The sequence below is a fragment of the Lindgomyces ingoldianus genome (genome assembly GCF_010093535.1).
Source record: "Lindgomyces ingoldianus strain ATCC 200398 unplaced genomic scaffold BDR25scaffold_6, whole genome shotgun sequence".
Lineage (NCBI taxonomy): Eukaryota > Fungi > Ascomycota > Dothideomycetes > Pleosporales > Lindgomycetaceae > Lindgomyces > Lindgomyces ingoldianus.
In genome coordinates this window covers 622,415-683,892 of record NW_022985167.1, presented here as the reverse complement: position 1 = coordinate 683,892, position 61,478 = coordinate 622,415, and the positions used below count along the sequence as shown (strand labels likewise).

General features: G+C 32.5%; 3 protein-coding genes across 3 annotated transcripts; 2 read left to right on the top strand and 1 right to left on the bottom strand.

Moving 5' to 3' along the window:
• Nucleotides 1-2,524: 2,524 nt before the first annotated feature.
• BDR25DRAFT_311082 (lipase precursor) lies at nt 2,525-3,755 on the bottom strand (the record flags this gene model as incomplete). Its single annotated transcript, XM_033691207.1, has 2 exons — nt 2,525-3,445; nt 3,495-3,755. 2 exons carry the CDS (start codon nt 3,753-3,755, stop codon nt 2,525-2,527), a joined length of 1,182 nt encoding a protein of 393 aa, XP_033551458.1.
• Nucleotides 3,756-4,167: 412 nt separating this feature from the next.
• On the top strand, nt 4,168-5,668 carry BDR25DRAFT_254918 (uncharacterized protein). Its single transcript, XM_033686327.1, has 3 exons — nt 4,168-4,788; nt 4,846-5,221; nt 5,272-5,668. Exons 1-3 carry the CDS (start codon nt 4,202-4,204, stop codon nt 5,389-5,391), a joined length of 1,083 nt encoding a protein of 360 aa, XP_033551457.1. The 5' UTR covers nt 4,168-4,201; the 3' UTR covers nt 5,392-5,668.
• A 50,436-nt stretch (nt 5,669-56,104) lies between these two features.
• On the top strand, nt 56,105-56,797 carry BDR25DRAFT_351146 (uncharacterized protein; the record flags this gene model as incomplete). Its single annotated transcript, XM_033694813.1, has 5 exons — nt 56,105-56,122; nt 56,172-56,400; nt 56,474-56,503; nt 56,561-56,664; nt 56,696-56,797. The coding sequence occupies 5 exons, from the start codon at nt 56,105-56,107 to the stop codon at nt 56,795-56,797; spliced, it is 483 nt and encodes a 160-aa protein (XP_033551456.1).
• Between the last annotated feature and the right edge of the window lie 4,681 nt (nt 56,798-61,478).

The window sequence follows — 61,478 nt, the reverse complement described above, 5'->3', positions numbered from 1 at the left end:
AGTTAACACACCTCCCCCCCACCCTAGGGACCAACCGCCCGCACAAAGGCGGTCCACCACCAATACCCCCTCTAGTTGCCCGCACAAAGGGCACCCCTAACACCTCACACCTCCCACCCCCCACCTTAGCTATGGAACCTCTGTAGTTATACAAAGAGTTATTAGAGGTTACTTATGTATTAAAGACAGTCCTACGCAGAGAAGTAGACTTTTACCTTATAAGAGATAATTATCTTAACATAGATATAAACCCTATATAACTATAATAATGCTTATACGCAGTATACATCTTAATTAACATGCGTTATAAGATAGCTAGAAAGGAGTACACACTATAGAATAATAACTTTTAGGGATAGACAACACACAATTTTAACCTCCTCCCCTGTGCAATTAGGCAAGAGCTATTGCTTGCCTACGCAGAGCACAGGCACTATCCTAGAGGGAAGGCAAATTGTACGCAGGCTAAGAAGCTAGGGGATATTATAAATAGAAAAAGTATTAAGGGTCTACTTTAGAAGAAAAAGAAGTAGGATTAACATATAAATAAGTAAGCAACTCTATAAAAATAAAAGTTGCTAGTGTCTAAACATTAATTACAGGTATATTAATCTAACTTTATGTAGATATTATGTAAGCTTATCTTACGTGATATCTATGCAGGCTTAGCAGGGGGCTAGTATAAAACCAGCCATCCTAACGTACTTAGGATGGCAGCTGTCACCAGAATCAATACATTGTGTTGCCTGCTCACCTCTTAGTACGCCCCTTGGGCGTACGTTCGTTCGATCGAACCTAGGTCAACCGACAGTACATGTATATAGTTTAGACCTTAAACAACCTTTAGAAGGTGTGTTTAACGTTTAGTTTATTCTCTACATAGACTAAGTAGCATTTAGCTTTCTAAAGAGCTGCAATACTATTTGTATATTCGCACTATATATACCTCCAACCCTGTCTAACAGGACTGTTTGACCCGGCCACCATACTGCCGTACACAGGGCAAACCACGATCTGGTCACTCTACTTCCCCTCTATTAGCCTAATAGCCTTTACGTAGGATTGTACACCCTGCCGTTGGCCCCTATTTGCACGACCTACTCCCATCTCCCAGAGTATCTCTGACCTGAGTGCTTCCAGGAAGCAAGGATTGTAACAACTATATAGGTAAAGTAAGTAAATACTTATTACTATAAATAATAAATTTACTATATTAATAATAACTACACTACTAGTTACTACTAAACAAAAACATTATAATAAAGGCATTATATTAGTTTTAGGTTTTTAGTCTAGTTTTTTTTTAGTAATAAAAAATTTTTTATTAAAAAGTTATACTTTATTATATCTTATCTAAATTAGTTTTAAATTAGTTCTAAATATTTTCTACACACTATAGATAAAAACTATTAGCTTATAAAGAAAAGAGTAGTGTAACAATTCTATAAATTGTTCTATCTTAGGTTACTTAGATCCTATCTAAAGAGTCCCTGTATTAGCTCTAACTATAACTTAGCCTAGTCCCCTGTAGTTACCTCTATTTACCTAAGTATTTAGTTGCACCTCTCCTCTTAGCTAGCTTAGTAGTTTTCTAATATCCTTTTGTACAAGGCCTATAGGTGTTAATGGAAATTCCTAGGTTCTGAGTCCCCACGCACTCCCATATGCCTCTGAGTGGATTCCCACCGCATTCAGACCCATTGTCTTGCCTGTGCCGTTACAAGTTAAACTCTATATATACTATCCTAACTGCTACTCTATTAGTGTAAGATATACTGCTATTTTACCTTTACCTTTACTTTATACTTTTACTTTACTTTTACTTAATAACTCTAGGTTATTTTTAAATAAACTTATATAAAATTAACTAAAATAAGCAGAAGTAAGCCTTTAAGGTATTATAACACTTTATTATACTACTTAGGCCTATTGTTATCTGTTCTATCCTCTAAGTTATAGGACTACTATAAGGGTGGATAATGTAAGGCCGGATGTCCTAGAACGGGCTAGTACGGCCTCCCCTAACCTGTTTGGAGGTCACATGACCTGTGCTTCGTATATAAGCATGAATCCTAACAAGTGAGGATTGGCAGCGATTCGTCTCTCTTACAATACACTCCTATCTTTCTCCGAAAGCTTGCTCTCAGTGCTATCCGTGCTACCTACTATCCCATCATTACATAAAGTGTGAAGGCTGGCGGAGTCAGTTGAAGTGCGGTCCGCAAGAGGAAGCTACAACGGTTGATGGCGCTAACCTCATCCATCCACATGCATATCCCGTCCAACAAACATCACCAGCGAGGGGCAGGATGCATGTCTCATAAAGCTCATAGACGATATTCGTTATCCACGCCTAAGAATATTTGTCGCGGACATATTCTATACAGATGCCCTGCTGACTTTCCCTATCCCATAAATGACAAGATATGTGTCTCGTTCCAGCCCCTTTCATGAGTCCTAGGAGTTCTTACAAAGAGAAAAGAAAAGAAAATCTTCTTGATTCGTGTCCATATCCGTACACTTATCAGAGTTCGTTAACTTCTTCAATGACATTCCCCCCCTCTCCATCTCCGTTTCCAGGCTTTGGATATTTCCTATACCAATCTTTAGGATCACCACCGGGAACGCACAGACCTAGTCTCCAGAAATAGTCTCTGTGGGCAAAGAAGAGCTCCCAGAACTTGAATCGAGCAGGAATACCCCAGGACGGTCGGTCAGCGTCGGTACCGGCAATGCATCGCGGATCTTCATTTCCTTTACAATAGCGGATGTCAGCGATAGAGGGAGGCAGGTCTTGTGCGGCGATGAATATTTCCTCGCTATGCATACTATAGCCCCATTCAGCGAGCGGGAGGAGGGGGACAGGATCGCTAACATGGGTTACGCGGTGAAATTTGTTGGTTGTACTGTTGGGGGTGATGTTGAACCGGTCGTTGATGTAGGTCATTAGCTCCTTGTTCCCTACTCGTGGTTCTCCGAATGTAGTAACTCGAGGATCCCAGCCCCGATTGATGAAGTCAAGGCCAGCCAGCGCGGCAACAGCTCCGCCGAGCGAGTGTCCAACCAATGTCAGTGTATAGTTCGGGTACTTGCCGATAGCCTCTGTCAAGTCAGAAAGGATGGCTTTGCGAGTATGCAGCCACGAGGTGTAGAAGCCAGTGTGCACCGAACAATTTTCGCATTTTGGAGGGTGTGCAGGTGGGGGCATGTCTTCAAACGGTTTCTGGTCTACGATGCTCGGATTTATCAAGTCTGAAAAACTTGAATCGTCATCGTCGTCCCCTGGGTAAGGGACGTATTCCTGAGGAACGGTGGACAGGTCGATGATAGTATTCGCAATCGAGTAGGTGCCACGGAAAGCTAGAACGATACGTGGAGGCGACGGAGGGTGTGATACTGCTATGTAGCCACACGAGTCAGAGAGTAGAGGGCCTGTATTCCACGTCTGGGAGCAAAATAAGCCACTGCGCTGATAACAGAAGAGAAAAACATACAGTCACAAGCTCGAAGTTCTGGAACTCCCCACAGCGGCTGACACACTGAAAGGGTTTCTGGATGCCTAGGCCGGCTGTACCAACACAGTAGGATATATCGACTATGCGGGCGAGTTCCTCGAGCTTTGCGAAGAGCTCTACGGATATGGATGTGTCATTACGGTGGTAGAGTTGGACTAGAGGCTCCTGGTGAGGTGCTCCAAGGCTTCTAGGGTTAAGGAGGAGGAGGAGGTGTAAGATCAGGCCGAGGTAAATGGCCATGGGTACGTTATCACATATTCTGGGTGTTGTGAGGGGTTCTGTGGAGAGGGGTCAAGGTCAGAATGGTCTTGTACAAGTATGAGACATCGGCATGATGCGTCGATGGCGAAGCGAGGATCATGTGATCGGGAAATGACAACGCCGTCGGTGATCCTAACGAGCCTCGCTTGTCCGTTTCCGCCAAGTGGTAGGTCGTTTCTGAACTAGCCTTATGATGTAATCGTCACGCATTAACATTCACACCATCGGCCGATGATGATGGTTACGCTACCCATGCGGCCTGCTTACAACTATGCGAGACCTCTCCCGCTCCAGTCAATCCTGTTCGCGGCTACTTCCCTTCAAGAACCACCCCATCCGCTGCCATCCGGGACAAAACCCACAGGTCTCACTTTCGTTTCCAAGGTTTGCTCTGGGCCTTTCGCGCTCATTGTTCTCCCACCAGAATGGCCACGCCAATCCCTTCGATAGAGCCCTTGAGGGTCGCAACGCCTCTGATCCCCATGTCGTCACCTCAGCCTGCAGAGCCCGCGACAACGCTTCAAGTACCAGGACAACATCTTGATGGGTCAAGCGAAGAGCGCAGGCCGCGAAGTGCTAGGATCCAGAATAACCCAAGCCAGAATGTCAGTCGAGCGCCATCCTCTCGACCCCCCTCGGCGCTCTTTCCTCATACGCAGATTCGGTTTGAAGACGCTGACTTCAACCGTCCACCCGATCTCAACTACTCACTTCGTCCTAGAAAGAAGGCGATCTCCATTTTCTGGACCCTGATTGTCTTGGACTGCGTAGCTTTGCCTATTGCCTTATACTTTGGTCTCTGGTATGGAACTGGGTTATCACCAAATGCAGTCTTTAGCATCAGCACTGGAGCTCTCGGAACTGTCTCGATTGTCGAGTATTTCATCCGGTTTCGTCGGCTGTGGAGGAAGAACTCGAACTGCCGAGTCATAGGAGCGAAGCGATTTTACCTAGACTGGTTTCACTGGAACCTTTCTGTCGGATGGTTCTTTGTCATGATTGAGCTGATCGTGTAAGTTTTATGCCTCAATCGGTCCCTCTCTGAAACCGTGGCTAACGTTGCTGAAAGTGGCACTATCCCACGAAACCCTCCAATTCGCCTTCTTGCCCTACCGGCCTCGACCATGTGCTTCGCCATTGGCTGCGAACTTCTTATTGTCGATATTCTTCGGTTTGTGGGTGTCCCAGCCCCTTGCCGAATCTCCTCGCTTCCCATGGGGGCTCCGCTTCGCCCAGGGATCTACGCATACATTGAGGACGTTTGTGCTGTTGATGGTTCGGGCGGTACCGAGTTCCGACAGAGGCTCAATCTCCGTTATCAAGCTAGCAAAGTTTTCCGTGAGATGTTACACCGTTTGACCCTTTTCTGGGCTGCCGGTGCCATCGGGATCGCAGCAGTCACCACCGCAATTATTTTCACCATTCAAAAGGATGCTGCCTATGTAGTAAGTGTGCACAGTTTCTCACTTCAAAGCTTTCAAGCTAATTTGATTAGGTCGGCTGGACTGTACCATTCATTTGGGCTGGCGTCTGGACTGTCGTTACAATCCCATGGGTTCAGAGGACCCTGAAAATTGAATATGCTGGGTGGCAACACGCAAAGTGGAAGCCTTGAATGCCTCCTTTTTTTGTGGCTGAAATATTCTTGTATTACAAAGAGCATAGCGGTGGCGTTGGGGATATTGTGGAACTGGATCATTCAGACTAAAGATTGTTGGTTAGAACATATTGATTTTCCTTCAGTGCAATGGATGGATATTGCACCTTGGAGAATGTTGAAATGTTTGATGCCGGGAGATTGTTGCATGTCACCATAAGACTAACCTGAATTGCACCCCTAAGATTACTGCGTTCCTTAAAACAGGCATTTTAGAGGTCATGGCTATATTTCGAGCTTCGTTTGTTGGTGTTTGGGTTGTTCACGCTATCCAATTCTGGTCAAGCCACCTGCTTGACTCCTTCCCTTTCCCAACCTTTAACAGAGGTTGATCAACTGAAGGGTTCTTGGACTGCATCAATATAATGCGCCCAGAACTGCGAGTCAGGCCATCGGAAAACCTGTTTTTGATTTTTCACTTAGCCCTAGTAACAGGGATACATGTGTTGTCCATCCCAGGCCTTCCTTGAATGTGTGAGCATCTCACTGTTGCCTGATCTACATGGACCTGAAAACAAGGACCTGGAAAGCCTGCGACGCTTGCGAATTACGAAAGTTCAAATGCAATGGTTAAGAGCGCTGCCAGCAATGCAGTCATCTTGGCCTATGCTGCCTATACTCTGTTTCAATGGTGCAAAGAGCTCAAGGGAAACGAGGCCACTTGATATCTCAATGTCGCAAAGGTTATGCAGGTCAAGCTTCGATATTACCTTGAATACTTCCTGGGCCTCCTAAAACAATTTTATCAATACTATTTCCTTAAGTTGAATCTTTATGATACAGAGGCGGTGTATCTAATACAGCCTGTAATCAAAGTAGAAGAATTCAGACATTATATTCAACTGATACATACCGACCAGGAGGCATGATCTCTTATATACGCTTTTGGGGGCTGTACGCCGAACCTAACCTGTTGTGGAGGTCAACGAGCTTCCGACGTAATAGCCACCATCGAGAAACTGGTTAATGCTTCAATCCGGATCCGAAAACCACCAGTGCCGACACTCCGTCCCTCGGTTCTCAGCGCTATGCAGTCCATGTTCTTGAATAATTGTCCTATGAGCATGCAGGGTAGCGATGCTGCGTTCTATGCGTGACTCAATATCCAATATCAGCGCTGTCAACAGTAAGTAGTACGCTACGATTAACTGTTTTTCTGCCTGTAACTTCTCAGGTTGTTATTACGTACGTACGTTAAGAGTGAATTGATTAGGACCTACAGAGCGCAACTGTAACAGCTTATAATCCTTCTACAGTTGTACTTCTTGCAAGAAGTTACAACATAACTGCTAAAGTTTTCCTTCTAATATAGTTAGCTAGCGTTGTTAATTTACTCTCTACTGTATAATAACATAGCTAGTTCTTTTAAAGCTAAAAAGCTTTAATTATATTAACCCTAAGTGTAACAATTCTTATGAATTGTCACATCTTAGGTCGCTCAGAACCTATCTAAAGGGTCCCTGTATTAGCCCTAACTCTAACTTAATTCTGTCCCCTGCAGTTACCTTTATGTCTCTAAGTATTTAGTTGCACCTCTTCTCTTAGCTAGCTTAGTAGTTTTCTAATATCCTTTTATACAAAGCCTATATATGTTAATAGAATTCCTAGGTTATTAAGTCCCTACGCACTTCTATATGCCTTTAAGTAGATTTCTACTGCATTTAGACCTATTAACTTGCCTGTGCTGTTATATTATATTAAAAAAAACCTACTTTTGCTAGTAAAAGCCTTATTAATAATATTATATTATTTATTTATTTAACTATGTTTAACTTTAAAATATATTTAATTTAGTTTAAGTTCTAATTTTTATAACGTACCTAACAGGTTAGCTGGCTAGACAGGTTAGCTAGCTACTTTTGCTAAGCCTCTACTACACTCTTCCTATCTACATAATGCCTTAACAACAACACTAGATTAAATCTTTTAAAGAACATTAAATACAGCTTACTTTTTAAGCTTTTAAATAAGACTTAAAACTTTTTTTATAATACGCTATAGCTATTTATAATGTTTTTTATATAACACTAAGCAATTAACACCCTAGACAGCCTTTATAAGTAAAATGCAAGCCTAAATTAAGAAATCTAACTAACCTTAAAAAAAAGTAGTTATTAAGTATATACTTAAGCTTATTACACGCAGATTTCTTTTTAGGCTTACAGCTATAGCTAATATAGCTAATTCCTTGCGCGCAGAGCGCAATCTAGGCTAGGTTAGCTTAAACTAGCCTAGTATGTAAGTTAAGCACTACTTTAAGTTTATAATAAAGTTTAATTATAAGTATAATTATAAAAAAGCACTTTATAAAGATCTAAAAGTTATCTAGGGCTAGTTTTACTTAGTAGCTAACATAAAAGCTAAGTATAGTATCTAAAATAAAGACACATATAACTTTAATAAGTTAAGCTTTATAATAAGCTAAATATTAACTAAAGTAGTTATTACAGCTTTAAAAAAACAAAGATAGCTAAAAGTAATATAATAAAGTAATAAAAAGTAAATAATAGTTATCTAAAGCATTAATATAATAAAGTAGGCTATTTTACTTTTTATTATCTTTAAGGGCTGCTATTACTCTTTTACCTAGTATAAAAAAAAGAATTTACTTTAGAACTAGGTTATTATAGTCTCTAAAAATAGCTAGATAATAAATAAGCTTAAGCTATAGTAGTTAAAGCACTTTAGTAAGTATATAAAAAAAGTTATAAGCGCTTATTAGCTTTTTATTATTAATAGCTATAAAAGCTATAACTTACTTAATTTTTAATAGTACTATAAGAAAAATAAGATTATTACTATTTATATACTTTTACACTTATTACACCTTTTATAGCCTCTTAATATAGGTTATTTTGCCTTTTTAAAAAAAGTATATAAGCGCTAAGCTAAAGATCTTATATGTAACTAAATTACTTATATTATAAAACTTAAGTTTCTACTATGCGTTATACACGCCTATAATGTAGTAATTACTTTTAGTAATATTTAAAAAGAGTTTTAAGGCGCTAGTTTAGTTCTATTTAACTTAAAATAAGTTAAAATAGCTCTTAACATCTAGTTATGTACTTTATTACTACTACTACTTATTAATAATAAGCTTTAGTAGTTATAAACTCTAAGTAATACTTTTAAATTTAGGTTATAATTAATGCTTATAAAAGTAAAAATTTAAAGGCATATAAATAGCTTACTAACATCTATAGTAAAGGCCTTTAAAAAGGTTTTAAAAAGGGTAGCAATTATTACACATAAGCTAGTGTTAGTGTAACAAGAGATTATAATGCTTTAAATAGCAAATAAAGCTACTACATAATATAGATTATATATAAAAAAAAGTAAATTTAGGTAAAAAAGACTTTAATAGTTAAAGATAAAGCTTGTCTAACTACTTTAAAGGAGTTTAAAGCGCATAGTAATAGAAAAAAGCTAAAGACATAAGTGTACACTAAAAGAGGTAAGCTAAGTTAAAAGTAATATAAGTAGTGTAATTAGACTAGGCATAACTTACATATATATAAGAAAGTAGTAAAAGTAGACTTTAAATAATATCTTATGTTGTATTGCTTTATATAGGGCTAAAGTAGGCTGTTTTGCGCCAGAATAGGGTGGTTTTAGTAGGGGCTTAGCAAAAGTAGCCGGCTAACCTATTAGGTACGTTATACTATTACATTAAATTATTTAGTTATTATAAATAAAAAATTAAAAACTTTTTAACGTACTTTACAGGCAAGTTGCTTACACACCTAAGTTACTTACTTTTACTAAGACTTTACTAAACTACTTTTTTTAAACTAATGCATTCCTAACAACACTACTTAAACATGCTAAAAGAATGTTAGATACAGCTTATGCTCTAAGCTTTTAAATAAAATATAAAACTTTTAAAGAAACATGCTATAGCTATGTATAAAGTTCTTTAAAAGATAATAAATAACTATAGCGCTAGATAACCTTTACAAGCTAATTGTAAGGCTAGGATAGCGCTTACGTGTAAGGCTGAGATGGTGCTTACGTGCAACAGGTATATATACTATTCTATACACAATAATTAACGTTAGTTAATTATTTACACCTTTTTAGTTGTATTAGCGTAGTGGTACAGAGCTCTGTCCTTACATAATAATTAACTAATAACAAGAACAGTTGCGCGTTTAACCTACGCCTTAGACAGCTTAGCTAGTTTTTAGACTAAAACGTGAGGCGGCCTCTTCTAGCGCCACGTTGTCGCTGCTGGGAGGTCTAGTGTATATGGCTTAGCTGGCGTGGCCACTAAGCGTTGCGTTTTATCTCAGCAAACTCAGACAGGATAGGGAGAGAGCCTCGACAGGGGCAAGCCCCTGCTAGTGGCCTTAGTGGCGCAAGCCCTATCTCTCTAGCTAATAAGGGTGTAAGAAAGGCTTTCTCTCCCTAGCTATCTAAGGGACTTTTATAATTATTTCTTAAATACTACAACTTTACTGCTTACTTTTTATATAAGAGGACCTTTTATTATTAATTTATCTATGTTTTTGTTCTCTAAACTTTATAAAACTTTATAGTAGCAACTATATTATGTACTGCTACTATATATTAATTTTTAGAATAATTTGCGTGTTGTCTGTTGCTAAAATAAGTAATAATTTCTTTAGCTACACCCTACATCTATGTTTACCCCCACGTCTATCTTAGTAGCTACTAAATATACCCCTCTTAATAATGTTGCTGTTGTTTATTATTTTAATAACTTTCTTTTTTTTTAAATGTTAAGACACTTTATGCTGTTACTACTAAGTAGTTAGTTAACACATTACTAGACTACACCTGCTGCATAACATTAACCTACTATACAAAGAGATAAAAGCTTAAGCTTATGTTAATGTGTATGCACAAGCTTAAATAGTTACCTAAATAAACTTCTTTTAAAAAGGACTTTAAAGCCTAGTAAAAGAAGGATAATTTTTAAAAAAGCGCTTAAAAAGCATAACTTACTTATAATAATAAAAGTTAATTAGAGTGTTTAAGATAATTTTAATTCTAATTTAATCTACTAAAAGTTTAATGTCTTACTTAAAAAGCCTTTATTTAGGCAGTATTAGCCTAATGCTAAGTTAAAGGATGTTAATTTTTCTAGTATAAGCACAACTCTAGCTAAAAAGGCTTTAGCTTAAAGTAAGTTTATTAGTAGCATGCTAAGTAATAAGTGTGCAGCCTAGTGTAGTTATCTAAAAGTAAAGACTTTATATAATAGTAAAGTGTACTTAATTACTGCTATTATTTTATACGCTTAGGCTTAAAAAAAGTTAAATTATTTTACTTACCTACTAGAGCTATACTTACATAGTAGTAGCATAAAGTAATAAGTTATTAAGATGTTATTAAGTCTTAGTTTATATAACTCTTATAAAGTTATTATAAGTTATATTTATTTAGTTAGTAGTTATGTTATTTAATAGTACTTAGGTTACTACATCTTATAATAGACCTATAGTTTATAATTATATATAATAATTATAATTTTTAGGACTGTATACGCAACTACGCACTAGGTACTAGTACATTTACATAGTAAAACCTAACTATAGTGCTAATTATTAAGTGCCTATAGCTTCTATTAGATAGGCTTAAATAAACTATGTTTAAATTAAGCATACTGCTATAGCTTAAGCACTTTATAAAGTCTAATAGTATAGTTTAGGATCTTATAAGTAAAAGAATTACTATATATTTTATGTTATAAGTAATAGTAGCTATTTACTCTAGCGCTGTCTTGTCTATATTTAAAAGGAGTAAGCTTTAGGAACTATTAATGCTAGCACTTAATATGCTACTATGTAAAACTTTTAGTTAAGTTAATTACTTAAGAGCTATTTTTTTAATAAAGGTGTTATTAATAAGACATATAAAGTACATAATAATATATAGTTAAAGTAGCTAGGGTTACCTCTAAACACTAACAAACTAAGCTTTAAAAAGTAACTATAGATTATATAAAGTAACTAAAAGATAGCTAAGTTTATACAAAGTATTAAAAAGAGGCAGTAGGACACCTCTAAGCTATATAATTAAAGGGACTAGATAATTAGGCTGCTAGTGTACTTTTATATTCTTTAGTTCTTTATGTATATAATTGTCTGCACGCATTTTTTAGCCCTAGAAGGCTCTAATTTTTTAAGTAACTTATTATATAATATCTTATAGTTAAATTAATTAGGCATTAATAAGAGTAATATAAAATATTATATAGTAGTTTTTTTTATTACTTTAAGCTAGAACACTAGGATTGCTAGCCTTTTTTACTAAAAGTTAAGTAATAGTAGCCTTTTTTAAAGTTTAATAAATAATATTAATAATGTTAAGCAGTACACTTTAGAGCTATACTTTAAAGCTATTAGTAAGCTTACTTCTAAAAACTATTTTAATGTTTTTAATTAAGTGTAAGTAAAAGTCTTTACTAGTTTTACATAGAACAGATAAGACAACCTAGTTAGTAAGTTTACCTTAACATGTTAGTTTTTTTTAAGAAATTAAAATATTTTTAAGCTTTTATTATACTATAAAGTATAGTAATATTAGGCTTATCTACTTTTTAATTAACCTACTTACTATTATGTTTTTTAAGTTTAGGTAGAGTTAATATAGCACTAAACTATTACATTTTTAGTAGATGTTAACTAATAACATCTCTACTCTAATACTCTAGCAGTCTATTCTTATATTTGTAACGATTCTACGAATCGTTTCCATCTCGGGTCGCTCGGATCCTATCCGAAGGGTCCCCGTATCGGCCCCGACCATGACTCGACCCAGTCCCCCGCAGTTACCCCTATTCCCTTATGTATTTAGTCGCACCTCGCCCCTGTAGCTAGCTTAGTAGTTTTCTAATATCCTACGTATAAGGCCTATAGGTGTTAATGGCATTCCCAGGTTTAGAGTCCCCACACACTCCTATATGCCTCTGAGTGGATTCCCTCTGCATTTAGACCTATTGTCTTGCCTGCGCTATTACATTATATTAGAAAACTTACTTTTACTAGTAACAGCCTTATTAATAATATTGCATTAATTATTTATTTAACTATGTCTAACTCTAAAACACGTCTAATTTAGTTTAGGTTGTAATTTCTTACACACTATTACATTAAATTATTTAGTTAGTATAGATAGGATTTTAAAGACCTTTTATTAACTAAAGCCTTTAGGTTTAGAACTTCCTATCCCCTGTAATTAAAATTGCCTTTAGAAAAGTTGTAAAGAGTGCGCTAAAGTAGAAACTTAAAGACTACTAATAACTTATTAAGATTAGGGACAACTACTAATGCCTAACTTTTAACTACTATTAGATTCTATTATAAAGACTACAACCTGTTCTAGCTACAGCTAAGGCAAGATGCTTACTTCTAGAACTAAATAACTACCTACTTTAATAGCTAAACCCCTTTTTGTAGAACCTAAAGCTAAAGACCTACTAGATTTAAAGTTAAACTAAAGCAACATAGCCCTTAAGAACTAAGTTGCTTAATTAAGAGCATAAATTAAACAGCTAACTAGATTAAAAACTATTAGTCCTAATTAACCCCTACTAACTACTAAATTACTTATAATAATGCCTTAAATTACTTTTACTACTTTAATAGTAAGAGACTTTTTAGGCACCTTTAAGCTCCCTTAAAGCTACTTTACTAAACACACGCCTAAGATTAAGAACCTTATAAATAGCAAAAAACCTATGTTTAAATAATAGCAAGCTTTTATTATAGACAGACTTAATATTAATTTAGATTACTATTAGAGTAAGCGCGCACGCATAGCGTTAGTATAGGGACACACTGCTAGTATTGCAAAGGAATACCTAGAGCCTAGATACCTAGCTAAATTAGACAATTTTTTGTTTAGAAATGCAAAAGAAATAATTAAGCTTTTATAAATGTACTTTATTACTAGTAATAAAGAGACAGAGGTGTAACAGGCGTTTTAGACTCTAAAGATAGGTAAAGAAAAAGCGTTTTCTGCTTTTAAAGCTTACTTTATTAGTGCTGCTGTTAAAAAGTTTATATTAAAGTTAAAATAGTTCTTCTACTTATAGAAGAAGATACTGCCTAGCCTAAAAGTACTAAACTTAGGTTTTAAACACACTTAGAAAGGCTTTTTTAAGTTAATAGTATCCTACCTAATAGCCTACAACATAGAAAGAAGGAACACCTTTGCTATTTTAAAGTAAACTGTTAACTACACCTAATAATCTAATGTTAGACTTATTACAGATTAATCTTAGAAGGTTCCTAGTAATACATCTAAGGCGGTATACTATTCTAGTGCACCCTGACCTGCACCTATGTTAGTACTCTAATCTACCCTAGCTACCCACTGTTAACCTAGCTAGACACCTGCCCCTAAAAGATAGACAACTTCTAGCAACTGTTACAATTATAGTAAACTAGGACATTTTGCTAGCAATTGTCTTATCCCTAAAGTACAGGAAATTAAGGTAGAGTAATAGGAATCTAAAAAAGAGTTTATAGATGTAAATAATTACAACTTAGATCCTTTTTAAATAGAAAATAAAGACACCTAGGGAAACTCTTTGTCTTAGGCTTAAGTAAGTATAATCTATTAAACATTAATCTATTACACTTGTTTAAAGGAAAACACTTTTAAGTTTCTACTGTTTTATATTTAAAAAGTATTAAAGTTTATTTAAATTTTTTAGTTAATACTAGCGCCTATAGTTTTTTATTTATTAACTTACTAACTGCTAAGTTATTGTCTTAATGCCTTTATATCCCTATCTAACGCTTACTATTTAAAGTTATAGTTAAGGGCTTTTAAGATTAGATCTAAGTCCCTGTCTACTAGTATATCTGCCTGCACATGCAAATTAATAGGAGAAGCATTTAAAACTGCCTTTTTGTTATTATAGACCTTAGCTCCTAGGATTACATTATTAGCATTAAATAGTTATGTTGTTTTAAACTTTATTTAGATATAAAGAAGAATTAGATTATATAGCCTAGCAAATATCTACCTACTTACAAACCTTTGCTGCCCTTGCTTATGCAATTAACCTAGCCTGCGCGTAATAAAGAAGTGGAGCTAGATATTAAACAACGCAACGCACTATAGGAAAAGGACTAATTTTAGCAGTTATGCAGCCTAATAATTTACTGCATTAAGGGTTTACTAAGGCTACTAAAATTATACTGCTCTCCTATTGCCTATAGTCTAAAGACACTTAAATTATTAATCTGCACATCTGTTAAGAAGCCTAAAACAGGTCTAAAAGAGATCTATTCTTCTACTGTTACCTTTATCTTAGCAAATGCTTTTTATTTTAACATAAAAAAGAAAAAGAACAAGTTTTTTTTAACTTTTATTTATAAAATTAAGTGTTTAATTAAAGACAAGCAAGCCCTACTGTTAGACAATAGATGTAAAACTAAAGTATTAGTAAACCTTTAATTACTATCTAAATACTATTAGTACTAAGACGTATTTAGCTACACTGCAGCCCACTAATTACTAGCACATCGCCTATTGTCAGATTGAAGCACTGTTTCTAGGCTTCCTGAGATGAATGATGGGTTTGGATATGATGTATGGGATAATTAATTGATTGTATTGATTGTGTTGATTTATTAATCCTTTTTCTGCTCTACTTGTGTTGCTCGGCTTTTGTTTTTCTGATCTGAGTCCCTCGCGCACTAGCCCTATGCGCGACCAGCTTGCAACATGCTGCAATTTGCTGCAACATGCTGTAAAATGCTGCAACATACTGTTTGAGCTTATTGCTTGTACTATGTAGCCGCTTTTCGTCAAACGTTCCTCCTGTCTTGACAGTAGGTGCGCATATCTGACACACCCACTTAGCTTGGACATGCTTCAAGCTAGTTCCTAATTGCGCATCCTTAGTATGCTTCTAGGGCTTCCATTCTTGCTTTAATCTCTTCTATATCCGCTTCCTAACTAACTATCCTCTCCCTAACGTTAACTAGCTAAATTTGCTAAAGAAAGCTTAGCCATTTGCTAGCTAGAAGCGCTTTAGTAAGTCTATCTACAAGCATCTTGCTAGAGGGGACATAGACAACTTTAATTGTTTGTTAAGAGACTTCCTGTTAGAGCTAGTAGTTATAGATGTTAACATGTTAGAGCTTAGTTTAAAGTTAAGATATCTCTTTATTTACTAGTTAGATTGTCTGCTTGTTGTTGCACTAGATTATAATAGTTAAATTAGGCATCTTAACCTACAGTTTGTTAAAGAGCATTTTTGTAAACATAGCTTTCTTAGCAACTTAGAACAGTGTAAGTAATTCTGCTTTTATTATTAATGTTATAACTATATTTTATTTATTTACTTACTATGTAATCTATCTGCTAAATAGTTAAATAATATAGCCCTAAGAGCTCTTCTTATCTAATGTATTATCTACAAACAATATATTACTTGCTACTATAAGATAGTCTTCTCCTCCTAATTAGAGTGCGTACGTCTGTGTCGCATGTAGGTACAGGATGACTTAATTAGCTGCATCCTAATAGTTAGATGCAGGATTTGTGAGAAACTGTGCAAGGCGTGATGTAGTAAAGGCAATGTCTAGTCTTATAGTAACTGCTGTAAAGAGCAGAGATCTAATCTTCTACTAATATTAATTTACCTCTAATAGGGTTGCAAAACTAGATTGTAGCATAAGTTTAATCCTACTTATAGGTGTAGCATGCTGCAGGTCCTTTTTATTAGCTAGCCTAGCTATCTTATTAATATATAAGGCCTATAATAGCTAAATTATTTATTACTGTTAATCTCTAATAATTTTAACTTCTAGAAACTATTATAGGTCCTTGCCTTCTATTAGGGTATACTTCTCTTGTAACTAGTCTACTACACGCTGTGCATCTGCTTTAGAGCTTTTTCTGTGCGCAATAATAAGGTTATCTACATAAAAAAAGACAAATATTCTAGCTTTAGTTATGTAGTAGAGTTTATGTAGGACAGCTAAGAACCTAAGGCCTTTAAGAGTTATTATAAAATAGTATTACTAGAGTAAAAAAGAAATTTATAGGCTATATAGTGCCTTTTAAAGCTTTAGTATTGTACCTAGTTTCTAATAGCTTCTTAGCATCTACATGTAGATATTACAGTTAATTACTGCATGTATAAACATGTTAGTTATGTTATATTATTTAAGCTTTAGGTTAAAGTGTGTAGATATTACTATTAGCATTTAAAATAAGCGTTCTGCTAGAGTGGCAGTGTAGGTATCTTATGTAGTAATGTTTCTTTATTAATTACTGTAGACTACTAGTCACACCTTACATCTTTATAATCTATAGTGCTTGTTAAGCTTGTAGGTGTACACCTATATATAATCTAGAATCTGCTGTCTAGCTGCCTTAATTAGCATTGTCTAGACCTCTGTCTAGGATTTTATTGTTTAATAACTATCTAGGTGCGTTCTTTTTACTGCCTTAAACATCTTATATAAAGGGTGCTCCTCTAGTTGCTTTTAGGTTAATAGTAAAGATAGCAGCTAGCTTTTATAAAGTGTCTTTTTTTAAATAGTATTTTTATTAATGCTGCTTTATCTAGTGTCTTGCTGCTATGCTTTTTTACACTTTTAGATTTTATGCTAGCTATAAAGGCTGTAGCTTATAGTATAGTCTTTAATAACTTTATTTAGCTTAGCTTTAGTGCTGCTCTAGCTATTAACTGCATAAGTAATGCTATAGGTAGCAGAGTGTTTAAAGAAGATAGATAGTTATCTCTAATTTTTCTTTCTTAATAGTAGCCTAGTAGGTCTACTTTGTTAAAATTTAATGTATTATCTATAGTGTTGTCTTTATAAAATAACTCTGTCTTTAGCTAATAACTAGGTGTTAGAAGCTTAATTATTTTAATATATATAGTAATTTTCTTTACTATGTTGTGCATAAAGTTATTTATTAGGTCTTTAGGCTTACTACTAAAGATTAAGTGTTTATTAAAAATAATGTTATATGTACAGATTACTTTTACTAGCAGTAGTATTTATATGTAGTAGATGTTTAATAATTAGTACTTAACTAGATATCTAATCTACGCCTTTAGGTCTAGCCTTTATAGCTTAGATTTATTCTAATGTGTGTTATTAGTTATTATAAATGCTTTATAGCTATAGGCTTTTAAATGTGTAAAGCTTAGCTTTTAAATTAACATAATAACTCTATTATTTAAAGCTGCTTATATAAAAAAGATCTTATATAGTGTCTTCTAGTTATTAGCATAGTTTAGCGTCTAATTATATAGGTATACGCTAGCTCTAGTAATGTATAGCTATATGTTCTATAGTAGGTTAGCATCTAGTTGTATAGCCTGTAACTTCTCCTTATTTACACCCCCTAAGTGTTTAGCTTCTTTGTTCTAGGCTTATATATCTAGTGCTAAAGGCTTAACAGTTATTCTATATAATGCTAGCTAGCGTTTTACCTCTAGTTTTACTATTATAATTTTGTTGTTAGCTTTAATAACTTTTACACTAATGTTATAATAGTTTTTTAGAAAGAGAATAAAAATTATAAAAGCTTTAATAATTAATTTAGTAGGCCTATTATTTTTAAAGTAGAGGTCTTACTAAAGGCTAGAATACTTATTAGTAATTAGTATTTAACTCTACTCTTTTATAATGCTCTGTGCTTTATATGCATAGAAATTAATTAACAGTCTTTTACTAGGTCTACTGTTGCTAATTTGCAGTGCGCAGCTAATTTATTATTATATCTTAGCTCTGCTATATAAGTTATATTAAACTATTGTAATTTCTTTAATTTGCACCCCCTTAGCTTACTATATAAGGTGTTAAAGTGTAGCTAGTCTAGGGTGTCTAAGATGCTTATGCTATAGCTTTATAAATGCCTTTTATAGACTATATTTAGTTCTTATGTTAATTATGTGTGTATAATATAAGCCTTTTTATAGTAGATAGTACTCTAACACTTATTAGCTATAGATCTCTGTAAGATCTTTAATTATTATCCTGTCTAAGGCCTTTAAAGCAGTTAGCTCTGCTTATGTGTTCTACTAGATTCCTTTCTGTTGCAGTAGGCAGAATAAGACTAGGTTGCACAGCAGGTCTAGGCATAGTGCAGTGTTATGTAGTACAAGACTGTATGCTTAACTGTGTGTTCTATGCTTACTTTTTAAGCTTAGTGTAATTAATCTGTAGCTTTAAATCTATATATAAGAGTTTCTAAACTAGATAAAGTTTTCTAGTGTTAGTAAATAATAGTTATAGATTTAATTAAAATTATTTATAATATAGTATGTTAAGCTTAAGTTAAGGATAAATAATTCTCTTAGTAGATATCTATTCTAGTTTAAATTAACTATAGCTAGCAATGTAGCTGCCTTAACTCTTAATACTTCTTAGCTTTTAAGTTAGTCTTTTTATATCTCTAGCGTAGGTGTATGTAAACTTTTTAAGATTAGTATTTTTAAATTATGTCTACGCTGCCCTCTTAGTAGGCCTTAAAATTCTAAGTTGTGCTTACGCTTTAATGCTATAAGCTTTTTAACTCTCTTATTTAGCATCTACTAGTCTAGTGCTCTGTCTAGATAGACATAGAAGCAGTCCTTTAATACATAGATGTGTCTACATGTAGGACATTTAGTGCCTCCTGTTTTAGCAGGTTTCTAGCTTAAAAATAACTTCCTGTTATCTTTTTAATAATGTTAATGTTAAGGTTTACTCTATTTTCTTAACATTATAACTTTTGCACTACAAGCGTCTCTGTTTATGCCCTAGGTAGTTTTTCTACTTTTAGTAAGGTATAATAAGTTATCTGTTGTAAAGGCAGCTTTATGCTTTTCTATATATATTAGATAATTTAACATTATATGTTTTTAAAAGCGCTTTATTATTTTTTTCTAATTTATGTCTAGTGTAAACTGTCTACTTTTCTAAAAAGTTGTAAACTAATAAGGGGCAACTTTATTTATAGTAGTTAGAAAGTCCTTTGTAACAGCATTAAACTGTGTTGTTTCTAGAACATTTTATGTCTCTGCTTCTGTGGCAGCGTAATTATACTCTGCTAGCTATAGGTCCTATATGCTTGCGTTTCTTAGCAGCTTTAGAGATGCATTATATTAGTTGCACACATATTCTTATTTAAATTAGTTATTAACACCTACTGTAGCTTTAAAGTTTATAATCTACTGTCTAAGTAGTTAATCTAGAGAACAGCATATACGCTGCAGATGTAGGCTAACTGTTAACTAGATAAAGACAATAATCTGTTAAAAGCTTAATTACTCTCTTTTATAATTATGTCTGTTACTTTTATACTTGTTAGCCTTAATCTTATAGTATTTAATAGCTTCTTTAAAGGCTCTAACACTGCTTGTTAATAGCTTGTTTATGTGCGTAGGCGTTTTAACGTTAGAGGCTGGTGAAAACTCAGCTATTAGCGGCATCTCTGGAGCTCTTGGTTTGGAGATCATTTGGATGGTCAACTTAGGATCCACTTGCGGCCAGATGCTGTGCGCTACACATCTCAATTGCAGCTGCATCATCCAGGCTCTGTAGTCAGTGTGGTCTCGAAGGACAACTGTCGCGTCTCGAGGAGGCTGGGTGGCCATTTTGTATCAATGGAGGCACTAAGACTCTTAATTGTCAGATTAAAGCACTGTTTCTAGGCTTCCTAAGATAAATAATAGGTTTAGATATAATGTATAGGATAATTGATTAATTGTATTAATTGTGTTAATTTATTAATCCTTTTTCTGCTCTACTTGTGTTGCTCGGCTTTTGTTTTTCCGATCCGAGTCCCTCGCGCACTAGCCCTATGCGCGACCAGCTTGCAACATGCTGCAATTTGCTGCAAAATGCTGCAATTTGCTGCAACATGCTGCAAAATGCTGCAACATACTGTTCGAGCTTATTGCTCGTACTATGTAGCCGCTTTTCGTCAAACGTTCCTCCTGTCTTGACAGTAGGTGCGCATATCTGACACCTATACAACCACAAGATTGTCCTTACAGAACCTCTCCCTAACAGTTACAGCCCTTTGTACAAACAGAACGTTAAGGAACTAGAGGCAACAAAGAAGTACATTATAGACAATATAAAATATAGCTTTATTAAGCAAAGTTAGAGCCCTTTTACATCTCTTATTTTTTGTGTACAGAAACTAAATAGCAACTTATGTATCTATATTAATTACTGCAAACTTAATGCTATTACCTGTAAGAATGTGTATCTAATACTATGTATAGACAAACTTCTATTAAGACCTATAAAGGTAGCTATCTTTACAAAGTTTAATATTCGCGCAGCCTTTAATAAGATTAGGATAGACCTAAGCTCTAAGGAGTGTACAACCTTTTAGACATAATACAGAACATAAAAGTGTAAAGTCCTGCCTTTTAGATTGTGCAATAGCCTAGTAACTTACTAGCGCTATATAAACAACATATTAATTAACTACTTAGACAACTTCTGCATTGCTTATCTAGATAACATCTTTATCTACTTTAAAAACAAGGCAACTTATATCCTCTATGTTAAGAAGGTCTTAGAAAGGCTCTAGCAAGCAGGATTATAAGTAGAGATTAGAAAAAGCAAATTCTATGTTACTTAAATAAAGTATCTTAGCTATATACTCTTAAATAAAGGACTAGAGGTTAACCCCTAGAAAGTAGAAGTGCTACGCAACTAGCAGGCGCCTACTACTGTAACAGGTGTGAAATCCTTTCTAGGCTTTACTAGATTTTATTAACAATTTGTTCTAGAATTTTCTTATATAGTAAAACTAATTATTACGCTTTAAAGTTCTACTACCCCTTTTATATAGACTTTAGAGTGTAATATAGCTTTTAAAAAGCTAAAGTCTAAGCTACTAAGAATACCTACGCTCTACTATTTTAACTTTATATTATAAACTAAAATTAAAACTAACGCTTTTAATAAAGTAGTAGCAGGAGTCCTATCTTAGAAACATGCTAATAGAAATTAGTGCCCTATTTTGTTTTATAGTAAGGTACTATCTAGTTTAGAGCTAAACTAGGAAATATATAACAAGAAGCTATTTGCAATTGTTATAGTGTTTAAATAATAAAAGGCTAAGCTTACATTAGCAATAATAAGCACCCTAGTATATACTAATTATTAGTTATTAGAGTACTTTATAATAACAAAGGTGCTAATTGCTTATTAGGTCTGTTAAGCTAAAAAGTTAGCTTAGTATTACTTTTAAATTAAGTACACCCCTAGTAAGAATAACACTAGGGCAGACATTCTTAGCTGTTGTAAACAAGATGTGGAAAATTTAAAAGTAGCTTAAACTAATAACTAGTTAAGAGTCCTACTTAGACTACACTAACTTTACCTCTAAATTAATAAGGAATTAGCTTAGTACTATATTACTTAAATAATAACTTAAGCAACCTTACTAAACATTATAAAAGGACTAGACTAGGTTATATTTTTAAATTCTCTAGAATTAATTAACACATTACTTTAAAAGAATTAAGCCTTTTTTGCGCAGGAGTAAAAACTCTTACCCTGCTATTATTAGATAGGAAACAGACTACTTCTTTATGCTAACTGTTTATGTGTTCTAGCAGACTTACTGCTGTGCACCTAACTTATCTAAGAAGTCTATAATTAAGTATCTTTAGCACACTCTAGTGCTACTAAGACTTATTAGTTACTGTTCTAAAAGTACTACTAGAAGGGTATAGAGGCTACTTGCAAACAATATGTACAGAATTGCCTCCCCTGTTGTAAAGCTTATCTAAAACAGACTTAAACTCTAGGGTTTATCTACTCTCTTTTAATCCCTAATTAACTAATGCAGCACCTGTGTATTAACTTTAAGAATTTCTCTAAAGACAAGTCTAGTTATAACTAGATTATAGTTATAATTAATTATATATCTAAATAAGCTATTTCTATTCTCTGCTATAAAATAATTAATGCTTAAAAAATAGCTGCCTTATTTGTTTAATAGGTGTACTGTTTTAGCTACACACCTAAAACTATTATCTTTAACTAGGGACCTTAGTTTATATCTAGTTTCTAGTCTAAATTCTGTTAAATTCTAAGCATAAAAGTTAAGCTCTCTACTGCCTATTATAAGAAGACAGATAGCTAAATAAAGATTATAAATAAGTATATTAATTAAAGACTAAGGCTTTTTATATTTTTTTACTAAGACAACTAGAGTTTCTTACTGCCCCTAATTAATTAGGCTTAGATAACCTTACTCTATGCAATAATTAAAATGTTTCTATATTAAGTTTTATATAGCTCTAAACTATGTTAAAGCTAGAACTAGAAACATTCTATAGAACCTATCACAGCTACAGACAAGCTAAATTGTAAGAATGCCCTAGCATTAGCAACCTGCATGCACGCAGCCTAGGCGTTAGCTAAGTCCTATATAGAAAAGGCCTAGGATTAGATGCAAACTGTAGTTAACTGCTACTACTAGCTAGTTAACTAGGAGGTTAGCAACATAGTCTACCTAGACACTAAAAACCTAGCTATCTAGAGACCTAGCTAAAAACTATCTAAATAATAAAAAGGCCTCTTTAAGGTACTTAAATAAGTTAGAAACTTGTACTGCCTAGAGCTACCTTTAGAGTTAAAAATACATAACGTCTTTGCACTAAATGTACTCTGCAAAGATCCTTAAGATCTGCTCCTAAAATAAGAACCTTTAAAACCCCCTAAAATTACTATTAATAGAGTAGAGAAGTAGAAAGTAGAGGAAATACTTGCTAGCAAGCTCTACTAGAAAACGCTTAAGTACTAGGTAAAATAAGTAAAACATAACCCTAATTTAGTCTAGTATAAGGCTTTAAATTTTATAGGTTCTTCTTATAAACTAAAGGCCTTTTATAATAAGTATCTAAATTAGCTAGGACTTTTAAGGGCCTTATGTAAGTAAATTAAAGCTTTTAAAGCTAGTGTAAAAGGCATAGATTACTTAGCAGATAATAAGGTATAAAAGTAAGAAGTAAATTTATAGTTATACATAATAGTATTACAACTCTATAGACATCGCGCTAAGAAGGTCTAACAGCAAGCTGTTAGACACCTCTAAACTCTCCTCTACCTCCTCCGCCCTTCTTTCTCTCCTCTTTCCCCTCCTCCCTCCCCTCTAGACTCCCTTTAAACCCTCTCTGCCTTGTCTTTAGCTGCCTAAGAGCACTGTAATGTCTGCTTAACAGTTAGACACTAGAGCCTTTAGGGCTAAAACACGTTAGAGCAGCTTAGTATTCTAGTAGAATAAGGCCACCTAAACACTAGCTATAGGAAGCCTAGCTTCCTAACTTTTTATAACCTACACTACTTGCGCTAGGTTCTAAGTAAACTCTAAAACAGCTTTAAAAGCCCCTTTTTTATTCTTCTTACTCTCTGCGTTTTAGGCTGCTGCCTATAGCTTAAGATAGCCCTACAAGACTAGAAACTCCTCCTTACAATATAAAGGGACCTATGCGCGCATTAGTAACTTGTAACCTAGCAGTATTAGACTATATTTATATAAAATTGCATTTTTTATTATGTAAGGCGCAATATTTACACTTCTTTAATTTAAAGGACTAATAGAAAAACTTAACCTAAAGGCTGTAGGTAAGAGTGTAGGCAGCCTAAAAGCAGATAACTTAAAACGCCTCTAAAGAGGCTCTAGAAGAGGGACAGAGCGGCATAATAATTTTTCTTTAATGCTATAATTAGTTAGCAGACTAAGCTATAAGATGTTAGGTGTACAATAATACCTATAAGGTAGAGAATTAGATAATAGCTAAAGAAGAAACTAACAAAATTAACTAGACTATATAGGTAAAGTAAGCAAACACTTATTACTATAAATAATAAATTTGCTATATTAACAACAACTACACTGCTAGTTACTACTAAACAAAAACATTATAATAGAGGCATTATATTAGTATTAGGTTTTTAGTCTATTTTTTAGTAATAAAAAATTTTAGTTAAGATAGTTATACTTATTATATCTTATCTAAATTAGTTTTAAAGCATTTCTAAATACTTTCTAAACACTGCAGATAGGGACTATTAGCTTATAAAGAAAAGAGTAGTGTAATAATTCTACAAATTATTTCTATCTTAGGTTGCTTAGATCCTATCTAAAGGGTCCCTGTATCAGCCCCAACCATGACTTAACCTAGTCCCCTGCAGTTACCCCTATTCCCTCATGTATTTAGTCGCACCTTGCCCCTGTAGCTAGCTTGGTAGTTTTCTGATATCCTACGTACAAGGCCTATAGGTGTTAATGGCATTCCCAGGTTCAGAGTCCCCACGCACTCCTATATGCCTCTGAGTGGATTCCCTCCGCATTCGGACCCATTGTCTTGCCTGCGCCGTTACAATATTTAGACTAGTTAATGTACATAGAAAGCCTAATACATTTTAAGCTACTAATTTAGTGCTTAAGCTTATAAACTATATATATAAACTTAATATGTAGCACTTTAAAAATAAAACTTATAATATAAACTTTACTTTTAGCTATCTTATACTTTTTTTCTAGTTTTACATATAATTACATGCGCTTATAAAGAACACCTTTAGTAAAAAAAAATAATAATAAGCATTTATAGCAGGATGTTAGGTCTAAGATATTTACTTTTACTTATTATTTACTAGAGAGCAGACAGTGTAGACCTTCTTCTAGGATATTCTAGCCTTGTGCGGCGCTACTACTTACTAGTTCTAATATTATTTTAGAGGGTGCTAAGTTGTTAGTGTTTAAGATTAAAGACTTTAATATAGCTAATATTATATCTATTAATTCTATGCTAGAATTAGATGTTATAGACTTTATAAGTATTAGCACTTATAAGTATTTTTTTTATTAATGCTGCTAGCTTTATAAGTGTAGTTAAAAACATAATATATAGTGTTACTAATAAGATATAAAATTTAATAAATAGTCTATTTAATAACTTAGCTAAGAAATAATAACATAGTGTATATATAAAAATATTTACTAGCTATAGTATAAAAGTGCCTTCTACTTTTTTTTATTTAAGTAGTTAATTATTTTTTATCTACTATAAAAATAATAGCTAGATATTAAAAAGCTATAGTAGGTCTATTAGTGCTTTATATTATCTAGTCTTAAATTAATTAATTTGCCTATAAAATTTAGGCCTATACTAGCATAATTAGACATTGCTCTATCTCTAAATAGGCTAAGTATTTTACTAATCTTAGCTTATTAGTTAACGCGTTTAAATAATATCTTATTTAGTTAATAGTTACATGCACTATATGTTTACGGCAGTTAATCTCTCTAATCTTTTTTTATACTATTGCTGCCTAGCTTACTTGTTGTTAAATTAGGCTACATAATAATAAAAATCTACTTATATATGTTATATCTATGTGTTTTTACTTTTTTAAAAGACTAAAAAAGTTAAAAGCACTTTAATTTTAACACTAGTTAGACACTAAAAGCTTAACTTACTTTTTAATAAGTTTTATAACACTTATTTTTACTACTATAAAGCACTTTTTAAGTAGTTTAAGTACTCTTACTGCTAAAGTAAAAGTAAAAGGCTAAAAGTATATAAAGAGCTTGCCTCTCTACTAAATCCTCTTAACTTATTATCCTTAGCCTTTAAATCCTACTCTGCTAAGTTACTTTAACCCCTCTCTTTAAACTACGTTAAATATAATATAAGAACACTAATTACTTTTTTATTTTTTTTACTTAATTCTTACTTAATTCTAGCCTTTTTTACTTAATTTTTACTTTTCTTACTTAATTCTTACTTAATTTTTACTTTTTTTGCTTAATTCTTACTCTTCTTACTTAATTCTTACTTTTTGCTTAATTCTTACTTAATTTTTACTTTTTCTTAATTCTTACTTTTTGCTTAATTCTTACTTAATTTTTACTTTTACTTAATTCTTGCCTTTTTTACTTAATTCTTACTTAATTCTTACTTTCTTTACTTAATTTTTGCTTTTTTTACTTAATCTTTACTTTTCTTACTTAATTTTTACTTTTCTTGCTTAATTCTTGCCTTTACTTTATTTACTTTTTAGCGCTTTATAATTTACTAAGCATTCTTAATTTCTTTAGTTTAAATTATACTAAATAGTGTTTATAAATTAGCTAATTACTAGTCTTAAATATAGTTTAATACATGCTAAACTACTAACAGTAAAATAGATTTACTTATATTTATATAAAGTTAAAACTAGTGTGCCTTTTAGTTACTTTTTATATTTTGTTTACGTGTTATGTTTTCTCTATCCTAGATCTGTAGACTGGCTAACCTAGACAGACAACTCCCCTAGACCTAGACAGACAACTCCCTTAGACCTAGAACTAGATAGATCTAGACTATAGGCACTAAAAGCTTTTAATTATACATTATAGTTAAATTTAAAGGCAATAGTAGGTAATTTAAAGGCTTAAACATTTCTTATTAAACCTGTTTATTCTATTTATTAAAAGATAAACTTTTTTATAAAGAAAACTATTATAAGATAGTAGACTAAGATTAAGCGCTTTTATAGTAGTTTATGTCTATTAACTAGTGCTATTACATGTAAGCCTTACTTTTAACAGAGCAAATAAAAGCACTTTTATAGTTATAAAAGTTAAATTTTTAGTGTAAAATAAAAAGTCTTTAAAACTAGTTTTTAATATTACATTATAAATCTTCTTTAAAGCTTACTCTTAAAAGTTAAGAAGCTTACAGTTACTTTATAGCTATTTATAACTAAAGAGGGCTTATTAGTTTAAAAAGCTATTGCTATCTAGCTAAAAAGCACACCTAATTATATATAATGTTTAAAACTAAGTACTACTTACATTTAAAGTTAAATTTATACTAAGTGTTTAACATATTATTAATGTAAATCCTACTGTTAGTTACTATAGATGTTGCTAGATATAGGCTTTATAATGTAGTAAAGTGCTTAGACATAAGACTGTTTAATTATATACTAGCAACTTTTTAGTTCTTAGTATATTTTTTCTAACTTTATTATTAATAATAATATATAGCACTTCTTACTCTACTTTTCTACACTATGCCTTTGTGCTTTACTCTACTTTCTTTATTCTTATTTATTACTATACTGCTAGCAGATGCTGTATTATTTAACATAACCCTAACTAATGCGTCTTTGTACACTAAGGGAAGTGTAACACTGCGCTTTTTAAGATTACACCTTTACTACAACTTTACTACAACTCTAGCTAACTTATTTTCTTATACTATAAAAAAGGTAGAGCAACTCTGTGTTATAGACCTTAAGAAATAGAAACATAAAGGTGCCTAGAAAAAAAAAGGCTATGTAGTAGCCTAGAAAATAGAAGGCTATGTAGTGGCCTAAAAAAGAGAAGACTATATAAGAACCCTGTGCTATTAAGGGTTGCACCTCTAACACTACCCTAACTAATTTATTACCTTATGCTATAAAGAGAAGCGCATAAGCATAGCAAGACTCTAACTAACATGCTTATTAATATAACCTTAAGTTTTTTATAGTTAAGGTTAATGCAATGTTTTATTAACACTTCTAGCTATCTAGCTGCAGCTCTACAGTGTTGCAGTGTATACGCACTCTAGATACACTACTATTGTAACTATTAAATAAGCGCCTTTACTACTTATAAATTAAAGTTATAATTAGTGTAACATGGTCCACAAGCGAATGTTCAACACAAGCGAGTGTTCCGCCCCACCACTAAAACGCAGCCAACCTACTACTAACCGCGATGCATTAACAACTATACAATTAATTATCTTTAAAAGAGGCTAGAATTAACCTAGCTATTTAAGCTCTTAATAGAGACACGTCTTTAACTAAAAGGCGCGCTGCAGCACTCTACAATGTTAATTAAATAGCTCTCTGCCAACAACGCGCAGGGATAACTATGCAACGCGACTGTACAGCTAACAACAAGAAGCTTACAAAGCTAGAAGAGGAGGTAATTATTAAGCATATACTTAATCTAGATTTCTGAGGATTTGCGCCTACTCTAGGTGCTGTACAAGGGATGGCTAACAAGCTTCTTACTAAGCGCAGCGCTCTACTAGCAGGTATTAACTAGCTATCTAACTTTGTTGCGCGTACACTAGCAGTTAAAACTTACTTTAGCTAACTGTATAATTACTAACAAGCAAAATGCAAAGATCTAGCAATTATAAGTAAGTAGTTTAAGCTTGTAGAGGCTACACAATTAAAGTACAGCATTATAGATTAGGACACATATAATTTTAACAAGACAGGCTTTTAGATAGGGGTTATATTAAGCTAAATAGTTGTTACAGGCATAGATAGACATAATTAGCTAAAGGCTATACAGCTAGGTAACTGTGAATAGGTGACAGTTATTGTAGGCATTAACATAGATAGGCGGGCAATACCTCTGTACACAATCTTTAAAGGCAAGCATCACCTATCTGCCTAGTATAAGGATAAGAATATACTAAAGGACTAGGCTATTAGTGTTAGCAACAATAGCTAGATAACTAATAAACATAGAATTACATAGCTAGAGCACTTTAATCTGCATATAAAAGATTACTTAGTAGGCTTATAGCAGCTGTTTATTCTTAATAGCTATAAAAGCTATTACTCTATTAAATTCCTAGAGCTCTGCAAGCAGAGGCGTATTATAGCGCTCTGTATGCCAGCACACGTGTCACATATTCTACAGCTGTAACGATTCTCATGAATCGTTCCATCTCGGGTCGCCCGGAACCTATCCGAAGGGTCTCTGTATCGGCTCCGACCCTGGCTCGACCCTGACTCGACTCTGCCCGGCCCCCTGCTGTTACCCCTATTCCCTCATGTATTTAGTCGCACCTCGCCCCTGTAGCTAGCTTGGTAGTTTTCTGATATCCTTTCGTACAAGGCCTATAGGTGTCAATGGCATTCCTAGGTTCAGAGTCCCCACGCACTCCCATATGCCTCTGAGTGGATTCCCACCGCATTCGGACCCATTGTCTTGCCTGCGCCGTTACAACAGCCGCTTAACGTTAGCTGCTTTTTGCTGTTAAAGCGCGTGTACAGTACTAAGATTAGCTAGTTAATCTGCTACTAGATTAACTATATTAACAAGCTAACCTTCCTACTAGCTTTTAAGGTAGCATTTAGTTGCTTAATTACAACAGATAATATCCGCGCAGGCTTTAAAGCTACAGGACTAGTCCTATTTAACCCAGAGCTGGTGCTCTTAAAGCTTAATATACAGCTACCTGATCAGCCAGCTACTCTACCACTAAATACTGCCTAGGAGGCTTAAACACCTAGCAATTCTTATAAAGTTAGGGCTTAGTTAACTTTACTATATAATTAAATTTAAAGGCATTAGAATTTGTTTTCTTTTGCTATGCTTAATCTAGCAAAGCAGCTAAGTAAGGGCGCTACTAAGATAGCTTATGTTGCTATTCTACAGCGCAATTAAGCAGCTGCCCTAGAGAGGGCCTGTAAGGCAGCCACAAAGCGCAAGCAGCGTAAAAAAAAGTAAATTTAGAAAAGAGGAACTTTAACAGGTTATTAGGGCTCTAAGTTAAGTACTTAAAAGCTTGCTAGTATAGCAGGAGGTAGCAAAATGCCTTAGGAGGAGTTAACTGCTAAAAGCAGCGCAGCGCGCGCACAGCGCTGCAAGCGCTGCAACAAGCCTAGGCATAACTCTTATACATGCAAGGATATTAAATAATCCTATAGTAGTTTATTTTATATAGTATATTTTTGCGTTGTTAAATTAATAGTCTTTAAAGTTAAATTTAGTAGTAGAGCGGAACACTCGCTTGTGTTGAACATTCGCTTGTGGACCATGTTAATTAAGTTAATATAAAATGCTTTAACTTTAGCTAAGAGAATTTAAGTGTTTCTTGTAAAGCTAGCTAAACCCTCTGTCCTTCTTAATAATCTTAGAGAATAGGTAATAAAAGAGTAGCGCACTAGCTACTTACCTTACCTAACACTATAATAGGGATAGGGACTAGTAATAGCGTCTTTAGGGATATTTAGTAGCATTGTAAAAGCACTACTCAAAGGCTAATTAGTAATAGCTAGAGTATAAAGTGTTTACTTAGTGTTAAGCAAGGTTGCTGTTTACTATAGTAATAGTAATTACTATGCAACCTTTTAGCTCTAGTAATAGTAATTACTATTACTAGGTGTGTATAGTAATAGTAATTACTATTTACTAAAAATAGTATAAAAGTATAACATAAGTCTTAATTAGCTATTTAAAATTTATAGCGCTTTTAACTTTATTTTTCTTATTTTACTTAGACTACTATATTTAGATAAACTAAGTAAACTAAGTAAAATAATTTAACTAAATAAACTAATCTAACTAAATAATTTAAATAATCTAAATAAAGTAAATAACTTAAGTAAACTAAGTAACTTAAATAAACTAAGTAACTTAAATAACTTAAATAAACTAAATAATTTAAATAAACTAAATAACTAAAGATAAAGAAAATAACTAAATAAATTATATAACTAAAATAAATAAAATAAATAAAATAAACTAAATAGTTTTTATTTATAGCTTTACTATATATAACTACGAGTAGTACTATTATAACTAGAGACGCTAGTAGTACTTTTATTTTCTAACTCTTTTAACTCTTCTTTATCTTCTAGATTTATTATTTGTTTTTGTTTTCCTTTAGAACTACTAGGTAAAGTATAATTATAAAAAAGTTGCTTTTTACTATAAGAATAGAAATAGCAATTATAAAAATATCTACTTACTAAATATAGTATAAAATATATATCTTTTTAACATTAATTTTTTCACTAAAACTAAAATTATAATATAATATAAATAAAGTTAGCAATATTAATAAGTAGAATAACTTTAGTAAAGTAAATATATATGTTAAATAGTATTATATAGCGTTATTATATATTATTATTATATATATTATAGTTGTTTAAATTATAGTAATTACTTGTTAATTTTTTTTTAGCTTATATAGTTTTTTTTTATAATAAAAAGGCTTTATATATTACTAGAGACATAAGAATTATTATATACTATTATAGTAATTATTACTTTTACTACTTAAAATCTTTTTCTATAAAATATCTATTTATAGAAATAGTAATTACTATGTACCTCTAGTAATAGTAATTACTATTACTAGAAAAATAGTAATTACTATAGCAATTACTAGGCGCTTCTAGTAATAGTAATTACTTAGTAATTACTAAGTAATTACTATTACTAAAAAGTGGCAACCCTGGTGTTAAGTATACTAGAAACTACACTAGCGTGCTGCCTATAACAGACAGGCGTATATAACTCTATCTTAGGGGAATATAGTATACTAAAAGCACCAGATGCTATTATAAACACATTATTTATAAAAAAGCTGTCGCGTATACTGAGAGCCTTGGCTGGGGCTCAGAGCCTGGGACTGGGGCTCGGAGCCTGGGACTGGGGGCTCAGAGCCTGGGACGCAGCTCGGGATCTGGAGATATTATGTTCCGAAGCTCGGTGTATATAAGGAGAGCCTTCGGCTCTCTTAGATAGCAGAGTCACTTCATCCGATCTTCTGAACAGCTACTGCCAGGCTATTTTATCCTCCACAAAAGCTACTATAATTTATTAGATCTATTAGTATGTAACTGTCTAAAGAAGAAGAAGAACTACTACTAATTAGTAAATCTAGAAACATGCTTAATTTTATAAATGTAAATAAAGTATCTAGCTTTACTAACTATAATAAGCTAATAAACTAATTAGTTTATTACTGCTATTAAGTAAACTAACATTAAGTAGCCTAAATAGTAAGACTTTTATTATAAAACTAAGAACTAGTAGCTAAAGATAAATAAGCTAAAAAGCTTAGAGTAGTTAGAACCTTACCTATATTTTTAAACTTATAACATAGTAACTAAATAATCTGTCTAACCTTATAAACAACTATGTTTAGATAAAATTTTATAAAAGGCTAGTCTAGAGGTAGACAGTCTTTTATGCTATTATAGTCTGTCTTATTTTTAAATATTTAAAACACCTTTTAACTATTTAAAGCTTTTTGCCTAGCTATAAGTTTAGCTAGCGCCTATTATGTAGGTTCTAGCATAAATATAAATAAAAAAGGCAGTATTTATATGTTACTAGCTATAATACTATAGACTACTAGAAAGTGCTTAAAGGCTAGTGCTTAAAATATCTTTTGCAGGTACTACAACACAACACTAGCCCTAGTATTTGCACTTAGGGCAGTAGGTTTAGTTTCTAAGACTGCAGTAACCTAATATAGCATAAGATATAAATTATATCTAGTGTAACACTTTTTAGGTAAAGGGGGTGTACACTTTATTAACTTAATAGTAAGGTCTTTTTAAAAATACTACAGCATATGCTTGCAGTAACACTTAGAGTTAATTAAAGCTCTTTAATTAAGACTAATAGCAGCTTGCTAAACTAGTTGCTTATTTATCTAGTTAAAAGGCCTACTAGCACGCCTATGTTTTTAATATGCTTAAATATAGTTTTAAGTATTTTTTAACATTACTATTATAAACTTAGACATCTTAGAAGAATTTTTAGCTACTAAAGTTACCTTTAGCATAACTTTTATAATAAAAGTTATGCTATTCTAACTACTGCAAGCAACTACCCTTTTAAGTAAATTTACTAAGATAGCTTAATAAAGCGTAGACACTGTTATCTTATAATAAGGCTTTACTTTTAAGCTTTACTAACTCTTTACTATTTATATAACTGTGCTAATAGTGCTACTACTTATACTATTACTACTAACTAAGTCTGTTAAATTAGTACTAAGGTAGTTAAAGGCATAAAAGAGGATATATAGCATAGCTATAGCAGTCTTACTAGACCTACGCGCACTACGCCTAAAGCGCTAAACAAGATTACTAATATTCTAAGTAATTAAAATGCCCTACTAGTATACCTGCTGTATACTAGACAAGTCTATACTTATACTAAAAGCAGTAGTGTAAATAATAATCTATATAAAAAAGTCTACTTTTTTAAAGTATTTATATATGTTTTTTTAGTTAGCATCTGCAACACAACCTATGTATGCCTAGATAATACTCTTAGCTTATGCTATAGTATATCTTTTATAAAATATAAGCTGTTATTAAAGAAGTCTAGTAACTTTAGTAATATAAGTTTTACTATTAATAAATATATAAATTTTTAGTATAAAAGCTAGGTTACTAGGGATACTAAGTGTATTCTTATTCTAACTACTGTTAACAATGCGCAGTAGCTAGGCATAGGTCCTTTTACTATTATAGTTAATTAAAACAATTATGTACATAATTTCTAGATAATTAATAGATGTCTAAATAACCTTTAGGCTTTTAATAAAATCTTTACTATTATTTCTAGCCTTTAGTTTAAAGCTACTAAACTTTTAAACTACCTTTTTAGTTTATTAATTAAACATAGCTATATAAGTAAAAAAAGTTATGTTTTATAACATAAATTAATAAAGTTTATAAAACTATAAGTACTTTTTTTAGAAATCTTTTTACTATTTAATAACATAGCACTTATCTAACACTACTAAACTAACTCTAGCATAAAACACAGTGTTATTAAACAGTTACTAAAATGCTAAAAAGATAGCTTATTTTAAACTAATTAAGATATAAAAGTATTTTTAGTCCCTAATGTTGTAAAAAAGACCTAGGTTAGCGTCCTTTATCTACACTATAACTAAATAAGGCTTTATCTTTTTAGACTAACTAATTACCTCTAGTTGCTTATCTTCTAGCTTTAATAATAGTATAATCTAAAAAGTAATATTACTAGTTAGTATAGAATATATGTGCAAGATAACACTCTTTCTAAAGCTAGTCTAAGCTACTAATATTATATCTTTAAAGCTATATATAAGTCTGTAAACAGCTTTTACTTACTGCTTATATAGCTTCTGCCTACCTAACATAGCCTATATAGCTTAGGTAAGTAGGAGTGTTTAGTACTAGACATTAAACTTAACTAAGCACTTAAAGACTAATTTTTATAGTCTTATTAGGCTAAGCAAATTATAGTTATTAATTTAATCCTATATACCTATGTCTAGCTTATATGTAGAAGCAGCAGCTGTATTTACATCTAACAGTAGATAAGCAGCAACATAAGGAAGTATATAACACTACTTATTTCTTTTATTACATATATTTTTTCTTTTTTTTTAATCTTAGCTAAAGCTATAGTAGCAAAAGAGACGTTAGCTAAATAACTACTAATAAAGTAAACTTAATAAATTACTTACTACACTAAAAGTTAATACTTAACGTAATTTTTTATAGTCTAAGAACTAAAGGTGTTTTATAGCAGTAATAATATACAGTGTACTAGGTTTAGCGTAATAGAACATAGTAGTTATAAATGTTCTTAGAGGGGGGGTTCTTAGAGGGGCTTCTGCGTGGCGCGTGAAATTAGGGTATAGATAAGTTGTTTTTTTACATATATTTAGATTTTTAATGCTCTTAAGCTATTTAGATTTTATTAAAAATAAGCTTAATTAAAACTTACTATAAATTTGCGTGTTATATTAAATTTTAGAGGCTAGTAATAATAAACTTATTATACTATTATAAATTACAACATTATATTTAGCTTTTAAAGTAGGTTAATTTATAAAGAAAATTATAAAAGTTCCGTAACAGCTAAGAAGAGAAACGCTACTAACAGGGGTTAGAAACCGCTAACCCCCTAGGCCATACTCTATTTAGAGTAGCAATATGCATGGTGGTTTGTGCGTCCTCGGTTCTCTCCTCACGTCTGAGCTAGCTGAGATAAGTTGCATTGTGTTTATCCTGCGCCTCTAGGCCGCAGGTGGTTAGCCTCTGGCCGGTAACCGAGACATGCGCATAGGCGCCTCTGAGCTGCGGGTAGGTCATGTGACGCCTAGGACATGCATCTGCTAAGAAGGGGGATAATGTAAGGCTAGGATAGCGCTTACGTGTAAGGCTGAGATGGTGCTTACGTGCGACGGGTATATATACTATTCTGTACGCAATAATTAACGTTGGTTAATTATTCGCACCTTTTTAGTTGTATTAGCGTAGTGGTACAGAGCTTCGTCCTTACACTAATTCTATAGCTAACTTATAAAGGCTAGGTAATAAAAGTAGGTAATTATTAAAACTATACTTAAGCTATATGCATAAGAATTTTCCTCTTAAATAGCATTTATAGCTAATATAGCTAATTCTTTACACGCTAAGTATAATCTAGGCTATATTAGCATAAACTAGCTTAGTATATTTATAAAGTGTTATTTAAAGCTTAAAGTAAAGTTTTAAGCATAAGTATAGTTAATAAATATTTAGCCTATAATAAAGCTTATTTTGCTAAAGTTATACATGTTATTATCTTAGATGCTATACTTAGCTTTAATATTCTTTATAAAGATAAACCTGCTTTAAATTACTTTAGAACTCTTATAAAAAGCTCTCTTATAGTTATACTACGCTTAAATGTTACTTTAAGCTTTAGATAACACTTTCTAAACATACTAGGCTAGTTTATGCTAACATAGCCTAGATTATGCTTAGCGTGTAAAGAATTAGCTATATTAGCTATAAATGCTATTTAAGAGGAGAATTCTTACGCATATAGCTTAAGTATAGTCTGAATAATTACTTACTTCTTATTATTACCTAGCCTTTATAAGTTAGCTATAGAATTAGCTTATAAAGGTTGTCTAGTGCTATAGTTATTTATTATTTTTTAAAAAACTCTGTACATAGCTACAGCATGTTTCTTAAAAAGTTTTATGTCTTATTTAAAAGCTTAAAGCGTAAGCTGTATCTAACATTCTTTTAGCACATCTAAGTAGTGTTGTTAGGAATGCATTAGTGTAGGAAAAGTAGTTTAGTAGAGTCTTAGCAAAAGTAAGTAACTTAGGTGTGTAAGCAACTTGCCTGTAAAGTACGTTATTAACTAAAGCTTTTAAGTTTAAAACTTTGTATTTTTTATAATTAAAATTACTGTTAAAAAAGTTATAAAAAGTATACTAAAGTAAAAACTTAAAAAACTACTAATAACTTATTAAAATTAAAGATAACTACTAATGCTTAACTTTTAACTACTTTTAAACCTTAGTATAAAGTTTATAACACGCTCTAGCTGCAGCTAAGGTAAGATGCTTACTACTAAAGCTAAATAACTACTAACTTTAATAGCTAAACTTATTTATAAAACTTAAACCTAAAAACTTACTAAATTTAAAGTTAAACTATAGTAATATAGCCTTTAAAAACTAAATTACTTAATTAAAAGCATAAATTAAGCAGCTAACTAAATTAAAAACTATTAGTTTAATTAACTTTTATAAACTACTGTAGAGGATAAAATAGCCTAGCAGTAGCTGTTTAGAAGATTAGATAAAGTGACTCTGCTATCTAAGAGAGCTAAAGGCTCTTCTTATATACACTAAGCTTTAGAACATAATATCTCTAGATCCTAAGCTGCGTCCCAGGCTCTAAGCCCCAGCCAAGGCTCTTAGTATACGCGACACACCCCCTAGGTAAGCTGCTGCGCAGCTTACCTGCGTTAAGCGTTAACTTAGCTTGTTAGAGCAGCGCTGCGCATTCACCCTATGTTTATGCTTATTACCCTAGGCAGCGCAATGCTTATTTCCTTAGGCAGCGCAGGTTACATGCTGTTACGGTCTACGGTTGGACCAGCGTAACTCCCCCGGCAGTGCTCCACAATCTAGCTGAATTGGGGCAGGGCTCGCTTATGGACCAGTCGGAGGACACGGAAGCAGCACCACTGCCCGCGGTAATAGAGGAGTGCGCTGTCTAGTAGGAAGACAGGCTACAAGTCCCACAAGTCTAAGAGAGCTTAAGAAGTTCTCCTTAGCAGGCTTACATAAACTTGTCCTACTCACCTTAGCACTCTCTAAATATGTATATAGTTCCTACATTAAATAACCTTTAAAAGGTGTGTTTAATGTTTAGTTTATTTTTTATATAAACTAAGTAGCATTTAGCTTTCTAAAAAGCTATAATACTATTTATATATCTTACACTATATATACCTCTAATTCTGTCTAACAGGACTGTTTAACCTAGCCTTTCTACTGCTGCATTAAGAGTAAACTACAATTTAGTTACTCTACTCCCCTCTAGTAGCCTATTAGCCTATACATAGGACTGTACACCCTACTGTTAGCCCCTACTATCTGTCCTACTTTCCCTCTAGGAATATTATAAGACCTAAGTGCTTTTATAAAGTAAGAATTGTAATATTAAACACTACTCTTTTAAAAAGTATAGATACTTTTTAATACAATTTAGATTCTAACATAGCCTATGCAGCTCTATTAGAATTTATAGAAGTTCCTACCTAAAGTAAAGCTATTCTAGTAAAACAGATTAACATAATCTAGAACAACATTAAGAAACTCTAGTAAATTAGTAAAAAAAATAAGTAAACTAGTAAGCCTTTAATAAAAAGTTATAAGCCTTTACTAAAAAGTAATAGAATTATAGAACTTTTTTAAACCCTTAAGCCTCTAAGAAGCTACTAGTTATGCCTATTAAATACATAAATTATAAGTAAAGCTAGTAAAGATCTAAAACATTTTAACTAAAAAAGCAAGTATTATAGCTAAAAAGACTTTAAGGCTAGCCTTTTTAAAGCTTTTTAGAGGATTACTTAAGAACCTTTGCCTATTTTTTATAAAATGTTACCTTTATATGTAATATAATAAGAGAGCATTTTAGACTAACACAGAAATAATATCCTAGATAGGCCTACACCTAGAAGGTCCCTTTGCAATCTAGTTCTAGCCCTACGCAGATAACTAGATAGACTTTAGGGCTAACAGCACAACACTTACCTTAGAAACTAAAAAAGTATTTAGTAGTGTTAAAAGTTTTAAAAAAGCCTTAATAGCTATTTATAGAACTTTAAATAAAAAAAATTGCAGCTAATAAATTAAACACTATAAAATAGAGTAATAGCCTAGTCTAGAACTACGCAGCACACTTTAGAGAATAATTAGCTATTTGTAGATAGATAGACTAAAAAGCCTTCTGTTGCATGTTTTATAATAGACTAAGTAAAATAGTAAAAGATAAATTTATACACACTAATAAGCTAACTACTCTTAAAAACTTTATTATATAAGTAATAGCTTATAACAACTATTATAGAAAGTGTAAAAAATAAAAAAAATAAAAAGAAACTTCTTAAAGACTAGAGTTTATTTCTAAAAAAAAAAAAGCTTTTATAATATAATAAAAAACTAATAGACCTTAGTTACACAAAGCATATATAAAGCCCTCTTTTAAAGAAAAGCTAAGTTCTAAAACATAATAGGCTACCTTTAACAAAGGAATAGCAAAAGTAGCTAGAAGACAAGGCCTGCCTAAACTGTAAAAAAGTAGGATATTTCTACTAAAATTACCTAAACTTTTAAAAAGAGCAGAATAAAAATACTACTATAATAATAAAAGCTATTACTACTAAACACAGCCTTATAGATAAGAAAATATTAGAAAGATTAAATAATAAACTTTACTAGTAATATAAAAAAACCTATTCTTCTAATAACTATTTTAAGGCATACTAGAAAGTAGCTATTTAAGACTTTAGCAGTCTAAACACAGTGTTGCAGGACCTTATAATTTTTAAAAAATATAAATAACAAACTTAGATCTAAGAATACATTATAAATGTTTAAAAAAAAGAAATAGTTTTCTTTTTAAAACTAAACTTTTAGCACTTTAGTAAGAGAACTTTCTAGACAGTTCTAGAAATATAAATGCTAGAAGTGTAGCTTACAGTATAACTACCTAAGCTATTACATAGTTATGCTTTACTAGATAAATATTAGAAATAACTACTTTACCTTAAACATTATATAAAAGGTAGCTAAAGTTAAAATATAATATTATAAATAATAAGAAATAATAGCAGTTTTTTATTAAAATCTAAGACTAGAAACTAGAAGGACTAGGTAAACCTACTAGGTTTAAAGTTTTAAAGCTAGTACCTAGAAAACCTAAAACACTACTTCTAAGCCTTATAATTAGTAGGAAGGCTTTAGTAATGCAGCAGAGCTATAGCTAGTGTGTACTCTGCAGAAACAACACTTATAGCACTAATAATTACTAATAGAAAGAACACCCTGTATAAATAGTACAAACGTAAGAATACCTTTAGTAGACTTAAAAAAGCCCTTTTAATACCTTACATAGGCCTAATAATTGCCTATACTTTTAGTACTAGTGCACACAACGCTACTGTGTTAGGCACTAGGACAACAAACACTAAGTAGGATAGTACCCTATATAAAAAAAGAACTATAATAGATGCCTATAGCAAGGAACAGCCTTAGCCTGCAAAGTTATAAACTACTATACTTGTTAGACAGCCTCCTCTTATAAGCAGAAAAGATAAGTAAGCTGTAAGAAATAAAAATAATTATAAGTTTTATTTCTTCTAGTAAAAAGTAGTAAAAAAAAGATTAGCTAATAACCTATTACTTTATAAAAAACTATAAATGCAAAGCACTTAACTGCTATAATAAAGACTACTAGACTTATAAAAAAAAAGAAATAAATTTAATAATAATTTATAAAACATTAACTTATATCCCCTTTTAAATAAAGAAGTTCTTTATAATATATTAACCCTAGTTATAGTAGAGTAAGGGGCAGGACACAGCCTAACTACTGCCTTTACATATAAGGGACAGTTAGGGCTAGCCCTTATAGACAGCAGATGCACCTTTACTACTCTAGATAAAGACTAGGTAGAATAATAAAACATCTTATTCTAAATTAAGATAAATCTGTTTAAGGTAACCCTAGCTAACACATCTTTAATAAAATATAGTAAGGGATAAATTAACCTAGAAATATATAAGAAAGACTTTAAAACTTTAAACATAAAAAATTAAAAATCTATAAATATACTTCTACTAGAGGGCAGGTATAATGTAATTTTAAGGTATAATTAGCTTAAAAAGCATAACTCTGTAATTAACTAGAGAATAATAACTATAGAAACCTCTAAAAATTACACACACATAACCTAGTTAGCATGCTATAATAACTAATGTTTAGTTTACAAATAAGTAAAGTAAAGTAGCAGTTACTACTCTAAGAAAAAAAAACTTTAGAAATTTCTCTACTAAAAACCTAAAGCACAGGCAGTAAGAATAATAAAGAAGGAGCTTAAAAAAGTCTCTTATAAAAAAATTAAAAATAATAAAGATATAGATTAAATTAAGATTTTTAGAATTTAAGAAAAAAAAGCATTCTTACTAAATATAAGAACTATAAGAACATGTTTAAGACACTAGATAACCTAGAAAAATTACTACTACACTAGCCTTAAGACTATGCTATTAATTTAATAAAAAACTATAATCTAAAAACCTATAGGCTTTGCCCTCTAATAAGGACATAAAAAGAAGCCTTGTGAGAATATGTTAACTAGATGCTAGCCTAAGGCTATATTAAAGAAAGCTACAGCTTAGTTACTTTAGCAGTAGTTTTTACAAAAAAGAAAAAAGAAAAGATCTGCGTTTGTTAAGACTATAGAACTCTAAACAATAACATAATTTAAGACTAGTTCCTCTTACTAATTATATAAAATATTATAAACTAATTAAAAGGAACTTAGTACTTTACAAAGTTTAATGTACAAGACAGATTTAATAAGATAAAGATAAGAAAAGAAGATAAGTAGCTTATAGCATTTAAAACCTTATAAAGACTTTATAAATTATTAGTAATGCTATTTAGCTTAATAAATGCTTTAGTAATGTTCTAGTAAATTATTAACATAGCTCTTAATCTGTATCTTAATGTCTTTACCTTAGTATACCTAGATAATGTCCTTATCTACTTAAAAAATACCCTAGAAGACTATGTACAGAAGGTATAAAAAGTCTTAGAAAAGCTAAAGAAATACAGGCTTTACCTGCAGCTCTCTAAGTGCAAATTCTATGTTACTAAAATAAAATATTTAAGATCTATAATTAATAGTAAGGAAATAAAGATTAACCTAGCTAAAATATAGAAGGTACTTAAATAGCTAGAACCTATAATAGTTAAGGAAGTTAAAGGATTCCTTAGACTATTAGGCTATGTTAGACAAATAATTAAAGACTACTTAAAAATTACTATACCCCTAATAAACGCTACTACTAAGGAGCAGGTAATAGCAAAGTTGGTCTAAACTTTATAAATAAATAAAGCCTTTATAGCACTAAAACAAGCTATAATAGCTAAACTAGTGCTAAGGATGTACAACTTATAACTAGATACTAAAATCTATACAGACGCATTCTTAGGAGCTAGTAAAGCAGCATTTTACTAAAAATAGAAGAACAGAAGATAGCACCTAGTAGCGTATTACTTAGCTAAGTTTTTAGGACCTAAAGCTAGCTACAGTATACTTAATAAAAAGCTAAAAGCTATACTAAACGTAGTAAGAGTATAGGCTATAGAGTTACATAGAATAGCAAAACCTTTTTACATTATAATAGACTATGTAAACTTAGTTATATTTTTAACTATAAAGAAACTTTTACTAATGCACATAAGATAGGTAATAGAGCTTACATAATTTAACTGCATTATTAAGCATGTACTAAAAGCATAAAACTAGTAGGCTAACGCCCTTAGCTAAAGACTAGATTACTTTAACAGAGAGAAAAAAAGAACTAAAAAATTTACCTTTTTTAAAGAAACTAATAAAGAATAGCTTTATAATAGACTTTAGCTTATAAAAGAATTTTATATGCTTATAGTAAATAAGCAAGAATAAAAAAACTTAATCTATAAATATTATAAATCTCTAATATTTAGACACCTAGAAATAGGCACACTCTAAAAAAAGTTAAGGGCTGCTATACTATAATAAATACTAAAAGTAAAGCAATTGTGCACTAAGGTGCTTAGAAAATGCAATACCTATAATAAAAACAACTTATAAAGGCATAAAGCCTATAGATACTTATAGCTAATTAAAGCCTTAAAGCAACTATAAATAATAATTATAATAGACTTTATTACAGGACTTCCCTTATCTAAGGAACTAAGAATAGAAAGAATGTGTAATATAATTATAGTTACTTTTAATAAAACTACTAAATATCTACACACTTAGCTATTAAAGAAAATAATAATAGCTAAGAAGTTTATCTATAAGCTTAAGCAAAACATTATATTAGTATATAAATGCCCTAAAATTATTATCTCTAACAGAGATAAACTGTTTACTAGTAGATTCTAGAAGGCAGCTATGCAACACTTTACTATAACATATAAACTATCTACAGCATACTATCTACAGATAGACAGTTAAACTAAGAGAGTAAATGCTAAAGTAGAAAAATACCTAAGAAAGTACGTCTCTTACACCTAGTATAATTAGGCAGAGTAGCTTTTAATAGCACAGCTAGCTATTAACGCAGTAGAATTAGCTATAATAAAAGAAACACTATATAGAGCTAACTTTAGTTATAACTTATACTTTATGCTATAAGAAAACTAACTTATAAACCTTTAGAAATTAATAAACTAGTTATTAAATCTATAAAATATACATAAAAAGTTAGTAATTAAAGCTAGATCTAGCTAGAAAATAATAGAAAGATATATAAATAAATTATAATAACTAGGACTAAGAATCTACCTAAGAGACTATATATATCTTAACACTAAGAATCTTAAGATATCTAGACTCTTTAGGAAGCTAGCAGAAAAAAGAATAGAACTATATAAAGTCTTATAGACTTAATAAGATAATTACAAACTTAAGCTTCCTTTATACATAAAAATACACCTATAGTTCTATGTCTCTAGATTAGAAAAAGCACTTAAAGAAATTCCCCTATTTATATAAAAATAAAAAGATAAGGAAATAAAGTATAAAGTTAAACACATTATTAGTAATTAAAAAAACTAAAAAAAATTTCTAGTAAAATAAAAAGAGTAGCTTACTAGTAAAAATACATAAAAACTAGCTAAGAATTTGCAGAACACGCAGCTATTAGTACAGAGGTACCTCTAAGCTTGTTTAAAAGAAACTAGCTAAGTAATAAAGCACCTATATTAAAAGAAACAGCTACATTATTACTAAATAGTAGCAGCCTTTAGAGACAAGTCCTAGCTAATAAGGGCTGCAGAGGGGAATAGCTTTTTACCTTAGCCTTAAGAGCTTCTATCTTGTCTAAGGAGGAAAGGTCCCCTTTTAAATACCTTGCGCGCTAAGCCTCTAACAGATCTAGTAATCTTTAAATATAATCCTGTTTAGAGCGCTTTTTAGCCTTTGCCTCTAGAGTCTTCTAGACCTAACGCAACATCTCTTTATTAAGCTTTTATTTATAAACCCTTGTTGCAGTAGCATTTTAAAGAAGTGTTTTTCTCTTCTTCTTTAACTAATCTTACATAGTGTCTAAAATAAAGGTATTATACATGCTATTTTTTTTTTTACACACTTAACATATTTATCTAAGAATAAAGTTAGCACATAAGGTAACTTTAATAACTAGTAAGCGCTATAGAGTCTTATTTTTATCTAATAAAAAGGATTAAAATAAAAGGCAGTGTAAAGATAACAGAATAAACAAGACTAGCAAGCTATTTAGTTTAAAAAAATAAATGTTAAGAACGCCTTTTAGCAGGCAGGTGCTTACTTTATAAATAAACTTTTACTAACATAGTTGTGTAAGCAGAGCAGTAAGGACGCTGCTAGAGAGAAGGGGCAGCGTGTTACAGTCTACAGTTAGACTAGCATAACTCCCCTAGCAGTGCTCCACAATCTAGCTAAATTAAGGTAGGGCTTACTTATAGACTAGTTAGAGGACACAGAAGCAGCACCACTGCCTGCAGTAATAAAATAGTGCGCTGTCTAGTAGGAAGACAGGCTATAAGTCCTATAAGTCTAAGAGAGCTTAAAGAGTTCTTTTTAGCAGGCTTATATAAACTTATCCTACTTGCCTTAGCACTTTCTAAATATGTATATAGTTCCTACATTAAACAACCTTTAGAAAGTGTGTTTAATGTTTAGTTTATTTTTTATATAAACTAAGTAGCATTTAGCTTTTTAAAGAGCTGTAATACTATTTATATATCTTACACTATATATACCTCTAATTCTGTCTAACAGGACTGTTTAACCTAGCCTCTCTACTGCTATATTAAGGGTAAACTACAATCTAGTCACTCTACTCCCCTCTAGTAGCCCATTAGCCTATACGTAGGACTGTACACCCTACCGTTGGCCCCTACCATCCGTCCTACTTCCCCCCTAGGAATATCATAAGACCTGAGTGCTTCCACGAAGCAAGGATTGTAACACATGCGTGCTATAATTACTATAATAGAGGTGTTACAATCTTTGCTTTAGAGCGATGGTGTCTGAAGTCTGCGGGGCCTAGGAGGGAGTTAAGTATTCGAGTGGGAAGAGAACTTAGTCTAGACAGGTGTACGGTCTGCCGAGGCGCAGTTACTAGGATAGAAGGTGCGGCTAACTGTGGTTTGCCCTTTAACAGCAGTATACAGTGCTTAGGTTAAACAGTTCCTAATTAGAACTAAAATAAAGGTATATATAGTGTAAGATATATAATTAGTATTACTCTTATTAAAAAGTAGCAATGCTACTTAGTCTATGTAATAATAAACTAAACTTTAATTACAACCTTTTATAATAGTTAGGATCCTAAACTATATACATAGGGTATTCTAGGTTAAGCGCTTATAGCATTTAAACATCCTTTGCTTATTAGATAATGCATTCTGCTATGCATTAGTCTAATAACTCTGTCTATTCCTAGTCTATTAGATTATGTATCTTCTTAGCTAAGATAAATAACAGGTTCTAGCCTTGTTTATTTAAATAGTAGGGCTTCTACAGTAGGTATCTTATAATATAATTATAGGTTGTAACATGTAGGCTCTCTTCTCTGTTAGCGTTCTTACTGTTTTGCTTACACTGTGACAAGTATTAAAATTCTCTTTTATTTAGTGTGTGCCCCTTTTTACAGGCTTTTTAAATATTTATCTTTGTTAACTATGCTTTGCTAGTCCTCTTGTCTGTCTGCTTATGCGCGCTGTTTGCGCGCTGTTGCTTGTCTTAATCCTCTTTGTTGTATAAAAATGCAACTCTATAGTCCTTATTATTCTACTAGTTTGTCCTATGTCTTAACCTTATTATTAAATAAGTGTATAGAGTGTGTTTAAAAAGGGAACTATTATAACACTTTTATTTCTAATGCAGTGTAGGATTGTTTAGAGAAGAAGCGGAAGAAGCATTTTTAAAAGATAAAGAACGCCTATGTCTAATAAAAGCAGGAGAGAGAGTGTAACATAAAAAAGGTGGAACATTATATAGGCAAGCTGTGTTTAATTAACACCTAGAAGGTCTGTTTTTAAAAGCAGCTTAACTTACTACAGGGTTGCTACTTTTTAGTAATAGTAAGTAATTACTATTACTAGAAGCGCCTAGTAATTGCTATAGTAATTACTATTACTAGAGGTACGTAGTAATTACTATTTCTATAAATAGATGTTTTGTAGAAAAAGATTTTAAGTAACGTACCTAACAGGTTGGCCGGCCACTTTTGCTAAGCCCCTACTAAAACCACTCTATTCTCTCGCAAAACAGCCTACTTTAGCCCTATATAAAGTAATACAACACAAGATATTATTTAGAGTCTACTTCTGCTACTTGCTTACACGTACGTAAGTTATGCCTAGTCTAATTGCACTACCTGCATTACCTTTAACTTAGCTTACCTCCTTTAGCGCGCACCTGTGTCTTTAGCTTCTTCCTATTACTACGCGCTTTAAACTCCTTTAGAGTAGTTAGACAAGCCCTATTCTTAACTATTAAGGTTTTTTCTGCCTAAATCTGCTTCTTTTTATGCAATCTATGTTATATAGCAGCCTTATTTACTGCTTAAAGCGTTATAATCTTATAGCCTACTCTATTACATTAATGCCTTAGATAACTGTTGTTTACTTTTTATTACCTTACTATATTACCTTTAGCTGTCTTTATCTCTCTAAAGCTGTAATAACTGCTCTAGTTAATATCTAGCCTATTATAAAGCCTAACTTATTAAAGTTATACCTGTCTTTATCCTAGATACTATACTTAGCTTTTATGTTAGCTACTAGGCAAAACTAGCCCTAGATAACCTCTAGATTCTTGTAAAGTGCTCTTTTATAATTATACTTATAATTAAACTTTATTATAAACTTAGAGCAGTGCTTAACCTACATACTAGGCTAGTTTAAGCTAACCTAGCCTAGATTACGCTCTGTAGGCAAGGAATTAGCTATATTAGCTATAGCTATAAGCCTAGGGGGAAATCTGCGCGTAATAAGCTTAAGTATGTACTTAACAACTACCTTCTTTTTAAGCTTAGTTAGATTTCTTAATTTAGGCTAGCATTTTACTTATAAAGGCTGTCTAGCGCGTTAATTGCTTAGTGTTGTGTAAAAGACATTATAAATAGCTACAGCGCGTTATAAGAAGAGTTTTAAGTCTTATTTAAGAGCTTAAAGAGCAAGCTGTATCTAACGTTCTTTAGAAGATTTAATCTAGTGTTGTTGTTAAGGCATTATGTAGATAGGTAGAGTTTAGTAGGGGCTTAGCAAAAGTGGCCGGCCAACCTGTGTGGCCGGCCAACCTGTTAGGTACGTTAGTAAAACTATAAATAAAAACTATTTAGTTTATTTTAGTTATATAATTTATTTAGTTAACTATTTCTTTTACTTTAGTAATTTCTTTTACTTTAGGTATTTTTTATATTTAAGTTATTTAGTTTATTTAAGTTACTTAGTTTAGTTAAGTTACTGTAATTATTTAAGTTATTTAATTATTTAGCTTATTTAAGTTACTTAGTTTACTTAAGTTATTTAGTTTATTTAGATTATTTAAATTATTTAGCTACATTAGTTTATTTAGTTAAATTATTTTACTTAGTTTACTAGGTTTATCTAAATATAGAAGTCTAAGTAAAATAATAAAAATAAAGTTAAAAGTGCTAGAAATTTTAAATAGCTAATTAAGACTTATGTTATACTTTTATACTATTTTTAGTAAATAGTAATTACTAGATTACTATAGTAATTACTATTACTAGAGCTAAAAGGTTGCATAGTAATTACTATAGTAAACAGCAACCCTAACTTACTAAAAGGATTAAAAAGTAAAGTATCTAGAAGAAGACTTTTCATTACTAGATAAGATTAAAGCGCTTAAGGCAAAGGCTTATAGTCTTCCTCTTTCTTAGCCTGTGTTGTAGAGCTACAGGCTTCCTACATTGCAGCTATCTAATGCTGTAGCGGTTTCTAATAACAGTGTTTTCTAGTCTAGGGAACTTTCTCTAGGCTAGTTCTAGTTAGGAGAGACGCCTAGTAATATTAAAGAAGCTATAGAGCATTTGTTAGGTTCTTAATAAGCTTCTACATGTTTTTACTAGTAAGCTATCTTTTCTATTTTACTAAAAACTTTTTTTCTTCTCTAGCATTAACTATCTGCTTAACTTTATAACGTACTTTACAGGCAAGTTGCTCACACACCTAAGTTGCTTACTTTTGCTAAGACCCTACTAAACTACTCTTTCTACACTAATGCATTCCCTATAACACTACTTAGACGCGCTAAAAGAATGTTAGATACAGCTTACACTCTAAGCTTTTAAACAAGACATAAAACTCTTAAAGAAATATGCTATAGCTATATGCAAAGTTTTATAAAAGATAATAAATAACTATAGCGCTAGATAACTTTTACAAGCTAATTCTACAGCTAAATTATAAAGGCTAGGTAATAAAAAGGAGCAGGTAATTATTAAGACTATACTTAAGCTATATGCGTAAAGAATTTCCTCTTAAATAGCATTTATAGCTAATATAGCTAATTCTTTACATACTAAGCGTAATCTAGGCTATGTTTACATAAACTAGCCTAGTATGTTTATAAAGTGTTATTTAGATCTTAAAGTAAAGTTTTAAGTGTAAGTATAGTTAAAAGATATTTAGCTAATTATAAAGCTTATTTTGCTAAAGTTATACATGTTATTATTCTAGATACTATACTTAGCTTTAATATTCTCTACAAGGCTAAACCTGCTCTAAATTACTCTAGGACTCTTATAAAAGGCTTTCTTATAGTTATACTTACACTTAAATGTTACTTTAAGCTCTACATAACACTTTACAAATGTACTAGGCTAGTTTATGTAAACATAGCCTAGATTACGCTTAGCGTGTAAAGAATTAGCTATATTAGCTATAAATGCTATTTAAGGGGAAATTCCTTACGCATATAGCTTAAGTATAGTCTTAAAAATCACCTGCTTTTTTTTATTACCTAGCCTTTATAATTTAGCTATAGAATTAGCTTGTAAAGGTTGTCTAGTGCTGTAGTTATTTATTATCTTTTATAAGACTTTGTATATAGCTACAGCATGTTTTTTTAAGAGTTTTATGTCTTATTTAAAAGCTTAGAGTGTAAGCTGTATCTAACATTCTTTTAGCGCGTCTAAGTAGTGTTATAGGGAATGCATTAGTGTAGGAAGGGTAGTTTAGTAGGGTCTTAGCAAAAGTAAGCAACTTAGGTGTGTAAGCAATTTGCCTGTGAAGTACGTTACTTAAATTTTATATATCTTTAGCTAGTTATAAAGAGGGGTATTTTTTAGTGCTTTTTTAAGCTTTAAGACGTAAAACTATAAGTGTATGCGTGTCTTCTTTAGTAGCTTAAGTTTACAGTTATCTCTTTATGTTTATAATACTAGGTATAAGCTTATGCGTTTTTCTGTAAGTTTTTAAAATAGTCTTAGAGTGCAAAAATTCTTAGTTTTTAGGTATACATAGTCTTTAGGTTAAATCTTTAGGCTTTTTTATTAGTTTCTATTTACAACTTATTCTATTATTTCCTAGCTAGTTCTAGCTTTAACTGCTAACTTTTAGTGTAGTTCTAGCAGGTGTAAGAGATAAGTAGCTATCTCTAGTAGGTCTATTAGTTGCGTCCTGTAAAACGTGTAGCAGGAATAGTAGCTAAAATTAGTCTTGTAAGGTGTTTTCTTTATTATAGCAAATTTTACTATGTTAATTACTAATTATGCTATAAAAAGCTACTTTGCCTAGTTTATCTAGTTATAAAATATGTACTTTTTTAGGTACTTCTCTATTTTAGCATTTGCTCTTTTAGTCTAGCTGTCTGTCTATAGGTGGTATGCAGTAGACAGTGTTACGACCCACGATTAGACCGTAAGCAACCAGTCAGCGGTGCCGCACAGTTTGAACGATTAAGGATGGAAAGTCCTTAACTACTTGCCCGACAAGTCACGTGACCAGACGGACGAGGAATGGACTAAGCTATTGGACCCATGCGCGGCGGAGTGCGTCGTCTAATAAGCGCAGGATGTGTGAGCGCAGATGAGCGCTGGTGTGCGCAACAGAAGGCTGCTGCGCTAAGCGCTTATTAACGCTTAACAACACGCAACCCTATATATATAGTTTAAGACCCTAACTTTACTTAGAATCTATAATTAATAGTTAGTTTATTTTTTATATAGACTAAGTAGCATTACTACTTTTTAATAAGAAGTAACCTAATTATATATCTTACACTATATATACCTTCTTTCTTGTTCTACTTAAGAACCTGTTTAACCTAAGCGCCTAATACTGCTGTTGTAGGGTAAACTATAGTTAGCTACTCCTTTTTATCCTAGTAACTACGCCTAAAACAGACTATACACTTGCTAAGGCTAAGTTCCCTCTCTTCTGCACTTCTAATTCTCTCTAGAGTCTTTTAGACACTATTTCTCTAGAGTTAAGACTGTAAAATTAATTACTATTTTTAATAAAGTATAAATCCTAACACTACCTCTACTAACTAGAGAATAATAGAGGCTTTACTAGTAGGCACTAGTTAGATTCTAGCTTTAAATAAAGTGTTAACTAAACAGCTAAATAACATAAGAAATAAAATAATAGAATTAAAGTAGCTATTAGCTTAGTTAGTAAACTATAGACTAATTATAGTAGACACTTAAATTTAAAACTTTTAACTTAAAGTATTAAATCTTGAAAACGCAGCCTAGAAAAGGCTAAGCATAGACTTTAAAAAGATGTTAAGGCTTACACCTCTTAAACTTTTTACTAGAAGTATAAAGAACCTTAAGCTGTTCTTTACATAATGCTACCTTTACATGTAATATAATAGGGGCGCCTTTTAAACTTATAAGAAAATAATCTTTTAGATAGAGCTTTACTTAAAAGGCTTTTTAGCTTTTAGTTCTAGCCTTACGTAGATAGCTAGATAGATTTTAAAACTAATAAAAAAACTTTTTCTTTAAAAACAAAAGAAATCTTTAGTAGCATTAACTTTTTTAAGAAAGTCTTAACTACTATTTATAGATTAGTAAATTAAGAAAAAACAGTAGTTAATAAAATAAACGCTCTAAAATAAAAAAAATAAATAGTTTAGTACTATATAGCTTACTTTTGCAAACAGCTAGCTATTGTTACAGCCTACGATTAGACTGTAAGCAACTAGTTAGCTGTGCCCCACAGTTTAAACAATCAAGGCTGGAAAGTCCTTAACCACCTGCCCGATAAGTCATGTGACCTAGCGGACGAGTAATGGACTAGGCTATTAGACTAATGCGTAGCAGAATGCGTTGTCTAATAAGCGCAGGACGTTTAAGCGCAGATAAGCGCTAATGCGCGCAACAGAAAGCTGCTGCGCTAAGTGCTTATCAACGCTTAACAACAAGCAACCCTATGTATATAGTTTAAGATCCTAACTTTACTTAGAAGTTATAATTAATAGTTAGTTTATTTTTTATATAGACTAAGTAGCATTACTACCTTTTAATAAGAAGTAATTTAATTGTATATCTTACACTATATATACCTTCTCTCTTATTCTACTAAAGGAACTGTTTAACCTAAGCGCCTTATACTGCTGTTGTAGGGCAAACTACAGTTAGCTGCCTCTCCTTGTCCTAGTAACTGCGTCTTAACAGACTGTACACCCGCTTTAGGCTAAGTTCTCTTCCCTTCCGCCCACCTAATATCCTTATTAGCCTAGAGTTCTTTAGACCCTATTTCTTTAGAGTTAAGACTGTAACATTAATTACTACCCTCTAACAAAGTATAAATCCTTACACTACCTCTACTAACTTAGAGATAGCTAGCGCTTTACTAGCAGGCACTAGTAAAATTCTAACCTAAAATAAAGAAGCAATAATAAAACTACTAAACAACATAAAAAACAAGATTGCTAAACTAAAACAACTATTAGCCTAAGCATTAAACTATAGACTAACAACAGTAAATGCTTAAATTTAGAATCTCTAACTTAAAGTATTAAACCTAAGAAACGCAGCCTAAAAGAAATTAAGTGTAGACTTAAAAAAGATGTTAAGACTTACACTCTTTAAGGCCTTTACTAGAAGCGTAAAGGATCTTAAACTACTCTTTACATAATACCACCTTTACATGTAGTATAATAAGAGCGCTTTTTAAACCTATAAAAAGATAATCTCTTAGATAAGGCTTTACCTAGAAGGTCCTCTAGCTATTTAGTTCTAACCCTACACAGACAGCTAGATAGATTCTAAAACTAATAAAAAAACTCTCTTATTAGAAACAAAAGAAAACTTTAGTAGTATTAACTCTTTTAAAAAAGCTCTTACTACTATCTATAAACTAGTAAATTAAGAAAAGACAGTAGTTAATAAGATAAATGCTCTAAAATAAGAAAAAATAACAGTCTACCACTATGCAGCTTGCTTCCGCAAACAACTAGCTATTAGTAAATAGACAAACTAACAAGCTATAAGTAGAATGTTCTACAATAAGCTAAATAACACAGTTAAAGATAAATTTACATATAACGTACTTCATAGGCAAGTTGCTCACACACCTAAGTTGCTTACTTTTGCTAAGACCCCACTAAACTACCCTTCCTACACTAATGCATTCCCCACAACACTACTTAGACGCGCTAAAAGAATGTTAGATACAGCTTACACTCTAAGCTTTTAAATAAAACATAAAACTCTTAAAGAAATGTGCTATAGCTATGTGTAAAGTCTTATAAAAAATAATAAATAACTACAGCGCTAGATAACCTTTATAAGCTAATTCTACAGCTAAATTATAAAGGCTAGGTAATAAAAAGAAGCAGGTAATTGTTAAGACTATACTTAAGCTATATGCGCAAGGAATTTCCCCTTAAATAGCATTTATAGCTAATATAGCTAATTCTTTGCGCGCTAAGTATAATCTAGGCTATGTTTGCATAAACTAGCCTAGTACGTTTGTAAAGCGTTATTTAGAGCTTAAAGTAACATTTAAGCGTAAGTACAACTATAAGAGAGCCTTCTATAAGAGTCCTAGGGTAATTTAGGGCAAGTTTAGCCTTGTAGAGAATATTAAAGCTAAGTATAGCATTTAGGATAATAACACGTACAACTTTAGCAAGACAGGGTTTATAATTAGCTAGATATCTTTTAACTATACTTGCGCTTAAAACTTTACTTTAAGCTCTAAATAACACTTTATAAACATACTAGGCTAGTTTATACAAACATAGCCTAGATTACACTTAGCGCGCAAAGAATTAGCTATATTAGCTATAAATGCTATCTAAGGGGAAATTCCTTGTGCATATAGCTTAAGTATAGTCTTAATAATTACCTGCTTTTTTTTATTACCTAGCTTTTGTAATTTAGCTGTAGAATTAGCTTATAAAGGTTATCTAGTGCTGTAGTTATTTTTTGTTTTTTATAAGACTTTGTACATAGCTATAGCATATTTCTTTAAGAGTTTTATGTCTTATTTAAAAGCTTAGAGCATAAGCTGTATCTAACATTCTTTTAGCGCGTCTAAGTAGTGTTATAGGGAATGCATTAGTGTAGGAAGGGTGGTTTAGTAGGGTCTTAGTAAAAGTAAGCAACTTAGGTGTGTAAGCAACTTGCCTATGAAGTACGTTAATAAAAAACTAGAGACCTTAGAAAAATTTATTAATTAAGCAATAACTTATAACAAAAGACATATAAAATGTTAAAAAGAAAAGAAAAGAAGCATAACAACATAAAAGCCTAAATAGACACCTAAGAAAAAGAAGGCCTCCTAATATAATAGAGAGCTAATAGACCTTAGTTATGTAAAACATACAGATAATACTTCTAAGAAACAAATAATACTTCTAAGAAAAAGAGCAGAAGTCTTTTTAAAGGTAACAGACTACCTCTAAGCAAGGAACAAAGGAAATAGCTTAAGGAAAAAGCCTGTCTAAACTATAAAAAAGTAGGCCACTTCTATTAAAAATGTCTAGACTCTAGGAACTTAGAGAATAAAAATAAAAGACTAGCTATAAAAGTTATAAGAGTAAAATAAAAGCTAATGTTAGAAGAAATTTATAACAGACTTAACAAACAACTTTGCTAGAAATGCAAAGCTAACTATAAACTACTAAACTGTTCTAGGAATTACTAGGAGGTGGAAGTGTAGGATAACTAGAAAGTCCTCTAAGCAATTAAACAAGCTGCTGTTCTTAAGAGATAGCGCAACTTAACAAAAGTAGTAAACTATGTTAAAAACGTAAAATAAAAAAAGACTAATTCCCCTTAGAACAAGTAATAACAGGCATACCTATAGAAAGGCTAGCCTACTAGTTTTATTATAACATGCATGGCAAGCGAGCAGCGCAGGCAAGCGAGCGGCGCACCCCATCAACTTTCGCACCCGCTCTAAACGCGTCCGACGACAACTCCACGCCACAACACTTAAATAGCTTTAAAGGAAGCAGATGTTTAGCTTGCTATCTTTTTAATTAATACTAGCTAGATCTAAAGCAACTAAGCTGCTGCAGCAGTCTATAATGTACCTGAAACAACGCTCTGCCGCTGACGCTCTAGGAGACCTGCGCGACGTGATTGCTAGCCTAACTTAAAGAAGCTTACTTAGCTAGAAAAGGAGGTAATTATTTGTTATATACTTAATCTAGACCTAGGTGGCTTTTCCCCTACCTACTTAGCAATTTGCGATATAGCAGATAAGCTGCTAGCTGCGCGCGGCGCAGGCTAGATTAGATAGAAGTGGCCAGCTAACTTTGTTAGGCGTATAGGCTCTCTTAAGACGTGTTTTAACTAAGCCTATAATAAACAAAGAGCTCTTAATAAGGATCTAACCCTAATTAGCGCCTAGTTTAAGCTTGTAGAGTAGACTAAGGCTAAGTACAGCATCTATAATAAAGATGTCTATAACTTTAACAAGGCTAGCTTTATAAAAAGTAAGATTATAACTTAGCTTATTATTATAGAGTTAGAGAGAAGAGGCTAGCTAAAGGCTGTCTAGCCTAGGAACTGCAAGTAAGTAACACTTGTCTAAGCAATTAACGCTACTAGCTAGGCTATCCTACTATTTATCATCTTTGCTGGCTAGCACTACCTATCTGCTTAGTACAAGGAGGATATCCTATGTAACTAGGCTATATCTCTTAGCAACAACAGCTAGACAATAAACAAGCTTAGAGTTAAGTAGCTAAAGCACTTTATTAAGCATACAGAGACCTAGATTGTTAGCGCGCGTAGGCTGCTTATTCTTAATAGCTATGCAAGCTACTACTTTCTTAAATTTTAACAGCTCTGTAAGAAGAACAACATCTACACGCTCTGCATGCTGCCTTACTCCTTACATCTACTATAACTACTTAATGTAGGCTGCTTCTTGCTGTTAAAGTGCGCGTATAGCTAAAAGATTAAGGCTTTAATTTATAACTTTATTAAATATATTATAAAGCTTAAATTCCTCTGCTAGCCTTTAAAACAGCTTTTAAGCAATTATTTACATTAGCTAATATCTACTTAGCTTTTTAAGGCGTAGGCCTTGTTCCTTTTTAGCCTAAAGCTGTTCTATTAAAGCTAGACGTGCAGCTTTGTACACCTTTACCACCTACTCTACTAGAAGCTCTCTAGGAAGCTAAAACACTAAGCAATGTACATAAGCTTAAGGCTTAATTAACTTTTATCTATAAGCGCGTTTAACAGCATAAGAGCTTTTTACCTACCTTTATTATTTAGGTAATTAATTAACTTAAGAAGAGTGCTAAAGTAATAATGCTTTTAGTTAAGCTTAGCGCGTAAAGAATTAGCTATATTAGCTATAAATGCTATTTAAGGGGAAAATCCTTGCGTATATAGCTTAAGTATAGTTTTAATAATTACTTACTCTTTATTATTACTTAGCCTCTATAAGTTAGCTATAGAATTAGCTTATAAAAGTTGTCTAGCACTGTTGTTATTTATTATCTTTTAAAAGACTTTATATATAGCTACAGCATGTTTCTTTAAGAGTTTTATGTCTTATTTAAAAGCTTAAAGTATAAGCTGTATCTAACGTTCTTTTAGCGTGTTTAAGTAGTGTTATTAGGAATGCATTAGTATAGAAAAAGTAGTTTAGTAGAGTCTTAGCAAAAGTAAGTAACTTAGGTGTGTAAGCAACTCGCCTGTGAAGTACGTTACTAGAAAAATAGTAATTACTATAGCAATTACTAGGCGCTTCTAGTAATAGTAATTACTATTACTAAAAAGTAGCAACTCTACACTAAACTATATAGTATTGCATGCTATTCTAAGCAGTTATCAAGCAGGAGCAGGTTAAAATAATGTAGCGCAGTGGTGACATGTAACTGCAAGCGGATGGCAGCACTAAGTACAGTCATCTGACTAGCAGTTAAGCCTGTGCGGTCTCTGCAATCTCTTATAGCACCCTCTGCAAACCTGCTGTAACGATTCTCATGAATCGTTCCATCTCGGGTGGCCCGGAACCTATCCGAAGGGTCCCCGTATCGGCTCCGACCCTGACTCGATTCTCATGAATCGTATCCATCTCGGGTCGCCCGGAATCTATCTGAAGGGACCCCGTATTGGCCCTGACTCTGCCCTGCCCCTGCTGTACCCCTATTCCCTCATGTATTTAGTCGCACCTCGCCCCCGTAGCTAGCTCAGTAGTTTTCTGATATCCTTTTGTACAAGGCCTATAGGTGTCAATGTGTGAAGCTATGTGAGGCACCAGAGACATGAGGAACTGCATTGAATGTATTGCTAGAGGAGTCCTTTGTAGGAGTCTATATACATGCGAAATGAGTGGGTGAGTCTTGGCAACAGATCATGGTGACGACGCATACGACTATGATGACGACGCATCCGATCATGGTGACGACGCATGCGACCATGGTGACGACGCATATGACTATCGTGTGATTACTGCAAACACAATGGCATTCCCAGGTTCAGAGTCCCCACGCACTCCCATATGCCTCTGAGTGGATTCCCACCGCATTCGGACCCATTGTCTTGCCTGTGCCGTTACACCTGCAGCTCGACACCTAGATGTCGCTGCAAGACTGCACTAAACTATATAGTATTACATTCTATTCTAAGCAATTATCAAGCAGAATACGCTAAAATAATATAGCGTAGTAGTAAACTATTGCTGCAAGCTGATGGCAGCATAACTAGCAGTTAAGCCTACGCAGTCTTAGCGATCTCTTGCAGCACTCTCTGCAACACTTGCAGCTTAACGTCTAGATGTCGCTGCAAGGCTACACTAAACTATATAGTATTGCATGCTATTCTAAGCAATTATTAAGCAGCAGCAGGTTAAAATAATATAGCGTGGTAATAAAATGTCGCTGTAAGCTGGTGAGAACAGGTTCTTGCAGGCATATTAGTTAGCAGAGACTCTATTAGGCTTAGCGTTTCCCTAGTCTAGCTTAGCCCCTTCCTAGTCTAGTTTAGCGCTACATTATGCTAAAGTTTATACGAATTTTAATGTTAGGTAACGTTTAAATACAGTAATTTTTTTAAGCTAAGGCATTTTCTTTCCTAGAACAACGACAGAGAAGCTAGCCTAGGGAATTGATTATAGATTTCACTCGCTAACGCTTATAAAATAATAGGCCTTAATGTAAAGTTACGCACTCTATTACTACTACTCTTTATACAAAACAAGCTCTAGTAGTTGTAAACTCTAAGCAATACTTTAGAACTTAAGTGTTACAGTCTATGGTTGGACCGACGTAACTCCACCCAAGGTGCTCCACAATCTAGCTAGGTTGGGGCAGGGCTTGTCTATGGACCAATTGGAGGAGAAGGAGTCATCACAATTGCCTGCGATTACAGAGGAGTGCATCATCTAATAATAAGGCAAGCCAGAAGGATGGAACAAGTCTAAGAGAGCTAATAGAGTCGCACTTAGTAGACTTACATAAACTTGCTTAACTCGTTCTAGGCACTATTAGACATGTATATAGTCCTAACCTTAAGCAACCTTTAGGAGGTGTGTTTAACATTTAGTTTATTTTTTATATAGACTAAGTAGCATTTTAGTTTTTTTAAAGAGCTATAATACTATTTGTATATCTTGCAACATATATACCTCTAATTCTGTCCAACAGGACTGTTTAACCTGGCCACTATACTGCCGCCATAGGGACAAACCACGATCTGGTCGCTCTACCCTACTCTATTAGCCCACTAGCCATTACGTAGGACTGTACACCCTGCCGTCGGCCCCTCTCCCTCCGTCCTATCTCACCAGGAATAGCATTGACCCGAGTGCTTCCACGAAGCAAGGATTGTAACATTAAGTTATAATTAATGCTTATAAAAATAAAGATTTAAAAGTATATAAATAGTTTACTAACTTCTATAGTTAAGGTGCTTAAGAAGGTTTTAAAGAGAGTAGTAATAATTATATATAAGCTAGTGTTAGTATAATAGAAAATTACTAAGCTTTAAACAGCTAATAAGGCAGCTATATAACATAAATTACCTAAAAAAGTAGATTAAGGTAGAAGAAGCCTTAATAGTTTAAAAAGGCCTGTGCTTAACAGCTCTAAAGGAGTTTAAAGCGCGTAGTAACAAGAAGAAGGTAAAGAAGCAGGTGTAAGCTAAAGTAAGTAAGCTAATCTAAAGGCGCTGCAGATAGTGTAATTTGACTAGGCATAACGCGAAAACGTGTAAGCAAGAAGTAGAGGTAGTCTTTAAATAATATTCTAGGCTATACTATACTATATAGTGCTAGAGTGGGTAGTTATAGGCTATAATAGAGTTTTTTATAGTATAGTCCTAGCAAAAGTAAGCGACTTAGGTGTGTAAGCAACTTGTTTATAGTGTATGTTATAGATTTTTTTTTCTTTTCTAGTTAGCTTTACATGCTATCTTTTAAGTATTTTACTTAATCTATTCTATAAGCTAACATTACTTACTAAGTCTTACAATCACCTGCTAAGCTTATATACATATGCTATATCTATTCTAGAGCATTACGTAACGTGACCTCTATAGTCTATGCCTTTACTAGCCTTAGTCTGTTCTTCTTTTGTAGAGTTAGAGACCTACATGTTTCTCTAGCCTACTAGTAGTTGTAACATCTACTCTCTTCTCTCTAGGCTTTAACTTAAAGCCTATAGTCTAAGTAAACTCTATGTACTACCTTTCTAGAGTATAAATACCTTTGCTTTTTAAGTTACATTATACACTTCTTTTTCTCTCTTTTCCTACTAATAGCAAAGACAGCGCACGCTCTTTATTACTACTGCTTCTGCTATACTGTCTAACTATCTTCTTTAGATTATAAGATAATCGCTTTCTATAATCTTAAAAAGAGTAGAGTGTATAGTTTCTTTATTTTTATTTTCTTTCTACATCTATTGTAACTAAAAGAGGTTGCATTACAACTTCTTTATTTCTAAAGTAAAGTAGGATTAGCTTTAGAGTAATAAAAAAAGACTTCTAAACTAACTAAAAAATACCTAATTAACGTTGCTTTGTGTAGAGAAGAAAGAGGTAGTGTTAGCAGCTTAGCAAGCTTAAATAGCTGCTAAAAAAAGCCTGTCTTCTTACTTAGATTGTTTTAGTAAAGAAGCGCGTTAACCTTTTAGAGAAGCGTTGCGCTGCATACTTAAAAAGTAATAAGAAGGTAATTAAAACACTTAAGGCTTGTAAATAAGAAAAGAAAGGTTCTATAAACAACACTTCTAACAACATTTCTAGCCTAGCTTGTTCTTGTCTTTTAACTTTACAATTATTGTATAACGTACTTTATAGGCGAGTTGCTCACACACCTAAGTTGCTTACTTTTGCTAAGACCCTACTAAACTACCTTTCCTACACTAATGCATTCCCCACAACACTACTTAGACGCGCTAAAAGAATGTTAGATACAGCTTACACTCTAAGCTTTTAAATAAGACATAAAACTTTTAAAGAAATGTGCTATAGCTATGTGTAAAGTCTTATAAAAAATAATAAATAACTACAGCACTAGATAACCTTTACAAGCTAATTCTACAGCTAAATTATAAAGGCTAAGTAATAAAAAAAAGCAGGTAATTATTAAGACTATACTTAAGCTATATGCGCAAGGAATTTCCCCTTAAATAGCATTTATAGCTAATATAGCTAATTCTTTGCGCGCTAAGCATAATCTAGGCTATGTTTGCATAAACTAGCCTAGTATGTTTGTAAAGTGTTATTTAGAGCTTAAAGTAATGTTTAAGCGTAAGTATAACTATAAGAGAGCTTTTTGTAAGAGTTCTAGGGTAATTTAGAGCAGGTTTAGCCTTGTAGAGAATATTAAAGCTAAGTATAGCATTTAGAATAATAACACATACAACTTTAGTAAGATAGGGTTTATAATTAGCTAGATATCTCTTAACTATACTTACACTTAAAACTTTACTTTAAGCTCTAAATAACACTTTATAAACGTACTAGGCTAGTTTATGCAAATATAGCCTAGATTATGCTTAGCGCGTAAAGAATTAGCTATATTAGCTATAAATGCTATCTATAGGGAAATTCCTTACGCATATAGCTTAAGTATAGTCTTAATAATTACCTGCTTTTTTTTATTGCCTAGCTTCTATAATTTAGCTGTAGAATTAGCTTATAAAGGTTATTTAGTGCTGTAGTTATTTATTATCTTTTACAGGACTTTACATATAGCTATAGCACATTTCTTTAAGAGTTTTATGTCTTATTTAAAAGCTTAAAGCGTAAGCTGTATCTAATGTTCTTTTAGCGCGTCTAAGTAGTGTTGTAGGGAATGCATTAGTGTAGGAAGAGTGGTTTAGTAGGGTCTTAGCAAAAGTAAGCAACTCAGGTGTGTGAGCAACTCGCCTATAAAGTATGTTACACAACTTTTAATTTTAGTTTTTTAAAACTTAGAACGCTTTTTTAAGAGTTTCTTTAAGCTTTTAAGTGTTATTTAAAGAAAAGTACTTTATTTACTTTATAAAGTATTTTATTTATTTTTTAGTTCTTTTTTTTAACTACTGCCTTTACTTTGTGCTTCTTATTTTAGACTTATTCCAGGTCTTTAAGTATAAACTAGCCGTGAAAATGTTAAAGAGCCTAGACGAAAAGTCAAGTTTGTAGTTCTTGAGGAGAAGATTCATCACGGGTTGATTGAATATGGGATCCATGGTGTTCTGCGTCCAAGAAGAGATAGAGTACTTAAAGGAAACAGGAATGTGGTCGGGGCGTATCAGGACGGAGAGGTGGAGAATAAGGCATGTGAGAGGCGGACAGCCCGATGGGAATCCTTTGTCGCGAGCGAGAATGGCAGCAGAAATGGCCAGTCCGCACCTACTGAAATACCGGAAACAACGAAGCCGTAATCTAGGTTTGCGCCAAGAAGGGGGTATTAGTTGCAACCTAGAAGAAATAGTTGTGAGAATCACTGCAGCGCACCTGAAGTCTCACTTACCCATTAGAGTGCATCTCAACAGTCATTTGGTGCTGCAGGGAAAGGGCGTTCCGGGGCGAGGCTGTAATCAAAACGACGCAAGCACAACCGAGTTTGACACATAGTTGTGTGGAACGTCTGGGCTCTCTTCTTCAAGCGCTCTAAGGCACTACCCTCTCCGCGAATTATGATGAGTGGGCAATCGCTACTACGTCCATCGCCGGCGTTTTCCACGGTAGGTATATATAGTCGGGGTGGAATGGCGTGGCCCATCACGCATGGGAATAGGAAGTTGCTGTTCAGGGGCCTTTAAGGCCT

Coding starts and splice junctions, on each gene's coding strand:
- BDR25DRAFT_254918 (XM_033686327.1), top strand. CDS start 4,202: ATGGCCACGCCAATCCCTTCGATAGAGCCCTTGAGGGTCGCAACGCCT. Junction 4,789..4,845: donor GTCATGATTGAGCTGATCGT/GTAAGTTTTATG, acceptor CGTTGCTGAAAG/TGGCACTATCCCACGAAACC. Junction 5,222..5,271: donor AAAAGGATGCTGCCTATGTA/GTAAGTGTGCAC, acceptor TAATTTGATTAG/GTCGGCTGGACTGTACCATT.